Source organism: Balaenoptera musculus, chromosome 16, assembly GCF_009873245.2.
Source record: "Balaenoptera musculus isolate JJ_BM4_2016_0621 chromosome 16, mBalMus1.pri.v3, whole genome shotgun sequence".
NCBI lineage: Eukaryota > Metazoa > Chordata > Mammalia > Artiodactyla > Balaenopteridae > Balaenoptera > Balaenoptera musculus.
Genome location: NC_045800.1, coordinates 12,971,318 through 13,043,406, shown reverse-complemented (window position 1 = coordinate 13,043,406; position 72,089 = coordinate 12,971,318). Strand labels below are relative to the sequence as shown.

Sequence of the window (72,089 nt, the reverse complement as noted above, 5' to 3'; positions counted from 1 at the left end):
CTTCAAATGTTCATCTCATCCAGAAACACCCTCACCAACAGACCCAGAATAATGTTTGAACAAACATCTGGGCCCCCCCGTGGCCCAGTGAAACTGACACATAAAATTAACCATCACACATGCCATTAAGAGTTTACATCTATTTTATACACAGATTGCTGTAGTTGAACTACTATACAGATTTCCAATATTCCCAATTTCATCTGCACTTTCACTAAAACTGCTCAGTATCATATTTATTTTTAAAAATCTTTTAAAAAATCATAAAAATAAAAGAACATTAGAGATTGTTACAGTTCCGTGGCTCCCCTCCCCTGCCCCACTCTCCCTGGTCCCTCTCAAAAGGCTGTGCCTCATAGATTCATGAAAAAATACGTTGCATTGTTTTGCATATTCTTTTCAATAAACATGAATATTCTTTTCACTAGTCATAAACAGTACCATACTACACAGGCCATTCTGCAGCATGCATTTTGCACTTAACGTGATTTTTTTGAGCTCTATCCAATTGACTATTGCTCTAGGAAAAATATAAAAGTATGCTGCCACGGAATTCTCCTAAATTTTCATATTTCATTCACATTACCCCTCTCAACAGAGATTATTTCATACCTCCTTGTTTTCTTTTTTTTTTGTTTAAATCTCCCTCCCCCTCTCTATTTCTGCAGTTTCCTTGGGTCATCTCATCCAGTCCCAGAACTTTAAATACCACATTTCTGTTGATGGTGCCCATTCGTTTTCCTCCAACTTTGACCTCTCACCTCTCCCTAGAACTCCCCATTCACACAGCCACTGTTTATTTAACTGTGCCATCTGGATTTCCTAAGGGCATCTGAAACATCTCCTGATGAAAAGGTGGGGGGGGGGCTCTTGAATTTCCCCTCAAGCCTGATCCTACCTGGGTCTCCTTCATTTCGGGGAAAGGCCCACACCCGCCCAACATGCTTTAACCAGTTTTAGGATTTATCCCTGTTCCTCCCTTTCCTTCACTTGGTCCGGTTGAACCAAACCTCTGAGAGGACATGGCAGGAAACAGGACGTGGAAGGCAGCTGACATCTATGTCAGGCAGCACCAGCTCAAGGCCCAGGTAGGAAACAGAACGGGAGAAGCGTCTGGTTTAGCACATAATGCAAAGGTGATTGGGAGCTGACCCTCATCCTCTGTCAGGGATGCGGTGGGGTGAGGGCTGTGACGGCCTGGAGACTGCAAGCTTATTTTAGATGGGGCAGTTTCCGGGCACAACTGGGAACTGAGACCCTCAGCCCAAGCTGGCTGGATCTTTTAAGAGTAGTTGAAAAGCTGGATTTTAAGTCTTAGTAACTAATCCAAACCATTTTTATGTATTGCATAGGCCAAACGAAATATATCCGAGGCCCTGATTTGGCCCATACGTCACCACCGGGCAATCCTGTGTGTGTGTGTGTGTGTGTGAGAGAGAGAGAGAGAGCTGGCGGAGAGGCGGTACTTGAAATGCAGAGGTCTGAGCTCATCATCCTCAGCTCATAGTACACCATTACACCATACGGTATTTATTGTTCCATGCGTGACCCCCTTTTTCGTATTTTTTAATTACACTGTTTATTTATTCTTTATTCCCTACTCCTACTGCCCACCCCTACCATATGGAATCACTCCAATTGACTCCAACCTTTTGTTTGTATGTGTTCTTGTAACATGAATACTGTTTTGCATGTATTTTTAATTTACATAAGTAGTGCTGTTATATAGATCTTACTCTGTTTCTTGATTTTGTCAGGACTATGTTTCCAAGTTGACCCATGTTGCATTGTAGATATCTATTCTGTTATTTCCAATTGCTGCAGGGCATCTGTGCTATGCCTCTCCTCCTCTCCACCCCCCACCTCCCACCATGCCCACTCTTCCCAGCTGCTTCCAAGTCCCACTATGAGAAACAATGCTGCAATGAACGTCCTTGTACCATTCCTGGAGAAACCTGTATGAGCATCTGCTTGGGACATACCTTGAAAGGCAGAATTGCTGAGTCATAAGGCACTCATGCTTACCGTGCACGGCACTGCCTTCTGGTCTCACAGGTGGGGTAGGAAGATGCAGAGATTCCTACATCCTCACCAACACTTGGCATCGTCCAACTTTCTTCTTCCCAGCCTAGTGGAAAGTGATACTTCGTTGCTCTGAGTCCAATGAGTACTTGCAGAATTAACACAATCATTTTTCTTGGGGACCTCAACAGACTTTAAAAACTCTTTGTGTTCATCCTCAGACCTGAAAGGTAGGTGATTCTCCCCATTTGATAGTTGACTCACTACACACCAAAAGGCAAAGCCAAAATCTTATTATACCTCTTAAATTGTGAATTCCACCTACTAGCAAGGTGGGATGGGTGAGAACTGCCTTTCTAGCCATTGTATTCCTCCATCTATTCAGCTCAGTATTCCAATCACTAGAATGTACTTTCTACTATGATGTTTTGTCAAATTCAAAGAAAAATGAGTTACATTTTGAGGTATTGAGGTATTTGAGTATTGAGTTGGCCAAAAAGTGCCTTCGGTTTTTAAGTAAAAATAAAAAGAGACGTTTTTCATTTTCACCAAGAACTTTATTTAACAACGTATTCACCCTTTTGTTCCACTACCTTCTGCCATTTTCAGGCAACTTCATAATTCCATCTTCCCAAAACTTTTTATCTTTTCGAGCAAAGAACTGTTCCAGGTGCCTTTTACAGTATTCCAGGGAATTGAATTTTTTTCCATTAAGAGAATCTTGTAAAGACCGAAATAAATGGAAATCCGAAGGTGCAATGTCTGGTGAATACGGCGGATGAATCAGAACTTCCCAGCCAAGCTGTAACAGTTTTTGCCTGGTCATCAAAGAAACATGTGGTCTTGCGTTATCCTGATGGAAGATTATGTGTTTTCTGTTGACTAATTCTGGAGGCTTTTCGTCGAGTGCCACTTTCAGTTGGTCTAATTGGGAGCAGTACTTGTTGGAATTGATCGTTTGGTTTTCTGGAAGGAGCTCATAATCAATGACTCCCTTCCAATCCCACCATATACACAACATCACCTTCTTTGGATGAAGACCGGCCTTTGGTGTGGTTGGTGGGGGTTCATTTCGCTTGCCCCACAATCTCTTCCGTTCCACATTATTTTACAGTATCCACTTTTCATTGCCTGTCAAAATTTGTTTTAAAAACGGAATGTTTTCATTACGTTTCAGTAGAGAATCACATGCGGAAATACGGTCAAGAAGGTTTTTTTCATTTAACTTATGTGGAACCCAAACACCAAAGCGATTAACATAACCAAGCTGGTGCAAATAATTTTCAGCACTTGATTTGGATATTTTAAGTATGTCAGCTATCTCACGCGTGGTATAACATTGATTGTTCTCAATTATTGTTTCGATTTGATCGCTATCGACTTCAACTGGTCTACCTGACCGTAGAGCATCGTCCAGAGAGAAATCTCCAGCACGAAACTTCGCAACACCACTTTTGACACGTTTGATCAGTCACAGCACCTTCTCCATACACTGCACAAATCTTTTTTTGCGTTTCAGTTGCAAAACGCAGTTGCAACTTTTTCAGTTCCATTTTTACCTTTCTTGAAATAATAAAGCATAATATGCCAAAAATGTTGATTTTTTTCTTCCATCTTCAATTTTTTAAAATGGCTACACAAAACTTCACCAATTTTGATGTCTCTTTTTAAATGCACACTGATATGACAGCTGTCACATACAATCTAACAAAATTGTTTCGAATGAAGTTAAAGACAACTAAGTGCTACTAGAGCCATCTTACGGAAAAAACCGAACAAACCTTTTGGCCAACCCAATAGAAATCCAAAGCATAGTCTGTAAAGTGAACTTTTTCAAGTGACTTAAAAGAAAAAGTCACAGTCCCAATTTGAGGTGAAATACACCCTGGACACAGAGAGGTTACTCTAATAAGAGCATATTATGATTATCTGGTCCAGAGTCTTTACTGATGTTGCCTTGTCATTACAGAAGTTGTTTTTTTCCTATTCAGTATGGCATAATATAATCCTCCAATACTTAGAACTTAAAAAATGTTTTCCCTAAAGCAGCAGGGGTGATTATCATGAATGACCAGTAATTTGTCAGCATTAGCACACCAAAGTAACTTGCATCAATCTACATGAGACTTGTCAGAAGGCTGGAAGGGCATTGCTGACACACAGGCTGTCAGCGCTGGAGCAGGGCTGCTTGGGTGTGTGCTGTGTTTTGTTTTCCATTCTGCCATTGCAAGAATATTATGGGTAATTTAATATTTTCTAAAATATTGAAAATCCTTTTAATTGAATAAATTTACTGAAAAGCTTCATAGATTTAAATGGTCTTATGAGTCATTTACTAGGAAAGATTGATTTCTTTAAGAGGATCCAGCTGTAACTCGCCTGGAGCATTGTACAAATTCTTTAGGGGAACTGACGACTTTTTTCTTGTCAGTCTAGTTGAAAATGATGCTCAATAGTTCTATTTATCAGTGGGGAAAACTTGTTTAAACACATTCAGAATGCTGCTCCTGTTTTTACTGAATCTAATCCTTCTGTTTCCCTCATTAAGAACATTTAAATATAAACACAATCAAATTTGTTCTCTGTGAGCTGTTAAAACCCAAGTGTAATACAAAGAGGACCAAAACAGCTCTGCCGTAATTCACATTAGAAACGCAATGCCGTTTACTTATTTATAGGACACAATGATAACATCCAAAGAGATAAAAAAAAAAAAAAGTGAGGAAGAACCCCATCCACAATAAACCTAATGAAATTGAATTTCATAATCCTAGACTGCAGATTTCTCAGGACAAAGACCAAGTGTTAGCCTTCTGTATAGACTCAGTTCCTGGAAATGAACCTGGCTCCCTGTAGGTACCTATTGAAATTGCAGCGACCACAATAAATAACACCCCCTTCTTCCCTGCCTGAGATACACAGAGGAGTCAGACAACTGGAGACCAAAAAATCAGCTTTATTCACGATAAAGCTAAATTAGAGGGCATGGCGGCACTGTGAATACAGAGTGGGCTTCTGAATCCTTCACCCTGAATTAGATGGAGTTGGCCCCCCAGTCATAGGCAGCTCTGGCCAACTGGAAGTCCCCCTACAGATGTGAGTCTGTGAGCTCACTGCGTGACCGAACGCCCCAGAAGGTAGGCAGCCTGCGGCCAAGCTGCCTCGGAGCCAAGGACGCGCAAACCTGTCAATCAGGTAAGCCACGCCCCCTCTTGGCGGGGTACGGGGGCGCAGAGAAGCTGGAAGCTTCCAAAGGCTTTTTCCTTCTGGAAGCAGCATGGGAATTGTTGCCTTTCTATAGAGACATACACCCGTGGAGGTGAATGCTTAGTGAAATAGAGGGAATGTGGTGTTAAAATGATACCGGCTTCACTAGGGCTAGAATTCTCAACTCTGTTCTTATTGTAGTAACCAGAATATGTGTTAGCAAATACCCCTCCAAAAATTCACCTCATTCCTTAGATCCATGTTTTAAATCTGCCTTCTATTTAGATTAAATTATGTAATTGTCAGAGGAATTACTTGGTCATACTTTTCTTTCTACCTTTTCATTTTACTTCTGCTCTGTTTCATGACTTAGTATACTCTTTCTGTAACCTGTTGCTGGGGAAACTCAGTAGTTCTAAGCACAGGCAGCTATTTGAATCAGGACAGTGCTCCTTAATGACCTTAACAGACTAGAAAGAAAACTCCTTGTTATACTGCTTTCTGTTTTGGGTTTTAGAATTTCCGGATGTGTGACAATTTTAAACAAACGATCACTCTGATTTGGGATTTCGGGCTTAGATCAAAGTCACCATCGTCAAACACTTAGGGAGAGGTGATGAAACCAGGCAGGGCTCTGTGGTGTAGAATGCAGACACGCAGGCATGAGGGTCCAAGGGTGTTTGCAGAGTCGCTCCCCTGAGCTTCCCATCAATAAGGAAGACACCTGGGTGTCGATGCTCTGCAGGTTTCTCCCACACACTGTGGTCTTTGATTTTCACAGGGTTCCTTTTGTATCATCTTAGCCCTGGGTTCAGATCAGGGTTGACTGCTCAAAACTGAGCTTCTCAAATTACAAAAAACAGTAAGACCTCCTCTCCATGTTTAAAAGGCACTTTGTAAAAAATAGAGGGGAAGAATGTAAAACTCCAGACATGGACTTTTAAGTCTGGGGGAGACTTTGGAGATCATCAAATCTACCAGCCCTCCAACCCACTTCCTCTTTTTATGAAATGGGGAAACAGAAGAAATCAAGTTTAGGAACTTGAACAAAATTGCAAAGCTCATCAGTGGCCAGGTCAGGGCTAGAACTCAGTTTTTCGGATCCTCCATCCATCTTTATTCATCTCTGCTTCTCAACTGTTGGAAACTTTAAGGAAGAATATCCAAGAGTCAAGAGAAGAAGGCAGTGTGACTGCTACCTTGTTACCTGTAGCTGTGTTTACTGCTCATTTGCTTAAGTATTTCACTGAGGTCAGCAATAAGTTGTAGATTGCACGTTCTGGCCCAAAGCATGACTGTCTCTTGGTCCCCATAATTTTCCAGCCTTCACTTCTCTTCACAATACACTTTATACTATAGTCACCGTACTAAGGGTCCAACCCCATCGGCCAGATAACAGCTCAAATCTGGGAAATCCAGGTAAGAATTGATCCATGAGTTGGCTTCCTTGCTTGAATGGACCCAGAACGTAAATCATTCAATTAGCCTTGACTGTTTAAGATTTATTTGTTTTGGGTGTTGTTTTGGGGGTCCTGGGGATTCCAGTGGAATGACACGAAAGCTTTTGGCATTAAATTTCAAAGTGTGAAAGTGAAAAGGTCAACACCAGGGTGAGAAGGGGCAGGAGGGCCCCCAGGGAGGAAGAGACAAAGGCACCCCTTCCAGCCACATAGGCTGACACACACACACACACACACACACACACACACACACACACACACGTGCCCCAGCTCGAGCAGTCAACCTAACGGGCACCCATATTTGGAATCTGTGTCCGCAAAGGCGTGGAGGCTGTCCCAATCGGGTCTTCCTGGTTCTGAAAAGGCCATCAGCAATTTCCATCACAGCTAAGAACCGGACACCTGGGGCAGCCACAGGGCCAGCTTGTGGGGAAAGGAGGGCAGGAAAGGCCAAAGATGCTGACAAGAAATTCATGACAGCCCCAGAGGGGGAAAAAGGGAAAACCCACCCAAAGAGGCCCAGGAAGGAAGACTTGGCCAGGTGGCACCACTTCAGTTTAATTAGACAAAGGCAAGAGGAGGGGGAGAGGTCTGAAAGAAGAGACACCTGGGGAGCCAAGGGGGTCGGGGGCAAAGGTTGAGAAAAACAAGCCACCTGGGACCCTGATAGAAACACTCTCCACTGGGATGAGGTGTAAAGGAGGCAAGTCAAGGAGCCTGGCAGAAACCAGAGTGCAGAAATGGAGGCCGCGGAGGGGCAGGGGCTGCCCATTAGGCAGAACAGGCCAAAGGAACTAGGAGTGGCAGGGACGTTACCAAGAGAACGTCCTCACCTGGTAACAATAAGGGATAAATGTCAAATCAGGAGGATGGCACAAAGAAGCCTAACCTAAAAAAGTCTTTTTTCTTCTTTTATTTTTTTTGTTTTGCTATAACTGTTTACGAACAGTATGATTTTTTTAAATTGAAGTATAGTTGATTTACAATGTTGTGTTAATTTCACAGCAAAATGACTTAGTTTTATATATACACATTCTTTTTTATACTTTTTTCCATTACGGTTTATCACAGGGTATATTGAATACAGTTCCCTGTGCTATGCAGTAGGACTTGTTGTTTACCCATTCTATATATATAATAGTTTGCATCTGCTACCCCCAAGCTCCCACTCCATCCTTCCCCAACCTGTCCTCCCCCTTGGCAACCACTAGTCTGTTCTCTGTGAGTCTGTTTCTCGAACGGTATGATTTTATGAGTCAAATTAGATTTTTTCTCTCCACTTTTTTCATTTAAAAATTTCAAACTTTCTTAGAAGAGTTGAAGGAAAAATACAGTTTACACCCATATATCCTTCATCTAGATTTACAAATTGTCAACATTTTGTTAACATTTGCTGTAGCTTTCTAGCTGTAACCTTTCCCCCGAGCCATTTGAAAACAAGTTGCAAACACCAAAATGCTTCATTTCTAAATATTTTAACATGCATTTCCTAATAATAAGGCCATAACCATCACATACCTGGGAAAATTAATATTAACTTTATTTAATAATACATAGTTCATATTTAATTTTCTCAATTGTCCCCCAAATATCTTTTTTTTGGCCTCTTGTTCCTAATCCAGAGTCTAATATTTGGGCAATAATATTGACCAATACATTTGGTTGTATCTCAGGAAACTATTTTAATTTGTAGCAACCTTTTTTGTTGTTGTCTATTGTTTTTCATGGCATTGAGGTTTTATAAGATAACTGACTAGAATAAACTAGGTTCTGGATTTGTCTGATTGCTTTCTCATGATTAGATTCAAATTAATTTATCTTTGGCAAGAATACTATGCAGGAGATACTGTCTTTCCTAGAAGGAAAACATACCTTAAAGGTTTCATCTCACCTACAGGACAGAAGAGGTTCTAGTCAGAGTAGCACTAAACCTGTTCTTTTCTTTACAATTTACACTGATGTCATGGTTTCTCCAAAAAAAGATTTTCAATAAATACCTTGGTCATAAGCAGATCATTAAAATAGTCATCAAAAAGCCAGTTATGAATTGAACACTGATTTTGATGCTAAGATTCTAGGCAAAGAAAGCAATGTGGTAAAGAAAGTCAATTCTAGAACTTCACTGTCCAACTCCTATAGAAAACTACAAAAGAAATTCCTGGGCTGAATTCTACCAGAAATGTATCATAAGAAACATGATGGGCAGCACCTTCCACTGTGGTTCTCCAGCAGAAGCAGCATCAATCTTCATGGAGAGCCCGGGTCATGGGGATTCTGTTTTCTAACGGGAAGGGCCCCACGTGTTCTGGATGCCAGATGTGTGAGTGGGAAAGCTGGCGGTTTTGCAAATGGAGGAGCCTGGCTCGTCTTCTTGACCACATGGTGAACCACTCACCTCAGCAGGGCAGTGGTTTACTTGAGGCTCTGATACAGACCCCCAAATCATATAAGGGTGGCTGAAGTCTAAAATCAGGCTAAAAGTCAAATATTCCTAAGTTAATCAAAAGATGTGTCTTATTTAATTCTGAAAATGGCACAAGAATATGATGAAAGACTAAAAACAAACCAAAAGGAATTTATGAGAAACTAATTTGTCTCCTCTGCAAACCCAGCATATTCTTCAGAAATAACCACCATCTCAATATTCTTCCAGCAATGTTCCTACAAATGCATACATACCCATACGCATTTTAAAATGCAAATGACTGGGGCTTCCCTGGTGGCACAGTGGTTGGGAATCTGCCTGCCAATGCAGGCGACACGGGTTCGAGCCCTGGTCTGGGAGGATCCCACGTGCCGCGGAGCAACTAGGCCCGTGAGCCACAATTGCTGAGCCTGAGCATCTGGAGCCTGTGCTCCGCAACAAGAGAGGCCGTAATAGTGAGAGGCCCACGCACCGCGATGAAGAGTGGCCCCCGCTTGCCGCAACTAGAGAAAGCCCTCGTACAGAAACGAAGACCCAACACAGCCATAAATAAATAAATAAATAAAATTTAAAAAATAAAATAAAATGCAAATTACTAGAGCACTCTATCTGTATTTTTCTGTTGCCTTTTTCTACCCCCTTAACAAAGTAATTGGGTATTTTGGCATACCAGCTTATGCATGGATCTTGTGCTTTTTACTTGCTTCATACTATTCCATTAGACAACATAAAGTGTTTGACTAGTGGCCAATTTCTAGTATTTTGTTGCTATCAACAGTGTTGCAGTCAACATCCTGACAAATACATGTTTGTATACACTTTCCAGAATATTTGTAAGATAAATTCCTGGAATAAAATCGCTGGATCAAAAGGGATGCACATTTAAGATATTCATAGATATTATAAAATTGCCCTCCAAAGAACTTGCTTCAAGTTACACCCCAAATGACCTAGTATCCATGTCCCCTTTTCCTGGCAACCCTGTGCTTTAACCAGCTGAGCAACCTGATAGGTAAAACATGGCATCTTCTTTGTCTATTCTAATTTGCAGATGTTCATAAGGCTATTTGGATTTTTCTTCTGTCTGCCTTCTGAGTATTCTCCTAGTGGTCTTTTTCTTACGGGTATATGAGGGCTTTTTATATTATAGAGAAATCAGACCTTGTCTGTCATTTGTGCTGCTATCTATTCCCCTTTTTGCCATTTGCCTTTTGATTTTGTTTATTGGATTTTTGGGTGGTGTTCAAATGTTTTAAAAGTTGTCTGTGGTCAAATATATCTATCTCTTCCTTTATAGCTTTAGGTTTTGTGACTTGAATAGAGAGGTCTTCTCTGCTGTAAACCAAACAAAACAGAACAAAACTCCCACATTGTTTTGATACATCTCATATTTTATGTTTAAAATTTTAATCCATATAGAATTAATTTCGGTATAAAGAGTGAGGTGTGGATTTGAACTTGTATATTTTTCCAAATGGAATTCAGTTGCCTTAAGTCTATTTATTGACTGACCCACCTCTTCCCCATTGCTTTGATGTTTGTTTTTCGTCTTTTGAAGGTAATTACTCTCAATTAAAAAGCTAAATCAGACTCATTAGATCCTGGGTATGAAAAATTTTCAGTTAGTTTATTTGATTTAGAAGCTACTGACAAAAAACATCCTTTTAAATACAATTCTAAATCCATTCAGCAGTTGGTACTTATTTTTCTCCAAACCAAAAACTCATGTGTCATAAATGTTGATGAAGTTTTCTTAAATACAATTTACTTTCATTCATCTTTCATTTCTCAGTGATAACGGCTGCAACCCAAGTGGTGAATGAAAATGAGTTCTCTGCAATGCAGAAAAGGATAACATAGACCATTTGCATCATTACCTTTAATTATCCAAGAAGTGTCCCTATACTGGAGATAATTCTGTGGTTTTTTTGTTTGTTCCAATCTTGCTTGGAACACCTCTCAGGTTTCAACTATATTTTTTAAAAAAATTAAACTCATGGGTTAACAAAGAGAATCATGGAAAAATTGCATATGAGCTCATCATTAGTTCTTCATGCTACCAGGTACATCTACCATTACCTCATTGTCTAGGATCAGTATTTGTCAGATGACATGAAGTTCTACCCTCACAAGAAGGTAACACTCAAGTGCAATCAGTTGGTGCTGCTATGATTAACTTGAGAGTACTTTACTGGTTACTTCAACTTGAATAGGCCTTAAAAGATTCAAAAATGCTCCTTAAAAAATGGGGGCGGGGCATGGACTTCATGAGCCCTTGGTAGACATCACTGATGGATCAGGGCCCTATTTCCGTTTGTCCATCTTGCTCAGCTCTATCATTAGCATTTAGAACAGTGCTTTGCACATAGCAGGTATTCAGTTTGTTGAGTTGAAGGATGGAAAGAAGGATGGATCAATGGGTGACTGGGAGAGCCCAGAGGAGGCTTCACCAACTTCCCTGACACAGCAGCTGTTGATTGAGCAATTAAACACTCAAGATGAAATCTATTTACAGCGCTGCACTAAGGCTTTATTCTGGACTCATTTTTCCTGACTATTCAACGAAAGACATGTATATTAAAGAAAGCACTTCAATTATAAAAGCCTATCTTGCTTGGTGTTCTTATCGAAATGATTTGTTTATTTTTGTATCAAGATATAATTAAGAAAACTGTTTTTATATCTAAACTTTCCATAAGACTCCCAAACAAAAGTGGATCAATGTATTCTCTGTTTTCAATTAGGGACAACTCAAGGTTTCTTTCTTTCTCATTAATTACAAATATAAGCCAAATTAGAATGAGAACTCCTCCCTTCATCAAGGACAATGGAAAGTGTTTTTATAATAGCCATGGTTGCAATATTTTAAAGTACAGATAATTAAAATCTCAGCATGCTGCCAACCAAATCACATACAACGAAAAAGTACAACCTTCTTACACCATATTTCAAAGCACCAGCCACTGAAGTCCTCCCCCCTCTCCATCCTCTAACAGGCATTTACTGAGGACCTGGAATGTGACACGTGAACTCTAAATGGGAGGGCAGCAAAGGTGACCAGCTAGCTGGTTCTGTTGGGCTTGCATACAAATGAGCAGGGCGTGTAGACAAGTGAACAAACATGAAGAGTTGCAGGTGACCAGCCCCCACTAAAGTAAAGGAAGGAGTGAAGTTGACTGAGCATGCTTCTTAAACTCTGGTAGACAGCCTATAATTTAAGACGAACATTTATTTTTGCCTGTTCCCAGTTTACACTGGCAAGGTTTTGGTAGCAATCATGTCTCCTCTAGATCCAACTTCCACTGCTTGTTAAAAACCTTTATTTTTATTCATTTCAAAGGGGCTGGCTCCCTTAGAAGATAACATCACTGTTGATAACAGATGTTCGTAACAATAATATGGATTTTAATAAAAAATAATCTGGTCACTCATTCAACAAATGTTATTGAGTACCAACTAAATACCAGGCACTGCGCTACGCATCGATGTTGGGGATACAATGACTAGAGGCTCAAAGCCTTTGCCAGGAATTCTTTGTATATAGTTTTTAAATAACTAGTAGACTCAAAAACAAGGACAAATAAATGTACAAGACGGTGGTTTGCTGGAGGTCAGCAAAGATCAGTAGGGGCACTTTGCATGCAGTGGAATGAGAAGGATTGGAAGAAACGCCAAATAAAAAATTTATTCATACGATGCCCCATCCCACAGAAGAGCTGAGGTGATTTACAAACATACATACAATTCAAAACGATGAAATAAATGAGTCAGGACAAAGAGAAATATGGGTATAAAAATAATAAAGGTAGGAGTAAGTTTACTATGCATACTGAAATGCATTCAGCTACTAGAGAGTGCCGAACACTACTGACTGCCAAATGGAAGAGAAACTTAGGTGAAGCTTGTTCAACTGGTTGATTCCCTCCACAAATAGGAAGAACTCAGCACAAAGACAACTGAAAGGCACTTATAAAATGATTGGCCACTCTGTGGAAATCAACAGAAGGAACAGTCCCAAATTATTTTAGGTGGATAATAATAAATACCTAGGGTGTCTGTGATAAAAAGAGTACGGATCAGACAAAAGGTTGAAATAATATGCTAATATCCCCAAATAGTGAGTTCTATGCAATAGTCAATCAGAAATTAAGATGTGGTACATAGCTGTGGTCTTATTAAGGCTTTTGACAGATGTGCCTTTGGGGTTTGAGGTCCACCCAATGAGTGAGGTTACTCCTGCTATTGTGAGATCAAAAGGTTAACAATCACTAAACAAAGAGAAGGTTTGATTCCGAGGACATCTGGTTTAAGCATCAGAACACAAGAATTGAAAGCAGTTAGAGAAGGCACCGCTAAAGGGTGAGTACCAGGCTTAAGACTTACCGTTGGCCAGACATTCCCGTGGCCTGGTGGGAACTAAATTTTGTCCCACGTATATACCATTCTTAGAGGCAGAAGGCATCATGACAGGTGTCTAGGCTACAAGCTCATCAGGTGGTGTGACCCTTAAGTGACAACAAGCTTCCTGGGAGTGAGCGAGGCTCCTTAGAATCACTCCCAACTAACAGGTGGGTGGACTAATAATCCAGGTGTCTACATGCAGCTGAGTGACTTAGGAAACCTTTCAATCTTTCACAACAAGGTCCCTTGCTCTGGGGAGACCCACCCAGGGCGCCAACCTGCCCCCATCCTCCACCAGTTCAAAGGAAAGAAAGAAATAGCTTCAACCTCCAACAGGATTAAAGTACCCTCCAAGGCCTAGGATTTCACTGAACCCAGCTCAGTGTTTCCAAGACTACCAAATTCAACCTGATGTTCCCCCCAAATCCGTCCTCCAGGGATGACCCCGAGGCACCCAGGTTGTCCTAGTCCCAGCCTCCCTCTTGGGCCCGCTTCACAAAACAGCCTGCTTATCCTGGTTCCCATGCAGCTGCCGCCGTTACTCTGCAGTAACTTCTCACACTTAATGAGGGATGTTCAGAAGGACAATTCTAAGCAGTACTAATGCCAATATTTTTATTTACGATCTATTCACTTAAAGTCAAAGTGACATCTTAAGGCCACTCAGCAGAGCAATTTGCCCAGAATAAGAAAAGAGCTTCAGTTTTGGAAAGACTTCCTGCTAGATTTCAGACCACATTTTTTTTTTTTAATTAGAATGCAAGGATTGTCTTCACAAACTCTTCCTGAATATTTCATGTGTTTTCTGCTTTATTTGCTGTACATATCTTCACAGTGTGCATATTATTCAAGTATTCCTAACAGATGGTCTCAAGTGCTACATATTATATAGCATTAAGTGAATAGCTTGGTAAAAAAATGAGTCAAGGATTAAAATATTTTATAGCTTATAAGTCATGAAAGATGTTCAGTAACAGTATATTAATAAAAAATCTTTAAATGTAAACATAAAAACACTAAATACTGCTATTGGATCAGTCAACTGTTTATGACAAATGACTTATTTCTTAAAAGTGCTTGTCCTATATGGTTTCAGATTATAACCTAAATTAATCTGAGGTTGGCAACTAGTTTTCCTGTGAGCCTGGCCCACTGCCGCCTTCCCCACCCAATTCCCCAGGCTTTTCCTGCCATTTCCCCCTCATTAATGCCTCCTTCATAACTAGGAAAGGAAATGAAATTCATAAGCCAATGTTGTTACTCTTTGTCTAACTTTAGTAAAATTTTGCTGAAAGAGGTTGAAAGCACAGGGTCAAGTTGAGGATTCAGAATCAGCCGTGATTTTAATGACCTGTGCTCTCTAGTTCCCTTTCTGCCAGAGGCTAATCTAATGTTTGGCACTGAAGTTTCCACTGAGGGTTTGAGAGTGATGATTGAAACAAACAAGACAAGAAAACCCAACAACTTTTGCCAGTGTTCAGATGTCTCTGAATCCATGTTACACTGTTAATGTTCTAGCCATTTTTCCACCGAGGAATAAAAACCAATAAAATACTCTTGCTATCGGATGTTCCTCTCTCATACCACCCTTATTTTAAATTATGTTATTTTTAACCTAATGCATAATGGTCTTTTCCTAATCATCCAGTGTTTCTAGTATCTGATGCAAGATCTAACAAGACTCTTACATTTCATTCTAGATTTCCCTAGAAACGAGAACTCGACTCAGTTTTGATTGTGAAAATAATGTAAGCTTTTTATGAACTATTTGACAAAATGATTGTAACTAGCAAAGTTACAAAGTGCCTGTTAAACAGAACCTCTCACTTCAAGTCACAAGTTGGCTTCACTTGTTATATTAAGGTTCATTGCCCAATTTCACACATACATTCAAAAACTTTATTCTACCGCATTCCATATGTGGCTGCATTTTCTGTTTCCTTTCTACACTAATATCTTTTACCTCAGTTTTCAAGGCCTCTGTGAGGCTGAGAAAGACGCCCTCCTTAATCAAGCTTGGCCGCAAGAACAAAGGAAGACATTCTGGCAGTTTCGCATTAAGGCCCATGTGCATTTTTGCCTTCCCCATCACAACAGCAAATCTTACTGCACAAACAAAACATCATATCAAAGAATCAACGGTATTAACTATGTATCTACTCTGCATAACGCATTGTGCATTATCTTACAAGCATTCTATCTATATGAAGTTTCATCAAACTTAAGTTTCTTTAAAACACAAAATATTCATTTCATCAAAAAACTAAAAAAACAGGTTCATAAATAAATTCAGGACTGGCAAGGAAAATTACATTAAGTTAAAAAAAAATTCTCTAAAGTACATTAAACTAAGAAAAAAGGGGGGGTGGGTCTCTATCTCAGTGGTAGTCAGATTTGAATGTGCATTTGAAACACCGGGAGGGCTGGTTAATAGAGCTCTCTGGGTCCAACCCCCAGAGGTTCTAATGCAGTAGGTCTGGAGTAGGGCCTGAGAGTTTGCATTCATTCTCCCAAGTTCCCAGGTGATACTGCCATTGCTGCTCTGGGGACAACACTTTGACAACCAGTGATCTAACCATCCAGCTTTCCTGATCTGGCTGGCGTCCAAAAGTACAGTAGAATTTTAAATGGTGGATGTACAAAATCAAAGAAACTACGGAATCCATGACCATTATATTTCAATTGAAATATGTATTTTATACCCTAAAAACACACACACACACACACACACACACACACACCACCACATTGACTTTAGATGACTGGAAGTTGTCACATACCATACGTGATGTGACCTTAACACAGGACAGTATTAAGTGCTAAACTGATCTTTGGGACACTAATAGTTTTTATACAGTTTTTTACCAAAAGGCAAGACCGTCATAAATAAGACACTGAAAAATCATAATTACCACAAAAGGGTATGTATCAGATACTACATAACATTCTAAAAGGCTCTAAACACCAGAGCGGTGGCCCTCGGGCTGTAACTCAGATTCACTGTGCTGTTCTCCCTCTGAAAAGCATCTACACTGCCAGGCTCAGGGGCAGGCCTACCCGGGAAAGGCTTTTTCTTTACTGCTGTCAGAACATTTCAAACGAGCTCTCCCCTCGTAACAGATTTTTACATGCACAATACAGTATCGTTAACTGTAGGCACCATGTTGCACAGCAGACCTCTAGAACTTATTCATCTTACATAACTGAAACTCTAGAGTCACTGAATACTTACTCCCTATCCTCTCCCCCCTCCCTCCCAGGAGTCTTGAGCTGTAATTCCGTCTTACACATCACACATGCCCCGCACACCCCTTGGCCAAGTCAGGTTTTGATTAAACACAAGATCGTCTGTGGGGGAAGTAAACAACTACACTCTGCACTGTTCTGATGATGATGACGATGATGGTACATGAGAAACACTGACTAAGGAAAAGACTGCGCACTAGTGGCCTGCGGTTTTGTGGGTTTTTTGTTTGTTTGTTTTTTTAAAGAATCAGTTGCTAACACGTGGAAATCATATTTCACATAAAATCTATATTTTCAGTCTCTGAGATGATCGGGTTTAGCAACCCTGGCCTCGCTTTCATTTCCATCTGGCCTTTCTGAGAGAGGCACGGCATTAGAACAAACCTATGTGGAAAACAGCCACTTTAACAGAATAATAACTCTCTACTCTCAAATTACCTCAAATATCTCTGTCTCAGTAGACTAAGAAAAAATAAACGTGTGTGCTGCAGATAGGCAGAAAGGGGAACAATCCAGAGAAATACCAGGGGAAGTAAAAAGATACAATAAATGGGCCTCTAAAATTGAGGGCAATTAAGGACCAGGAAGGTGTTCTGGTCTGCAGAGAACTCCCTTGTTCCAAGAGTGTATGACTTACCTTCAGGACCACTACGTGTGGATCACGTCCCATAATCTAGAATAATACAACTGCTTAACACTCTGCCACACCCACACCCACACCCACACCATCGTCCCAGGCCCTTAGATTCCTGCTTCCCTCAGACAGCATCTGGGATGGACAGGCACATACCTGGACTGCAGGCTGAGAGGGCTGGAAGTGGGCATGAATTAGTGGTCTCTGCCATGAGCTGGACACTAGAAAGTAGTGAGAAATGCCATGGCTCTGCCAACTCTACTCTGCTCCTGAGTTCCACAAATAGCTGTTTTGTTAGCTGTCTTCAATTTCCTCTGAAAGCTTGTACAGTCCTTACCGTAGAGGGCTGTTGTGAAGAATAAATGAAATAACACATAAAGAGAAAGCACTCAGCATAGGTCTTAGCCTCTGTATAAATACGCAGATGTAATTTGCTACCAAACAGTAAGTTCTGTCCCTGTGAGGGGACATCTTATACACAAAGGGCTGCTAAACAGTGTCCACGCTAAACCTTACTTCCCAAAACTATTTTCATAGTGAAGTGAGTCTGTAGGTCTTAAAGAATACTTGCTGCCATATATCAAATAATAAGAGGCATCCTACTGTATTTTTAAAAGACAAGGAGTGCTCATGTACAAATGAATATTCATGATGTTTTATCTGTGATAAGAAGTTATGACAACCAAATTAAGATTAAACATTTTAATCAACTATAATAAACCAATAATCATATATAAAAATTCTGATTCATGCATCCATCAGATTACATAAATTATACAACTGTCATGTCACATAATGCTTACATACTTTGGAGTTTGTACCTGCAAAAATGTATACAAGTTACTAGAGCATTTTACTAAGTGTAATACTCTTCAGTTATAAATAACGCTTGTATCTTTCAAATACCTGCTAAATATATACATTTCTAGATCTGCAGCATTTTTTTTTGTACCTCAAAATCAAACCACCCCTAAGATCGAAGATTGACAGGCCCAAATGTATCATTTGTTACAGACTTCAATTCCATTGTAAGAGTGTATTTTTTGACATGGAAAATAAATGAAATAAAATGTCAACTCCAGTTTAATGCTTGAAGAGCTTCTACACTTCTTATTAAATACACCAGAAAACCCTTCTTATGCAGATTAATTAGTTAAGATGCTACCTATTGCATATTAAATACCTCTAATGATTGCATCTGGATTATTAAACTTATAAATCTGTGAGAATGGGGGCTCTCAGTGTGTGCTGACAGACCCTTCCAGGAACAATCATGAACCAGCAGCACTGCGATCCTTTCCCTTTTACTTCAAAGAGATCGAGGGAATGAGCATGCTTCATATTTCATTTACACACACACAAATGACACCAACCATATCTATAAGACGTATGGGCACACAGACATCAGAAAGTTTCACCTTGTTTTACAAATCCAAGGTAGGCTGCTTTTCCTAAAAACCTAAGAGGAAAAAAAAGTTCTAGTGTAACAATTTCTAGATATATTAAAGACAGCAATTCTTCTTTTTTTTTTTTTGAGATTCTCCTTGCTAAAGAATAAGCACCCTTATGGGGGTGGTAGGCAGTGGGGTGTGAGGGTGGAGGAGTTGGTGAAGGATGTGAGGAAAGCAAGTCTGTCACTAGCGAGCTGAGTTTTACTTAGGTTTCCATTCATGAAACCCTTTAAATACAGGCAACATTTTCATAGCTGGAAAATTACAACGAAATCTTCACTTACTGCTAAAAGCAATAGATGTAGTTATGTATAATCTATGGATAATACTACATTCATGGGAGGATGGCAAAACTAGGCTCAATGCAGAATACAGCAGCAAAAAGCAATACTTAAATATTTTTCGTGAATGGGTGACACATCATTTTATATACAATTCTAAGATTTATTCCGTGGTATTTAATAAATGAACTTGAAGCCTAAGTGGTAGGACAGTCATGTTCAATACTTTGAAGCTGAATTTTAGAACTGGGAGGGGAGCTGGTTGTAAAACTATAGTGTTTTAAAAATATTGGCAGAAATATTTTTAATTATGTAACAGAAGTATGTTAGCTTAAGACAGGTTTGAGACTATTATAAACTCTGCAATTTAAAAAAATCCTCTTATTGGTGGAAATATTTTTGAGCATGCCTTTTTTAAAGTGTAAAAGCAAAAGTAAACTCTGTCTATAAGTCTACTGTGCTGCACGTTATTTAATGAGTACATATGTTTTATTTCCTTGTCTAAGTTACTAACAAAATATACCATTAGAATACTTAAAAGTTATAGTTTGCAAAAATAAACTAATGTGATCTTTTGGCCTTTTTTTCTACAACGCTAAAAATTAAAACTACTCTATTTGCACTTCTGCCCACAAACACAGGAAACACTGTTATGTTTACTTAGGAACTCATTTTTACTTTTTGTTTTTAGTTCCTTATATTGACCCATCGATTATGAAAATATATATATAGTCAGTTTGATTCCAGGTCACGAGTGAAAGAAAGTTCATAAACATCGGAACAGAACATTTCGGGCAGTGATAAATGCAGATTCAGTTTTCAATACAATTCTTGTCTCAGAATTAAAGATAAAAATATTGATGCAGTTATAACCAAATCATTAACGTATGGATAAGCCTAATCCTTAACAGTTTTTATACAGGCAAAGAATCCTCCTTAAAAATGAATTTCCTCATAAAAAGAATGGCAGTCCCTTAACCATACTTTTTCATGAGCTCTATCTACATAAAACATATCCCCAGTACAACACTGGCATCGTGGTTCATTCTATAAAGAGTAAATTTGGCCAAAGCATATTAAAATATCTGCAGATAATGTCATAATACTGCAAACACATGGATTTTAGTACTTTTAAAAGTGTAAGAAGAGCCTCAGTTATACTAACAACAGAAAAAAACAAATACTAAGAACTGTGCAACATTTAATAAATGTTAACTAAAAATGGCACCATATTAAAAAGAACTACCAAGACCTCAAATGGGAAAATAAAATTCTATACCAGACTGTGAGGTTTATTACAGAAATTTAGAAGTGGAGGAAAAAGTTGGTGAAAGCTATTTTTCCTTGTCTCCTATTAAAAATTATTTAATTTTTTGTATTTCAGAAGAATTTTCAGAATTTCAAAATTTATGCTCTCATAGAAAAACTGAAGAAACTCAGAAAAATACAAATAATAAGGGATTTTAGCTTGTGAATATAAGCTTGGCCAAGTATTATCTGATTCAAAATATTAAACTGAGCAAAACTATTATATATGCTTTGTATTTAACTCTCAATGAAGTCTTAGTAGAGATAAATATTAGACAGAAATGCATTTGGTAAAAGATTGGGGAATATATGTCTCCATATACAGGTGAATTTTTCATCTTAAATTTCCTTTAGAAAACACAGATTCAGTATTTCATAGTATGTATTTCAGACTTTTAAAGTTAAAAAATCAGCAGATGATTAGTAATATTTTTATATCATTTTCACTTTAAAGACTAATTTTGTACAAATATATAAAGAAAATTCATGAGAGTAGTCAACATTTTTGGGGAGCAGACTTGAAAACAAAGCTGACACAATTTTGTGATATTGATTTATTCTTCCAGGGTGGCTGTAGAATAGTGTAAAATGTCGTGCTAGTAAAGATCTATTCTAAAAACTCACCCCTCCTTTAGTAACTCTTATTTTGGTTCAGAAACCAAATGCAACCATCTGTTCCATTATTTATGTAACTTGAAACCAAGCCTAATTCTTCATTCCTAGAATTTGTTCATTGCTTTGGATTATCAGGCATCAGAATGATCACCTACTTTCCGCCCCCCTCCAAATTATCTTCAGATATAACTTCCTCATATTTTCTTTGCTAGTACTGAATATTTTAAAGACATTCAGAATCTCAACAAATCACGTTTGCTTATCTTCTGCTTATAGCTCAAACAAAACTCAAATATTAAGATAAAAAATTAATTCAAGAAATTCATGCTGTTGCAAAGTTAATGAAGTTTCCTAAAATACATCGTTCTTTAAAAAGGGGCTTTAGATCATTACTTTTGGAAAAAGAGAAAAGATTTGATGCTGGAATAATATATAGTAGCAGCTTATTTTGAAACCAAGGTTCACATAGTCAAGAGTGATTTGAAGCAGCTTCTGTGTAACAAACCATCATAGTAGCAATGATGATTTGTTTTGCATTGATAGAGCACACATATATTTTCAAATTAAGAAATCCTAATTGGTATCCTAATTTTAGAGGCAACCAGTTGTCTTTAAATGTTCTAAAAACACATGTATATATGAGGTATATGCATGTATTTTATATACAAAGATACATGAACAGATTATTCATGTACATATATGTATATAAAATATGAACTTTTTTTTTAGTAGTGTTTATAATGAGCAGTATTCCTGCAGCTTAATCTGTACAAATTGACTTCTGAGAAACCAACCACAGTATCAATTCTGCTTGATGAGAAACCTGTTCCTGAGGAATAAGTCATGTACTTCTGAAGATACTTCTAGGCCTATGGCAGATTAGTGGGCCGGCACCAGCACCTAAGTGAATCCTAAGGAACTGCTTGTTCACGAGAATCTGGCCCATTTTCACTTGAAAGGTTTAAATTATTTAGCTCACTTCAAAGGTCACTCTTGATAGTCCCTGCTAATATTTACAGGTGAAACAATTCTTCACAATGAAGGAGAGTATGTAACAAAACCTGATAGTGTGGTCTCTCTCAGTAACAAGCTTTTCTTCTATTTTTTCTCTCTCTTTCTTCCTTTCTTTTTTCCCCAATTATAAACGCAGTACCATTGGCTTATTAACTATTGGAGAATTTGCCAGCTTTCCTGGATGGTTCGTATGGCACTCTGAGAATACTGGGCGTTTCCTCCATTACCCTTACAAGGAGGTTGTCGATGTAGTCCTCCAGCTCCCGGATGTGGGAGTCTTTCCTCCTAAGGAGCTCTTTGTGTTTTACCAGCTCCTGTAGTACCTCCTCGTAGGTCAGACTACGATAGCCTGCAGTGGCATCAAAAGGGTTGCTGTCCTAGAATAGGATAAAGATGGTCACTTTAATAGATAGCACATCAGGGGCAAATTATGAGTTATTCTGAAGTTCAACTGTTTCAAACCCTCATCAAACTTTTCTCTATCCTTGGCTAGAACCAATGTGACAGTTCACAGAATGGCTAGCCAGTTCTGAGGAAGGGACTAAAGCAGATGCACCAAAGCCTTGATCACAACTCTAAATTCTTAAATATAAGAAATTGACCATGTAATTTAAGATTAAGTTAAGAGATAAAATGTTCAATAATAAACATAATTAAAATAGACAAAATCAAAAGATCTGCAAGAATTAACTTTAGGAAATATTAGAAGCTATTGAAAACTATACATTTGGATATTAGTCTAGTCCTCGTGGAATTGCTCCCTCTGAACTATAGTTTAATGTTATGCCTTTGCCTTTTTATTGAAGATGGTAACAAGAAACAGCAATATCAACTCTGCCTCTCCAGTTTGCTATGAAATGTTGATGGCATTCAGAATTAAATCCATGAGCATTCCTTATAAGAAGCTCCATGGGAGTAACTACTCTTTTAACTTATAGGCAAATAGAACCTTTTCTCCTCTGAGTAACTAGTCTATTTTCTCCTCCTAGTACTAATACCTATACAATTTATTTTATTTCCCTTTTTGCCTTGGTTGTCAGGAAACTCAAGAGTTCAACTACAGTCATGCTAACACTTAAGATTAGTATATCTGCATTCTCTCCCATTTCACTTACTTTATTTTGTTTAACCTTATTCTATTGGTGAAAATTCTCTTAACACAAAGGTACAAACATAAACCAAAAAAAAGGCATTGACTCAATTCATTTTCATTACAAAGCATTCTAATATTAAAAGAAAAATATTTCTCAGAAATTTAATCAAAAAGGCACTGTAACATCATCTATTTAAAGTGCATATTTAGATGTTTCATTATATAAAATATAATGCCAAAATATAAAGTAGCAATCTTTATGCCTTCTTATATATAGTTCTATCACTACATTCAACAACTTAAAATGGTTTTCATCACTTTCTTTCCAAACATTTCCATTTGGCTTTAAAGAAAATATACTAAAATACTGAGGAAATTGGCCTTGCTCTTAAGGACTAATAGTATCTAATCTATTCAGAGGAGGACGGAGAACGAGGACTGGTGAACGTAGAAAGGTCTTTTTTTTCCTTTTTTGTCATAAGAATTAAATTTGTCTGTATTCATTTTCAGGATCTATTTTAATTTGCTATGCATCCAGGAGTTTTCATCAGTAAAGCCAAAGTTTAACTTTTTATCCCCTCGTCCCCAGGCCCCATGACTTTGCTGCACCAGAGAAACAAGCTAGAGCACAGATACCAATTTGATGTTTGTGTTACCCAAGCACACTCCCTTCTCTAGGATAAAGGCAAAACAATATTCCTGGCTGAAAACTTCTCCAATCCATAGAATCTCTCAGGTTTTGCACAGAAGATATAGCTTGCACTAGGCCTTCAAAGATTTTGCCAGGCAGAAATGCGTAATGGGCATCTCAAGCAGTAGCTCTGCTTGTTCAAAGGAGGAAGCAAGGTTCAAGGCACAGTGGCCAATAAAGGTGATCAGTGGAGTACGGCTGGGAAATAAGGTTCAGGGCAGGGCACAGAGAGAGAGGCTGAAACAGTGGGTTCCAAACAGACCATCAAGGATGTCTGATGCTATCACACTTAGTGTTATGGGAAACAGAAAGCCCACTGAAGGTTTCTAAACAGAGGAAAGATGATTAAAGCTAAGCTTTAGGAAAATGGCAGCAGTGGGTAAGATCATTTAGAGGGACCGCGATTAGTTACAAAGCTATTCAAATAGTAAAGACAAAAGTTAGGAGGAGCCTCTACTAGATTAACAGAATAGAGAGGATGCTAAAAGGAAGTTTAAAAATGACTTATTTTACCATTAGAAACTGGGTATAGATACAACTTTATGAATTAGATTACCTTGTCCCCCAAAACATTTCAGAATATTGCTTTACGACAACTAAAGGACAATTCTGGAGATATGTGTTGGTTTACTTTTTATTCTCTTCTCTTTCAGATCAATTAACTTTTTGTTAGAATAAATATACACACCTATTTACTAGTTTAATTGGTCATAAGTAGTCTAGAGATACAAAACTTAGATTTTCCTAAACACATTCCTATTGACATTTATTATACTCAGCAGATTTCTGTAGAAAAGATAAGACATACCATAGAGCTAAGTACATTTTAAACATCAATTAAAAATAAGCTAAAGTTTCTTACTTTAACCTAAGTAACTCTGCACAAATTTGAGACAGAAACCCACCTAAGTCTCACTTTCCTTCTCTGATAAATGAGATGTTCTCTAAGGTCCCTTTCAACTCTAACATTTCCTGGTCTGCAAAGAGGTTTTTCAGAACTGCATTCTAAAAAAGTGATTATGTCCAACTAATGTGATTTCATTTTTCTAATACAATATTTACTGAAAAATAGCAGTTCTTGTGAGAACTGCAGGGATTAATGAAATTAAACTAAATGGGATTCATTACCAATTGATTGTTTTACTTTTTTTCTTAATTTAACATAATAATAGCATCCGACTGGGCCTCTCTTAATCAAATTATACATATATGAACTGATTTCTCCAAACTAATTAAGTGATAATATGCAGTTAGAAAATCATTTATATTGTTACATTTAACACTATACCAGTGCTACCACAGAATGCAGTTAAAATAATTTTTTAACATTTCTCTAGACAATGAGGATGGAAGACATGTCAAAAAATTCTTATTTTGACATAAGGGGTTTAAATTAATGCCATGATACAAATCAATCTAAAATTTAATCTCTCAAAATAATCAATTATTATCCCACAATATTGTTCAACACTTAAGATATAAGCCATAATCTAGAATATACAAATCCATTATTTGGCTTATTTTTCCCCCTCACAACCGTCTAATACTTATGGATAAACAGATTTCTTGGAAATACAGTTCTGACCTTTTCAATAAATTTTCCATTTGTCCTTTTACGTGAAAAATTTACCCCAAATTTCTGCATCGAGTTTTTATGCAAAAAAACATCTTAGAAACACATGTACTATAAACTATATTCTGGAAAAGAATATAAAATAATTAAAAACAGTTTTATGCTTAGTTCCAGATTTTATCCCATATTTGAAAATCATGTAAACCTTCTAATTTTAGGCATAAGATTCTTAAATTGACTAATATACTCAATAAATACATCTATCCTTCTGTTTGTTGATATAATTCCAAATAAAATAAAGATTAATATTAACTAATACAGTAGGAAATTAAAATATTTTCTAGTTACAAAAATTATTTTGCTTAAAGAGGAAAACTCTCAGGCAAATATAAAAATGAATTATTTTTTCAAAAGATACTTTTAATACTATTCTTGGAAAAACTAAAATTGAGAAATCTCCAAACTGGTAAAGACTCAAATAACCTAACATGGGACTCCTAAGTACTCAATAGTTTTTCCTCTAGCACTTGATATAGATGGCACATATGTTTTTAAGATGTCTTCTTATATTGAAATTTAATGTAAATTTTTCTTCTCTCTTCCCCTTTCATAACCAATCCTTTTTCATTCCTACCCAAACTCTGTTAAAAATTTCCATATGCAGATATAAGAAAATAAGAGTTGGGTGAGTGAACAGAATTATTACATTAAGTTGTCTAACTGGAATTTTAAATAACAGTTGTGCAAAATACTTTGAGAATTACTAGTGATCTATTTTTACTTTACTCACAGTCTAGCCTTTTAAACTAGGAAATGTATATTTTTTACAATATTTAAATTTCAACAAAAGCAAATTATCAAGACTCAAAATAACTGAAGATTTAAAGAAAGGTTGTCCTGGTAACCAAATATTGGTGGGGTACTAACTGACATCCAAGGCAACTAGAGGAGAGAGAGAGAGATAAGATGAAGGCTTGGCATTCTCTGATCATCTCATTATTGTTCTAATGAGGAACTTTGCTCTGGGAATATCATCTCAGCTACTTTCACATCTTTTGTGCTACTCCCTTCATCTCCCTTTCAGTTCTTAATTAGGCCTTAAAGAGCTCACACTGCCCTTTCAACTGGCTACTGCTCCTGTTTAAACACTGCTTTCACAGACAGGTGTTGGCACTAGCATATAAGACATACAAACTTAATTACAAAATACTATGTTCAGAAGGGGAAAAAAATATAACTTGGTGGACAGCTATTATTGAAGAACTTAACGTAAATTACTTCAAACATCTTATAATCTTCAACATAAAACTTGTTCAAATACTTTTTTTCAATAGCGATCAGTATGAGGATGAGCTTTCTCCTCTTAATTGTATCTTGCAGTAAATTAACAACACCTAGTAATCCTTTAACTGTCATTTAGAATAGTTAGTATTCCAGAGAAAAATAATCACACATCAAGGATTCTTTTATCACCTTTAAATCCCTTAACTAAAACAATTTTCACATTTTATTTCTTTAAAGAATTCTAAGGATGCTTTTACAGCAATAAATTACAAGATTTGGAAAAGTACATTTACAAGCACATAGAAATTGTAATTAAGGTTACTTAATAAACAATAGCTGCACATTAAATCGATTTTTTGATGTCGCATTTTGTTTGAGATTAAGTAACCGCCTGATAGAATTCATTTTACTATCTGATCAAAGGCTGACTTCATATATTCTGACGTTTCTCGCCAGTCTGCCATAATATAAAGACTTGAGTATTTATGAAACATCAAAACGTACACATCACGTACATTAAAACAGCAAAAACACAGTACAAAGTCCTCTGCCTCTTAATGTTTTCTACCATTTTAAAGACAAATGACTGCATTTAGAACGGTTTACACAACACCATGGTTTCTTCTCAGCCTATCACACCATAGAAGACTGTGATATGTTATTGCTTTGAAAAATTCTTATTATACATCTGGATCACACACATTAAGGACAGATGGTTCAAACAGCAACCACCAGCCTCTTGGAATAAAGGCTCTATTTCTGTTATTCAGTGAGAATTTAGTTTCCTACCAAGACATGTGACCATATTTTTGTAAAGCAACTTATTCTCTCTAGGCTTAGTATAGTATTTAGAATAGACTGAAGATGTACTGAAACTCGGAACAGAGGTCGAAAACCGGACTTCAAATAACAATGAAATGAAATTAAGATATCTGAATAATCCTTGCAAAATATGTGAGTTAATTTAGCTGGTCGCTACGAAGCCTGTTAATATATTTGGTTTTGTTCTGACTTGGAAGGTAAGTGTCCTAAAGGATCTTTCACACACACTCCTGGTTAGATGGGTCTCTGGCCAGGAAGCTCTTCCTACTGTTAAATGTTCACAAGCAGGTTTATTCTCCCCTCAACATGATTTACAACAACAGTAACAAAATGCTAGCTTCTCCCATGCTCTTATTTCACAACTATAATGTTGACCTGACATACAGCTTTCATATCGATTTTTAAACAGTCTGCAAACAAAATCTGTATATTCTAAATTGGCTTCAATTATAACTATAATGTTTGCGTACACTTCCATAGATCATACATAAGTCACACCCTATGGTATATTAAAGATAAAGTTTGAATTTTGCTTTTTTTCTTTCTCCCTAAATCATCACACTAAGCTATAATCTGTGGGTAACTGAAGGATTCAAGGAGACAGAGGCCTTTTTAGAAATGTGCCCCAGACAGAAAGACCAGCTTGTGGCTTGGTTTTTGGTAATTCTCTAAACCCCCTCTGCAACTTACCGGGATTTTCCTGAGGTCTTCATTACTTGTCGGATTTCATATGAAAATGAGCAATAAAAGACAAACATAAATGTTAAAGCGTATCATAGTACACGTGGGAGGAAATATAAAAACAGAACATTTTAACCAACATTGCAATAACAATTCTAAACTCCTATATTACCTGAGTGAAATTTAATCCAGGATGTAAAAGAAAAACAATATTTACTAAACATCTAAAGCAGCTACAATTTTCAACTTTGAAGGAAAACCCCTTCAGTATTATTAGAACTGAAGAACTGTACCTCTAATATGTAGTTTCTAAACATCTTTAAATATAAGCAATTTTACCTAGTGAGATATTTTATAAAATTAATTTCTATAATGTTATTATTCATTTTATATACACACACCCACTTACCTTAGGCCTTCTGATATAAAACTATAGAGACTTAAATAAATTTAGGTTAGGAAGACTGTAGACTAAAAGAGTTGAAAGCAATCTTTTAAACAATTATTTCTATAGGTATCAGAAAAATTAACCTTTAAATGTTATCCTATCAAGGAGAATGAATTCGGAGCTGTGTGAACCATTTCTGTCATTAATGAATTTCTAAGTAGCTGGTCTTCAAAATTTAAATACCCAAATGGACCAAAACAAAATGGATTTCTTGCATGCACACAGGACGAAAACATCACAGCTGAATGCTATAATCGTTTTCTTCTTTGAAACATGTCCATTAGGAAGGCGACTGGAACCAAAAAGAAGCTAAACTTCAAAGCCATCTGGTGAGTAAATATTTCATCGTTGCTATTCAAGTTTAATTTTTACCCGGCACTTAAGAGTATTAGCCATTAGAACCTCTACAAAGCATTACTGTCCTAGGAACCTTTTTATTCCAAAAAAAAAGACTTAACTGTAAAATATATTTTTTCATTATCTGTGCTTTATCAGCCAAATAACTGGAATCCTTTGAAGAAATTCACTTTTAAAACTTTTGACTGTACGCACAAAAAGTGTGGACACTGAGAAGTACCTATTACTACAAGTACATATCCCCAGCTGTAAACCTACAGGGCATGCAGGCATGTACAACCACCGCAAGAGAATTTCTCACATATCCAAGGTTTCATTTGTTATGACTAAGATTTGTAGTACTAGCTTCCAGAACCGGTTGCTGACCTTTTCTACCTAGAACTCCTGTGGATAAATTTGGTATTTCAGTAGAGCTGGGTGACATGGTAGGGAAGATTGAAACATGTTTTAAATACCTACGATGCACCATTTACAGGCCGACTCGGCTGACACATTTTCTCATTCCCTGTACCTCACCGTGTTTATGGTGTTCTGTATGGTCCCAGACTAGAGTCACTGTACCGGCAAAGTCTCAAAAGCCTGACAGAAAAGTGGCTTAAAAGAAAACAAATACAAACCCAAAATACATTATCCTGTGGTACCCCTAGGCCTAGAGTGCCGGGGGAGCAGCTGATAACACGCACGGTTCCCAGCCTCCCTGATTTTCAGTCCAAGGAGGTCAACATCAGGGACCAATGGGACTAATCTCTCCTTGCCCCGTGATCTCACAGCACGTTGCTCTCTAATAGGTCAAGAAATGCATTCTGCTGCATCTCTCTCCATCCGACTGTGACATTCTCGAGGACAAACTGATTTACATTCAGTGTAACGGCACACTGTACTGGTTACAGGCAGAGAAGTGCTTGAGGGCCCTGGAACCAGGTGGTGTGAACTCAAATCCTGGTTCTGCCCTCTACTTACTTGCCTTTGAGTGTGTCTGGGTTCCTTCCTCTGTAAAATGGGGATGGTAACAGGATCTACCATGTAGGACTACTGGGAAGATTAAATGAGTTGACCACGTGTAAAGCACTCAGCACAGTGGTTAATGGACAGAACATGTTCAGTAAATTATTTTATTTAATAAACATCTGCATAGCACTTAGAAAGTGCCAGATACTGTGCTAAGCACTTTACCAAAATTAACTCATTTAATCTTCACAACCCTTAAGGTAGGTATGATCTTCATTTTCAAAAGAAGGAAATGAATCACAGAGAGGTTAGGTAGCTTGTGTGAGGTCGTCCAGTGGGTGAGTGTTGGAGGTGACACAGTCCTAGCCCTGTGTTCTGCTCATAGATCTACCTAGTGAGCACAGGCCGCACTGCTGAAGCCCTGCACACACAGGACACGCGGATTAATCCAATGTTTTGAGTAAGCACACAGGAGAGGTGCCCTTGCAGGGCGAGAGCACTCCTGAGAGTTAAATTCTTAGACCACCCAGAGGAAGGAAACGTTCTATCGCAGCATTAGTCAAGGAAGGTCTACTAAGTCAAGGAAAAAGTAGAACTTAAAATGACATGACGGTTAGGTTCGGCAGGCCAGAGAAAGAGGCCTCTGAAGACACGTGCTGTCTGGAGCTGCCGGACAGCGGTGCCACTGCAGGACACGGAGGAGCCTGGCACGCAGGCAGCAGGATGGGAAGGAGCCCTTGAAGGGCTGTCATGCAGAAGAGGAGGCTCTTAGAGCGGGTCCATAGAGCAATAGGCCATTTTTGACAAATTTAATCTTTCATAAATGTTATTTAGATGTTTCATTATCTATCCTATCACATCCTTGAAGAGTAAACAGTATTATGACTGTATAAATTTCATTATATGTCTCAGGAAGAAATTATTGAACTGAGAAATAGAAATGCTGGTATTATATTTATTATAAAAAGAGTTTTGAAGGAACAGACATTTAGGACAAAAATTTTATCAAAATCACAAACCTAACCGTATGTACTATCCAACGGCTTTAGCCTGTGGGACTAAAGTGAAACTCAGTGACAACCTGCAAAGTGTCTGAGAATTCTCAAGAATGGTCACAACTGTAAGGGAAAGAGGTATGGAGCACAGCGAGCCCCAGCTCTTTGCCATCGTACCTGGGTGTAACCTAAGCTCGCCCACACTCTCCAGCAGCCCAGTGCCGCGATCTGAGGCCAGGGCTCTGGTACTGGCCATTGTCTGGAATCTAAAGGCAGAACCCCTCCCCTGTGTTCGGCTTTATACTCACAAACTGACGTGTCAAATACATGACCAACTCAGTCATTCACAGCTGCTTTTTTTGATCTGTCCTTAAGTGGGAAAAAAGAGTTAGCTGAACTGGATGAATTAGCTTGGGGAAAAATGTCTCTATCGAAGTGTGGCACCAATTTGTGCTATCTTTCTTTTTGGACTGCTTCCTCATGTCAGACAAGATACTGAATAACGTAGTCTGCTCAACTGAGTTGCTGACAGGTTAAGGAAAACGGTGTTTTTAATCAGGTATAAAAATAAACTTAGACATGCTCACACTGAAAAAGTCTACACAGATTTAAACTTCAGAATTCAAAAAAATTAATTTTTGAAATCAGAACTGAAAGAGTTTGGTGGCAGCAGAGGATTTTAAAGTAACTTTGAGACTGATAAAAATATTTTTAAATTCATATTTTTTAAAAATAGTTTAAACTAATAAAATGCTTTTACCTAACATTCTGAAGTTTTTAGGTTTAATAAAAGCTTATTTTTACCTTGTGCTATTTCCAAATTTTAAAGAATTTTCCTGGTAAACTCTAAATTTTAAAATTAACAGTACTCAAATGTATTTCAAGGAATCATAGTATCTCTTCAATAACGTCACATTAATTTACTCTGAAGTTAGGATAATACTGAGTAAGTAATTGGTGAAACTTGAAACTGTCCTTCAATTTCTGCTATGGACTGGTCTTCCACAGATAAGCCAGAAAGCAAACCAACATTTATAAAGTGATAAAAACTGACCACTACAGAAATCACTAAAGCATTTGTCAGTGATCAGAGTTTTTCTTCTATGTCCTTCCTTTTCTCTTTTTAAACTCTTTTTGCTCTCTTTTGAAGCAAGAATACCTAAGAAAGGGAAGAGGACTATTAACAGTGAAAAGTCCGTCATGACAAAAAAAAAAAAGCCCACAGAAGAACAAAGATCTTTAAAACTAGCTGCCTAGTCAGTATAAGACAATGCAAACTGTGTAAATTCCTGGCTCTAGGATTTTAAATCTTTCAAGGAGAAGTCACGTAACACACCTGAAGTTCTTTTCCAAGGCATTTAAAAACAACTATTATTACATCTTCCATGTTACCTCTTTCCAAGCCCTGTTACTGCTGGAATTACAAAGCTAAGTCCACTTTGGCCTACAACTTGACTCATTTTGTATTTAATAAGTCAATTCAAGTTATTTGCAAAATTCAGGAGGTGTCCTGCTTGTCTGGGAGGGGGGGCAAAGAGAGGAAAGCGGAGTGGAGGAGTAAATTTCTTAAACACCATTCAATTTCTTATGGTGTATAGGAAATAAGTATAACTTTATCACAGAAGAACTTCGGACATTAGTTCTTTTCAAAGGAGAGTATCCTACTGATCTTCTTGTTTAGCTGACAGAGTGGGCTCTGGAGACCTGGAGCTTCACTTTGGTGACAAATGTAGTTGAGGGGGAGGGGTGTAAACTGAGAACTATAACATAATACAAAACCTTTAATGAGTCTGAAAAGAGGAAAAGAAAATACACCATTTACAGCGAAGCAAGGGCAGAGAGTAATGACACCGGCCTAGCAACGACTGGTATTACTGGACTTTAACCACGGTACCAAGCACCTTTGGGAGGACTTTGCATGTTAACCCACTTAATCCTTGAACAATCTTACAATGTGAATTACAGAAGAGGAAACAGGCACAGCAAAGTCAAGAAGCTTGCTCAAGGTAACACAGTTACTAAGGGGCAGAGTCAGGATTCACAGACAAGCAGCCAAAGACCACCATCCAAGCTCTTTAGCCATCAACTGCACCTCTCCCACACGGGGGTTCCAACGTCCTCAGTCCTACTGGGAGCTCAGAGACAGCTGGATTCAAGGAGGCCAACACAATTTCCTGAGGATTCTTCCAATCAGAATGACTAAGAAAAGTGCAAGACTTAGACAATCTTAAAGAGATAGAACAAAGGCTGAAAAGCAACAGGTATTGAATTTTTTTTCTGTTTGCCCCTCCTGCTCCATTCTGCCCCTCCCTGCACCCCAGAAGGCTGATCTCTGGAAAGGGCATCGCCTGGGTCCCCTTGCCCATTGGCTTCCAGTTGTGCTCTGCCACTGGGAGGCACCTGCAAGAGACTGGAGGACAGAAAGAAGGGGAGACAGGGTATTTATTCCAGCCCCATCCTACCAACCTCTTCAGCCCCCCTGCGGCACTGCAGCTTTACCAGTAGCTCCTGTACAGACAGCCACAGCGGCTCCTTCACACCGAAGCATGGCAGCCCCTTCCAGACACTGCCGGTCCCTAGTGCTCTACTATCCCTTCCTTGGTGTCCTAACCCTGGCCACCCCTCTATAAATGATATCTTCGCTAAACTTTCTTCAATTACTCGTTTTGAGTGTGTCATTTGTCCCCTGCTAGGACTTTAACTGATACAAGAATATATAATAAATGCCCAAAACTATTCACATAATAATTTAAAATAGGAGAGAAAGAAAGGAAGCCAAAGAAAAACTGCAGTTTTGAAATGGTATAACCGAAGTGGCTGGGATTTGAATAGTACCGCTGCATGTTTATACACTGCCTTACAATTTATAACATGTCTTCACAAACGGAGTTTCTCTCAACTGAGGAACAGCAACCAATAAGGTGGGATGCGATCACTCACAGTAAGACCTCATACAACTGAAATTCCACCTGATCCACCTCACCTTCCGATTCTCCCACTCCCTCGCCCCATCAGACCTGCTCTGTGGACCCCCGCTGTCATCCCAGTTGTTTCCTAACCTGTTTGCATTTCTTCACCCGGCTCACCAGAGCATACTTACAGCCATTACCCCTCAGATGTTCCACCACTTTTATCTTGCCCATCTCTAATCCCTCCCAGGTCCCTCCCAAGTAACTCCCGCTGTCTTCGTTACTTCACTGCCTCACCTTCTGTAACCTGAAACACGTCCCCCGCCACCGATACTCACTGCCAACAAACGACTTTTACTTAAGGTAACAGCCTCATTCTCTTTAACCTCTCAGCTCCCTTTGATGACTGTTCTTTCTGAGACTCTCCCCCTCTGTGGTATGTGGTGGCCCTAATTTTCTCCTATGTTTCTGATTACCTGTCTTCTTCCCCGTTTCACCCTAGGTGGGAAACACCAGCTATTTCTTAACGTTCTGTTTTCAAACCTCTTTTTCCACTCTATCTTGGAAATCACTACTTCAACTGCCACGACTATATGGACGGATGACTGCTAAATCTTTAATCTTCAACCACAATCACTTTATCCTTTGCAATACCGCCTTTACACATGTCTGTTTAAAGTCTCAGACTGGATATCTTACCTGCACTTAACTTACCTCAAAGTTCTCCCAAACCAGTCATCATCTTGACGTTTCTATCAGTTCTGTCTGATTTTCTTCCTTCAGGTACGACCAGTCTCCTGGTCACCAAAGGTGAAGTCTCAGAGGCACCCTTGACTCCAGCCTCCAGCTTGTAGCCTCATCAACAAGCTGCCAGATTCTCGCCATTCAGTTTCTGGACGTGGGTCTCTCACCGTTTCCTCACTACTCATTCTCACAGCTACCTTTCTGCTCACGAGACCACACGACCACCTGGACTGACAGCCCGGACCACTGTGACAGCTTCCTCTCAGTCTCTGTCACTCCTCCTTTGCCCCATCCAGCCTATGCAACATGGCTGGGCAGGACATTCTAAAGCTGAAGTCTAACCTCATTATTCTTCCGTCAAAAAACTTCTGGCCTCCACCTTCCTCTGGAGCAATAACAAAATTTCTTCGCCTGGCTTTCAAAGCCTATTGGGCTTGACTATATTTATCTTTCCAAACCTACTGCCCACCACCCAGTACCCAGGTACAACCTATTAAATTGCTCTAAATTTTATATTTTATTTTTAATCAAGAAATAGAAATTTCACCACCTATTTCAAAGAATTAGAATTAAAAGAGAGTTAAAATGGAATATTTCGTATGACGAAGTGCTATTCCAATGTCAGATATATGAACCTAGATACAGACCTTACATAAAAATCAACTCAAAACTGATCACAGACCCAAATGTAAAGCACAAAACTATAAAACTCCTAGAAGATAACACAGAGAAAATGTAGAAGATCTTGGGTATGGTAATAATTTTTTAGATACAACACCAAAGGCAGGATCCACGAAACAAAGAATTTATAAGCTGGACTTCATTAAAATTAAAAATTTCTGCTGTGTGAAAAACACTGTTAAATAGAATGAAAAGACAAGCCACAGACTGGGAGAAGATATATGAAAAAGACATATCTGATAAAGGACTGTTACCCAAAATATACAAAGAACTCTTAAAAGTAAACAATAAGAAAAAAAAAACAATCCAATTTAAAAATGGGCCAAAGATCCCAACAAATATAAAGATACACAGATGGCAATAGGCATAAAAAGGTGTTCCACATCATATGATATCAAGGAAAGGCAAATTAAAACAATGAGATACCACCACACACCTACTGCCATGGCCAAAATCCACAACACTGACACCACCTAATGCTGACAAAGATACGGAGCAACAGGAACTTGTACCATAGGATCCAGCCATTGCACTCCATGGTATTTACCCAAAGGAGTTGAAATTTATGTCCACACAAAAACCTGCACACAAATGTTTATAGAAGCTTTATTCATAACTGCCAAAACTTGCAAGCACTCAAGATGTCCTTCAGTAGGTAAATGGATAAACTAGTACATCCAGACAATGGAATATTATCCAGTGCTTAAAAAAAGAATGAACTCTCAAACCATGAATAGACATGGAGGAACCTTAAATGCATATTACTTAGTGAAAGAAGCCAATGTGAAAAGGCTACAGACTGTATGATTCCAACTATATGACATTCTGGAAAGGCAAAAACTATGGAGACAGTAAAAACATCAGTGGTTTCCAAGGGTTTGGGGGGAGGGACCAGTCAATAGGCAGAGCACTAAAAAATTTTAGGGCAGTAGAAATACTCTGTATGATACTATAAAGATGAACACACACCATTATATTAATACATTTGTCAAAAGCCACAGAATATACCACACCAAGAGTGAACCCTAATGTAAACTATGGACTATGTATAATTATGACGTGTCAACATAGGTCCATCAATTTTAGCAAATGTACCACTCTCGTGGGGAATGTTGCTAATGGGAGAGGCTATGTGTGTGCAGGTAAGATGTATATGGGAAATCTCATACCTTCTGCTCAATTCTGCTGTGATTTCAAACTGCTCTAAAAATGAATTTTTTTCAAAGTTTGCATTTTGGGTCTCTATCCTAATCCCTGGCCTCCCCACCTCTTTCTACTACAAACTGCTTAAAGGAAGGAATATCTCAATCTTTTCAGTCCTAGCATATGACATAGTACCTAGGGTATGGCAGATGCTTAACAAATGTATGCTGAACAAATTAACAGCCAGTGCTTAATAAAAATTGGGCTAATAGCTGACTGAGTAAATCAATAGTAGGTCAATACAGGTTTCAACAACAAGGTATCAAGTCCCCAAAGAGCAGAGGATATCGTTTTTCTGAATAACAAAGATCACTTTTATCTAGACCTGACAGCATATTAATGGAATATTTTTCCATTCTTTTTAAGACAGAAAGAATTACTCTGATACTTAAAACTGCCCATATGAATTGAAATAAGTTTCAAATTGGTGACTTCTAATATAATCCATTCAACTAGCCAGTTTATCCAGTTTACCAACCAGGTCTACCAGTTTAGGTATTTGACCACAATACAGATTCAACTGAAAATTTTCTGGTAAATCCTGAAAACATTTATTCCATAGAGGTTCAATGTTAAAGGAGTTTAAAGAAATGTTCTTAATGATTCCTTTTATAAAAGCCCTAAAAAATGAAGTGTCCAAAGAGAGATTCCACTAGTAAACTCAACCTTTAGCACATTTCAATTATGTCTATTACACATGCAAATAGGGCTTAAGAGCCACAGTGCAACTCAATACTGCTTTTTTCCTTTGTTTTTTTTTGGGGGGGGGCAGTGAGTACCAAATCAAATTAATGCTATTATAGATTAAAATACTCCATTATCTCTCCTGGGACTGGGCATGCACACTAATACCGTGATGGCAAAAACAGAACCTAATTCATAAATGTCTATGGGGATTAACAGTAATTTACTTATTACTATTCTCACAGGATATCTTTTATGAGATCTTGTAGGCAAGACAATTAGGAAATTGTGGTCAGTGACACCAAAGATCATGGACAGCAAATTCAGACCTAGCTGCTTTTCCATCATGAAATGGTAATGACAATACTGTTGAAGAAGTCCTAAAACTTGAAGACTGAAAGATATCCATGAAATTAAGGCATGTTTCATCAAGAATATCACGTTCAATCAAGTTTAACTTACTATTTTCTCCTGGTGAAGAAAAGAAATGATTATTTAAAATACAGTCAATCAATTCCCAAATTTCCAAACATAATCTCTATGAATTCCAAAAATTCTCCATTTCTTTAAAACTAAGCTTCTCAAACTTTGTTCTCTTTAGTACCCCTGATCCATGAGAATAAATCGGACAACAAGCATAAAATTGCCTTGACATCTCAAATTCAGGTAGATTTTTACGTTTTACTCCCTATCATAATTGTGCTTCTCTTAATAGAAAAAGAATCTTTTCTCCTTAAATCTTTAGGAACCTTGTCACTCTGGGAAATTGTGTTGATTATCCTGTTGCTCTGAGTAGACCCTGGTCCACTGTCTGCCATATATCCACTAGAGTCTATTTGAGGGTACGGGGGAGTGGAAAGCAAGTTCTGTTTACTTTGGAAGCCAAACAGTGAAACTGGACAAAAGCAATGAGAACAAGGCACCAGGGCCCTTGACAGGGCCCAACGGAGCACAGGTTCTGTCTGCGATCAAGGCCAACCCAGCATCCTTGATCAGCCTTTTCCCGTGAGGAGAGGTTGAAGACAACCTGGGCAGAGGTAACTCTTCCAGGAAGGTGGGGGGCGAAGCAAGTTGGCCCACAACACCCTTGGCCAAAAGTACCACAAGCTGGCTCTGTACCCAGGACAAAGCCAAGTTCTGGAAAAGAAGCCTTGGTGCCCTCTGGTCACCAGGAAGGCCTCCAATGTTCAAGGACACCCTGCAATGAGGCCCCTGGCCAGAAAGCAACTGCTTCCTTAACCTGTCATCTCTGCAGACTCTTCAAGGAGAGGCACTCAAGGCAACCAGACTTCCTGGGGCCACTCCATTGGGTGACACAAACCCCAAACTCCTGTGTATCCTCCTTGGAAGCAGAGCTGCTGGGGTGACTGGGGGATTTCTGGCCATGCTACACCCTAGGCTGAAAAGCCCAGCCTTAAAACATTCTTGGCAAGTAAGAGCTGGTTTCGCAGGGCTACAAAATTAATAAAACTTTCCTAGAAAACAATTTACTGTTTTGTGTAAAGATACACTCTCCAGCCCCCTCCCCAAAACAGGTAAGTACAATGATTTTACTGGAAACTGTACATTATACTATCTCTCAGAACACTGAGCTCGGAGACTACTCGAGTAGAATCTTATACTCTTGGTTAAAAAACAAAGACAAAAGAGTGTACTTTCACTGACAAAGAAATGAAAGCGCCAACTTCTAAACCTTGGTTAGAAGGGATATACTACTACCTGTGTGAATTTCCTAAGGCAGGGACCCTTTTCCCAAAGGGGACTCTGAGGAGTTTTTAGTAAGCGGCATTTATCCTTCTTACTATGATAGTTTTGAACAATTTAATTTGAACTCAAGTCATGTGAGTTTATGAAAACCTCATCATGCTTTAAGGTAAAGCCACAGCTTAGATATTTACCCTGCACTGTCCTTATTAGTGTTATGTGATAATTTCTGAACACAGGATTTTATAGCAATACTGATTAGAATACCTTTGCCTTGAAAGTCATAAAATAAATTTTCTACTTAATACAGGGAATACTTTTACTTAATTTCAATGTGGTTTAGTTTATTTCATCAAAGATTATTACTGAACATACATCTTGAAAAAAACTTTTATCCAGTTTATTGTTTTCTACCAAATGTATGTCCTTTATCAGTCAGTAAAAAACATGAGCTCCTAAGTTCTTTTATTTACGGTTTTTAAAGTTGAGAATATATTGTTACTTGTAAATAATTTCATTTAACTTATTTAAAGCAATTGTTACAGATTCTGTAGATGCTTTGTAATAAGATCATAGCAAGAGCTACCATTTCCAGGTTCACGATGTGGCAAACCTACCTTCAGCACTTTATGTGCCTTACATCATTTAATCTCTTCCACAACACCAAGGCTGTTATTCCATTTTACAATGAGGCTTAGAAAGGCTAAGTAAGGTCATATAGCTATTCCAAAGACTCAAATCCAGACCTGAGTCCTAAACCTGAATTCTTAAACCTATCCTATACTCGCTTTAGGATATTCTACTATTACTGTATTTAGATATTGTATTACTATATTTATACTTTCATGTAACACTGAAAAATCCTCAGGTAGAAGTAGTTAATCAAATATACCTTCTGAATCAAATATTAAATTACGTTTGGTATGATTTCCATTTTAAATTTATTTGGGGCATTTAATTTCTTTTAAAGTGAAAAAAATCTACATGAAACAATATATTGTACACCTCAAGTAAACAAAATATGTGATTAACCTGAATACCCCCATTCCCACACCAGGCTCCATAACAAAGAGGTTGTTATATTTAAGGCAGAGCTGCTGCAGGGCACTCACTAATTGGCTCCTGGTAGCCTAAAGTATAGCAAACATACTTCCTCAGGAACCTACCAGGCAGGGAATGACAGACAAAGACTATAGCTCCAACTAGAAAAGCAATGGTAAAATTACTAAGTAGTTAGCAGACAACTAATGATATAATAGTACACAGTCACAATTTATAAAACATTCCTTCAAAACGCATCTCACAATTTTTAAAATAAGCTTTCTTGCTATTTACTAAAACAATTGTCTATCTACTCATTCCCCAACGTAAAAAATCATGTTCAATGGTCAGGAACAAAAGTTCAAAGGCCTCTTCCGTGAAGAAGCATTTCCCAATTTCTAGCAAGCTGTTCCTCTCGCTTCCCGCAGCAAATGCTGTGTTCAACCCAGTTCACTCTGCCTGGATTACAGGTCACTGCTTACACATCCCTCTCCCTAGTTTATGAGGCTACTAGTAACCTATGAATCTTATCTTCAACCCATCCACCCCTAGCCCTAGTAGAGTTTTACAAACGTGTTTGTGAAAATAATTTTAAAAATTGGCAATTTGAATTAAGTTTTATCCTGGACAAGTTGATCCATGTAATTGCTATTTAAGTGGTATTAGCACTTTTGTCAGAAAGATATCTAAGCTTAAAATAAATATATAAAATACATAAAACATTTTTACTTGATGTATAATATATTCAAAAAGTTACATAATACTGTAGTTTAATATTTATATTAATTCTTACACATTTACATTATAATTATTATGTCATATAATAATACTGAATTATATTTAACGCATCAAATAATCAGGTAACACTACCACCATATATTAAATATATAGAAACAGCACCCGTATTTTAAAAATTAAAGCTTTATTGCTATGAAAAAAGGTAACCATAGGTGATATGGTCACAGGAGTCCAAAAGGAAATGTTCTAAACATAGAAGCAGGAGGCCTGGAAAAGTGGTATACAGAAGTAAGGGAAAAGTATAAAAGAAAGAAGTTATTCTCTTAGTGAGAAGCTAACAAAAGGGGGCAAGGTTTGGTAAAGCCAAAAACCACTGGAGAGAAATACATGGAGTAATTACAGTGTTAAGGTGAACACATTTTAAATGCATTAAGTCCACAAGCAGTTACAGAAATTTGCATTCTTGGGTTCAAAGAAGCCAAAATATTTTCCAGCTTTCAAAAACAAATTCTCAAGAACTCTTATTATGTTGATACTAACTTGCTTGTCTCGAATAACTCAAAACACATAATTCCTATTCTCTAAAAACAAAATTCTAAAATAAACAAGACAGCACCTCATTAAAAACACAAAAAAAGTAACCATCTCCATCAAGACTGAAATGCCAAGTTTGATTCAAGACTACATATTGATCTACTATGTAGATCTGACATTGCTGTAATACAGTTTTTACAGTACTGTGATTCATCAAATGGAAGACACCGATTGAAGACATATCATTGGAATAACCTCCCTTGTTTTTTCTCCTTTACTAGTCCCCCACCATCCCTCCCCTCCACACACATACACACACACACACACAAGCAGAATGGTTAAATCCCATCTATATTAGCCCAGAGATGTATCTCAGAGATGTTCCCTTCTTCTCCATCCTCTCACTGTCAAGTGACCTCCATCAACTCTCACCTCAACAATCATAGTAACTTCCTAACTTGTTCTCTTGCCCCAAAGCCTCCTCCCTGTCCCTACTCCTGGCCCCAGCAGACGCCGCCCCCCCCCATGCTACAGAGTTATCTAAGATATTACTCTGATCATATCACAACCCAACTGAAAAGTCTTTCATAGTACCCCAATGCCTATACAATGTCCAGTCCTGAGCATGGAATTCAGACCTAATATTTACATGCCTGCTTTTATGAGCTCTAAGAGCAGGATTTATATCTTAATAACCTCTGCTGTCCTTGTCTATAGCAAGTATTGCTCTATCTTATTCAAGTACTGCTGTTCATCCAAAAATAATGAAAATGAAAATATCATTTGATTATCAGATCTGAAATTCGGAAAACGTCATACTGATGGCCTGGAGCAGCCCCACACCGGAAGCAATGGAATGACTCAGACCTGCAGGGCTTTCTTCATATTCTTAACCTTCGGAGTATAACATGTTTATAGTAAAGGTTCGCTGACTGGGAGTTTTCTGAACCAGAACTCGATTCATACCCCAACAATTTCAAATTTACACTGGAAATAATTAGACCAAGTATCTGAAATTGGGACTCTCGAGTCTCAGACTTAAAGGTACCATAAGAGCATGACCGGAGGGACCTTTGCATATTATGTAAAAACCAAACTGAGGAAGGACAGTCTTCTCTCTGCCCTAGATCCTGACAGTCTTAAACTGGACAAGGAAAGTAGACTGCCAATTTGGAATAGACAATTTTAGCCAAGAGGCCACAGGTGAAAAGTAAACGGAATAAAAGTCTAAATTTAGAATCACGTAATTTATGTCTCTCCAATGTATTGCTCTTAAAATATACATGTTCATTAATGGCAATTAACGAAGATTATTAATCTACATTTAACAAGCTTCTCTGCTTGTTGATTTTACAAAGAAATAATCCTCTCAAATTATATCTTAAAGCTAAAAAATTATATATGATTTACAAAAATTAGTTCACTAAGGTCACTGGAATATAATCTTAATACTCTATCAGAAACTTCAAGAAGACTTACATACTACATCTTGTATTTGATCATATCATAACAACCTGTTCTCTTTAACTATTGGACTCGCTATGTGCTATCCTGTGTCCAGTGCCTAAGAGCTCGTTAATTACCTAAACTATAGCTCCATAGGTCTTGTTAATTACCTGTCTCCTGTCTCAGAGGACCTTGTTAATAACTTGTACAGTCTCTCTAAAGAGGTCCTAACAACACATTAAAATTAAAGATGCTTTTCTTTTAGCACCTGTCAAGTGCTGTAAATTGAGAAATTTTCACATCAGTTTATTAGCCTACAGTAGTTTCTGTGGATTTTTTTGGCTTGTTTTCTTCTCTCACAGATTCTCTGTGTATCTCAATCTCTCAGCTCAAAATAATAATAATGATAATAACTGAGCAAAGTCTGTCTTTTTGTTAGAGCTTTTATTGTTTTCAATTTTGAAGTCTATAAATATCAATTTGCATTAGTAAGTTAGCAAAAGGGTGGCATGGCTGGTGTCTGCAAATTAACCCACGGGGATATGCACCAATTAACGAGAGCTATTAGAATGAGCATTAGGATGACAAAGGGTAAAAAAGTTTCCAGTAGTGTCTGGGGAGTTAAGCATAAAAGTTCTAGTTAGTGTTAAGGGAACTAATCACATCACATATTTCATGCTCCTAGTCATTGTTTCATTAGATACATTCTGTAAATCCCTGGGCACTAATGGATTAATGGCTCCAAAAATCATGTCAAGTTTTTGTTTTCTGTCTCATAAATGAAGCTACAAATTTTCAGCTGTGTAAGAGTTATAGGCTGCTATGAGTAACAGGGAGATTATCTTTAATATTAGACAAATAAGGATAAAAAATAAATATTGCTATTAAAGTAAACCTTATGCAGGATAAGGTTTATTAAGCCAAAGACTGAGCTTTAAACTTATACAGGAAAAAAAAAAAAAATGTCCGTAAGGAGCATTATAAAAATGAAGGTTTTAAAACTATGAATAGGTCTTTTCTTTAGGATCATCTGTTTACTATAACTTTTTAAAATATAAGTCTACAGTAAAGTCTTTTTTATGGACATATTATACAACTTCATAATAATGGTTACATGCTTAAAAGCCTATGGTGATTTTTGATTTGAGAAAATTAGAGACACATTTAAATATACATTCTAGATAACTAATTTTTTTGCAGCTTTTAAGAAAGGTATGGTACAATCATCACTGGAATTGATTAAAGAAAGCAGGGACGGAGGAAGGGAAAAGAGAAGCAGGTTAACCTGATCCGGAAAGGAAAAGGCATACTGTCACACAAAACTATAAAATATTAGTGATAAATATGAGAGCGTCACCTCAGACACTATTTTTTTTTTTAAATGAAAGCTTCTTTGTTTATTTATTTATTTTTGGCTGTGTTGGGTCTTCGTTTCTGTGCGAGGGCTTTCTCTAGTTGCGGCGAGCGGGGTCCACTCTTCATCGCGGTGCGCGGGCCTCTCACTGTCGCGGCCTCTCTTGTTGTGGAGCACAAGCTCCAGACGCGCAGGCTCAGTAGTGGTGGCTCACGGGCCCAGCCACTCCGCGGCATGTGGGATCTTCCCAGATCAGGGCTCGAACCCGTGTCGCCTGCATTGGCAGGCAGATTCTCAACCACTGCGCCACCAGGGAAGCCCTCAGACACTATTTATGTACTGCCCTAAAAAATACCTGTTTGGCCTAAGTTCAGAGCAAAGAAGTAGACAGGTTCTTCCACAGCAAATACTGCAAAAGGAAATATATGCATACATGCTCTAATAAGATCAATGATACTAGGCATGTTATTATACAACATACCATTAAGTTCTCGTAGCACAGCTAGGAGTTTGCTACATGGTATTCACAACTACAACAAGGCAGAAAATAATGAAGGGAAAGTGTGTTCTTTGTGCGGGTCATAAACAGAAGGATGTTCCCAAAATAAAATTCTCTGGTAAAAATATCTCCCGTAAGGTCCTGCTCTCTGATGAGCTACCTGTACCATCAAACATTAGCTCCTCCTACAGAGGATGCTTATATTATTGACTGTTTTTTTAAATTTCAGAATAAGACGTACACCACAAAGTTTCTCCTTATACCAATGAACTCTCTTAATTAACCAGGAGGTATTCTTCCATCCTAAACTGGAACCTCAGAAGAATATACCTCACAAATGTAGTCTCTCTTCAATTTATTATAGGTAGCATACAAACACAAGCATATTTTTAAAATGTTGTTCATCACTACTGATGCCTTGGTGTTACCTGAATCCTGAAAAACAATCCATCCACAGATGCCATAAATATTTAACAGTCAGACATTTCTGCCTGGTCTTCAACGCCTAAGTGAATTTAGGTGTTTCTTAGCCATTCAACCAAATCCATACTCTTCTCCACACCCCTGTTTTAGTCAAGCCGATCTCCTCACTGATCCCTTTACTTAGTTAGGGCCCTGTAGACAAAGCTAATATGACTAAACTGTCCATTCAACTATGACTTTACCAGCACAACTCCTGATTCCTATTCATAAATAAGTACTTACTGAACTTTTATGAAATAGATGACATAATTTAGATCAACAATTTTTTTTTTTTTTAACATTTCTTTTTTTTTTTTTTTTTTATAGCTACTTTATTTATTTATTTATTATTTATTTTTGGCTGTGTTGGGTCTTCGGTTCGTGCGAGGGCTTTCTCCAGTTGCGGCAAGCGGGGGCCACTCTTCATCGCGGTGCGCGGGCCTTTCACTATCGCGGCCCCTCCCGTTGCGGGGCACAGGCTCCAGACGCGCAGGCTCAGTAGTTGTGGCTCACGGGCCCAGCCACTCCGTGGCATGTGGGATCTTCCCAGACCAGGGCTCGAACCCGTGTCCCCTGCATTAGCAGGCAGATTCTCAACCACTGCGCCACCAGGGAAGCCCCTAGATCAACAATTTTTAAGCCTGAGAATCAGCAGGAAGTTTTTTTTCTTTAAATGTTGACTTTTATTTCAGGGCCTACTCACTGAAGATTCTAATTCAGTCTGAGGTAGGACCCAACAAACCGCAGTTTAAAAAACAAAATCCCCAGGTGCCCTCAATGATCAGCACTGATGACATGCAGTGATCTAGGTGCTGCAGACACCCACAAAAGAAGATTCAGCACAACTGTTCAGCAGTTGATACAGGTTAGTTGGGACAACTAAAACTGAGACACAGTGAACATCGTACAGCAATTATGTTCCATATCAGCAGAATTCCACAGAAGGGAACACTATGTTATCAATCAAAATAGGATTAAAAGAGTTTTCAACATCAAGGACAGCTAGGCTTAGGACACTCAGAGATGAGTGAAGAGTGCATTCCACAGCTGAGCCAAGGAATAGAGTTGGCCAGGCTTATAGGGACCTCAGGGTAGAGAGGTGCAGTAAGGAAATGAACTCACCTGGCACAGAAAGGTGAGGAATTGTAAAAGAAAAGTTGGGTAGTTAAGAAAAGCCTAAAATACAATAATCCTTGAAAATTAGGAACAGGAGTTTGGATTTGGTGTTGCACACCAGTGGTTCTGAAAGGTTTTTGAATTAGGCTTTCTTAAAAAGAACAAGAGGCACTATGGCCTCTGTGCCGTAAATGATAAATAATAATGATGCTAAGTGCTATAATAAATAAATGCAAAAATCACAGTAACTTAATATTCTGAAAATTTATCATTCAAGACAAGGTTCAACAGTTATTCTTGTTCATCAGGTGGCCTTCCACATGCATTCGGGGACCCAGGTTGTCCCTATCTTATGGCTCTGCCCTTCTTAAAGACCTCCATCCAGCTAGTACAGGGTTCAGCAAACTATCTCTGTAAAAGGTCAAATAATAAATATTTTTGGCTTTGTAGGTCATACAGTCTCTGTCATAACTAGTCAACTCTACCATTATAGCACAAAAGCAGCCATAAACAAATGGGCGAACTGCACTACAAGAAAACCTTATTTGCGAAAACAGGCAGCAAGCCAGATTTGGCAACCTTCAGCCTAGGGTATGGAGGAAGACAGGCAGTATGGAGGACTGTATAGGAGGTTTTCATGGGACTAGACCTGAAACTGGTATACAGTCATCCCTCAGTATCTGTGGGATACTGGTTCTAGGAGCCCAGGAAATTACTCAACTCTCTGGATGCTCAAGTCCCTTTTATAAAATGGCGTAGTATTTGCAAGTAACCTACACACATCCTTCCCATATACTTTGTTAGTCACCTCTAGATTACTAACAACACCCAATACAATGTAAGTGCTATGTGAATACTGTAAATACAATGTAAAGGCTATGTAAGTAGCTGCCAGCATGCAGCAAATTCAAGTTTTACTTTTTGGAACGTTCTAGAATTTTTTCCCCCAAGTATTTTCGACCCGAGATTGATTCCACGAATGCGGAACCTGGGGATATGGAGGGCCCACCGTACATCTCTTCCACTAAGTCTTCAATAAGCCAGAACTTGGTCACATGTCCCCACCTAAGTGAACGGTCTAGCTGCGTCTCTGTAAAAAAAGGGAAATCTGGTTTGGTGAACATACCCACCTATTTCCACTTTCCAGAGGGAAAATAACCCAGTATTAAAGAAGAACTGGTTGTGAACAAATTACTGAAAATGGTATAACAAACATTCAGGAATATTTGTTTTTGGAAAGTTAATTACTGCTGATGCAAAAAATCATTATTTTACAAATTGTAGGGTTAACCACGTAACAAATTAGTTGATACTGATTCTGCTAAACTACCTGTGATTTGTAATTAAAAAGCAAGAGGAACAGCAATTTTAAAATACAAACAACTCAATACCAATAGTAAATTAAGAAAACATTTTCCTGAAAATTATAAGAATCCCAGCTACCCTTTCACATACATGTGTAGTAGGACTTTTACAGCATGCCAAGTGTTAGACAGTGTCCAGACTTCTTAGGACTGGCCTCCAGGACACACACAATACGGTACGCTCACCACACCCAATTCAGTGTTCTCTGGGTCCACAGCTAAACCATGTTTCTTAACTGGCTGCACTCAGGTTGGGACATGACTGAGCGCTGCCCAATGGGACACACGTGGAAGTAACGGGTACCACTGCCAGGCCTGGCACATAAAGACGTCCCACATGTGACCCTCCACCCTCTCTCCCTGCTGCACGGCCTTGGAGGATGGGTGTTGAAGGGTGGCATCACAAGAAGGAAGGTGCCTGGTTCCTGAGCAACTGCGTGGAGCTGAGCAATAGCACAGAACAAAGCAGCCACTTCTTCCAGCCCCGTCTCAGAGAACTCGATTGTGACAACAAGGAAAAATAAGCTTTTACTGGAACAAACCAGTAAGATCTGAGGTTGTTTATTGCAGCTGATAACCTGTCCTAATTAATACAGCGTTCTTAACAAACTCCAGAAATATGTTAATTAGGATATGAATATTAAATTTTGGTAGTCCCTTAAAACTCACTTAGATTTCTAATCATGTTTAGTTGTATATAAAAAATGCACACACCTGTCTTTATGGATCTGTTGTTGGTCTATCAGAAAGACCTGCATAGCCCACACTGAGCTGGAAGCAGGAGACTAAGGGAATGAGACAATGAAAGTAGCATTTTAGGAAACCCATCTGCTATACCGTGTTCATTTATTCAAAAAATGCTTTCCAATACCAGCTACCTCCCATCATGCTGGAGATGAAGGGTTGAAAGATGAATGAAATGCAGGCCCTGCCCTCATGTTGTTCATGGAGGTGAGAGGGAAAAAAAGTGGCTGGTCACATTAGTGAACAATGAGATGCCCACAGAAAGGAAGATCTAGGTAGGAACATGCTGCAGCACAAGGAACAGCTATCTCTTCCTACAAGAGTAAGAGAGGCTTCAAAGAAGTGGGGGTAGGTAAGAGGAAAGAGACTGAGAATTAGTAACTGCAGGGAAAAGTGTTTCAAAGAGCCCTGCTCTTTGTTGAAGTAACCCAACAAAAAGCCTAACTCATTTCCTCTCTCAGTTTTATGTAAGACTATGGGATCTATTCCAAGAACAGAACCAAAATGCAGTAATTTTTGTGATTACTACGTGATTTCTTCAGGTGGACTTTACTTACAAAGAAATAAAAACTAACTTTCAAGAAAGCGTTCCTTAGTATTTAAAATTTTTTTGGCATAAGGAAAATTCTCTGGTTGTAATCATACACATTATTCACCCAGAGGGTAATAAATATGGTTCCTGTGTACCTGTAATCAGAGCGGAGACAGTTCACTAAAGAAAAAAATCCAGTTCCACAGCTACATATTTTACCCTTCACTTTGTTCAGCATTCTCAAAAACATCAGTCACAAGTGTTCAGAAGAGGACTTCCCTGGTGGCACCAAGTGGTTAAGAATCCGCCTGCCAATGCAGGGGACACGAGTTCAAGCCCTTGTCCGGGAAGATTCCCACATTCCGTGGAGCAACTAAGCCCGTGCGCCACAACTACTGAGCCTGCACTCTAGAGCCCGCGAGCCACAACTACTGAGCCCACGTGCCACAACTACTGAAGCCCGTGCGCCTAGAGCCCGTGCTCCACAACAAGAGAAGCCACTGCAATGAGAAGCCCACGCACCGCAACAAAGAATAGCCCCCGCTCGCCACAACTAGAGAAAGCCCACGTGCAGCAACGAAGACCCAACACAGCCAAAAAAATAAATTAATGAAAATAAATTTTTTAAAAAAAAGAGTCCAGGAGACTCTGTAAATGGATCTATTTAGCACTACAGAAAAAAATAATTCACAGCATGTGTCCTAGTGATGTGAGTCTATAGCTTCAAAAGTGCATTTGGTTTAGATGTTAAGGTGAGAAATATAAAATGTCCCATATAACTGAGGAATGATACTGGGAGGATAAATATGAATAGACCAAACTACCTCAGACTATATCCTTCCTAATTCCACTCGAGACAAAGTTGCTTTCCAAAAATTTGAACTGCACTTTCTTCCTAGATCTATTTATATTCAATCCTTCTTTTTTTATGCTATTAATTAGACCTACCCCTTTATTGCAAATGTTTTACATTTATCACAAAGATGGTTTGTGACACAAAAAGGAAGAGTAACTTCGCAGGAATCTACAAATGTTTTTGTCCTCATAGCTGGCATCTCATGAATATGAAGAAGAGAAATTCTTAAAGTTAAAAAAACCTATTGTTTTTCACATATTTGCAATCATTTTATACAAACATCATGAAACAGCTCTAATTTTGATACAGTATTAATATTGAAGTAACCCAAAACAAAGCCTGAATTTCACAAAATGCCACACTCACTTTTAAAACATTAATTTTTAAGTCCACGTAAATAAGCCCAAGTATAAGACAATTAAAAATTTGAGGATACCTATTTTTCCATATGCTGCCATAATTTAAAAATTATTTTCCTATCATTTCCCATTTTTCTTGCTTTTCTTTGACTCTAACATTATGTAAATTATCCAATCTCTAAGTTATCTCAGTTCTTTACAGTAATCCTCTTCAAAAAAAGTTCAGTTAAAGAGGGGAAAAAAGCAAATACATTTCTATTTACCTCTGTAGTTTAAGACTTAACGCAATATGTGAAGTACACTATGTAAAATACCAAAATGACATGTCTGAGAATAGCATAACAAAACCATGGACTCTTAAATAAAATATTAATACCATATGATAAAAACATATTTCTTTGGAGGACGGTCTATAAAGAAAACTGAACAATACTTTCTAAAGCCACAGCAAATACCCATTTATTGATAAAAGAAACACAAACTTTCCCTGGAAAACTCTAAATGCATGTTTTAGAAGATCAGAAGACAGGCAGGAGATCACAAGCCTAAAAGGGCAATTGTTAGTACTATTTTCTGTTTATAGTGGGACAAAACAAAGCACTGTTCTTGAACAAAGTATGACATGGCAATGTAAACAGCAACCACCATTTATGGGTTCCCTATTTGGGGCCTGGCTTTGTACCATGTACTTTATCATTTATCGTCTCCCAATCCTATCAAGTAGGTATCATTTTCTTATTTCAAAGATGGAGATGCTGAGGTTGAGAGAGGTCGCAGAGCTACTAAGCCAGGTATCCCACTGGGGTCCGAACACCATACGTCCTTGCCTTGGGAAAGAACGTCTATGTTACATGGCAAACAGTCTACCATGCTCTTCCATGATGACTGCTTAAGATTCCAATAAATTCATCTTACTCTTTGCTTGAGGTTTCCTTAACCAGCTATTCCACCATTCACTTCTGCAAAATCTATCACTTTATTTAAACCATACAGTTCCAACCTGTACTAAGAAATTAGAAAAGTACTATTACATAACTGAGAACAGATTTTGAAAATCTAAACCTTATCATGATAGATTATTTCTATAAGTCATCATTACAGATACTCTTTGATGTATTTACAGTACCCACAAGGTTCACTGAATTCCAATAAACATTCACAAATAAAAACTACTCTAAGTAGCCATTTAATAAGGATAGTTAACACCTATTATGAAACCCATTAATACTTAAGCCAGCATTTCTTAAAGAATAGTCCATAGGCTGCTACTGGTCCATAACTAATCTCCGGAAAATAACATCTAGAAACACAACTTATCACCTAAATTTCTGGCTTGAATTAACACCTACTGGTGATTCACTCCCACTACGTCTCATCAAAAGCTATGCTGTTTTCTCTGTAAGTTTCGGTGAGCTTCTGGCTAACATAAGTAGAAATAAACTACAGTGGGGATTAAGAATCTTTTATCCTTCTAAGATAAAAAGTTCAATTCCAAAGATGTATGCAACACTGCCCGGCTACAAAATTAATTATAAAAATAAGATAAGAATTTTTTTTCAAGTAAAATAAAAGGAATTTAAAAAGGATATTTGATACTTTCAAGTACAATATTTTCCAAAATAGCACAATTTCCCCCCGTTAAGCTTACCTTGAAGATGGCATTATATTTGAAGCCCTGAATTTTGTTGTAAACGGATTAGTTGACTCATAATCAAAATAGTCCTGACGATTTTCACTAAATGCATTAGGTGATTTCAAGTCACAAGGGCTATCAGATCCCCCATTGTTAAGTCTATCAGATCTTCTGCTGTCTTTTTTTCCAGTCACTCTTTCAAACAGGCTAACTTTCTCCCTTTTTTCTCTTTTATTTTCTTTTCTTACTTCAGTTGATTTTGAAAATAAATTCATGCTGCTGTCCCATGATTCGCTGCTTTCTTCAAATGGATTTTTCTTCCTTGGCAGTGTTGCAAATTTTTGGGGTAATGAAGCAGTCACATTTGTAAATGGGTCATTTTGTCTTCCGAAAGACGATTCACCTTCACCCACAGTGCTGTCAGGTTGGTTCATTTTAGAAGTATCAAAGCTTAATGTTCTTCTGTGTGGAGATCTGAGACTTCCTGCAAACAATTTTGTAGTTAGTACATAATCAGTGACACATTACATCACACTATTTGACACGTTCTGTGTGCATACTGCTGTTTTTAGAATGAGAGCAATTAGCTATTTAAAGATATTAACCTTTTAAAATAATCAAGGAAAACAACCTTAAAAATGCTAAGGTACAGCGTTATGTAGGCTAATAACAATTAGTATCTTGCTAGACAATTAGTAATTTACTCAGCTCAGAAAGAAACAATCACATAAACAAATTATAATGTCAAAACTAAAGGTTCTGCTTGGCATCATAGTGCTATAAATTCTCAGACTTTTTTCATCATTAGCATTAAATTTACTTTCTTACTTCTGAACATTAAAGGTTTCTTTTCTAGGAACTTTCTGATGAAACGGAATATTCATTTATGCTTCAGGCTTTTGAGACAGGAGAAACGGCAGTTAAGAAAAAGAAGCCTGGCCATGAAAAGAAACCAAGACTCATTTTTATTCTCTAATAATATAAATACAGTACTGAATGCAGACAAGCTCTGCCTTTAATAAACTTACCAATTTTGAGTACAGTAGGTACTCAATAAATATTTGATGACTAAATTTAGAAAATACTAGCAAGAAACTCCAATTTTTATTCTCTAACTTTGAAGTCAAACTTTAAAAATTAAGAGGGTAGTTCAAACCACGGAGAATCAACAAGAAAGAATGCATGAGTCACTTACCACTTTCCGGAACTGCTCCAAAGGAATCTATCTGGTGTCCGAGAAGATGCGTTTGAGCAATGGTGCCAGACTTCAGCTTCTCCGAGGATACATGGGCCCCAGTTAAATCAGACATTGAATGCGCTGAAGAGAGTCGCTGAGGACCCAAAAGGAAAGGCTTTTTTGGTTTAGATTTCATCTGTATTTCACTACTTGAAAATTCAGTATTGGCATCAGGCATGTGAGAACTTGGAATGATTGCAGAAGATGTATCAGAAAATGTCCCATCATTTTTTCTACCTTTCATCTTATCTTTTAATTTTGCAAAAGGAGATCTTGTTTTGTCCTTCATTGATAAGTCAAACATACTTGCTGTCATATTGTTCCTCATAAATTGAATATTGACCTTTATCTCACCCCTGTTTTTGGCTCTTTTTCCTTGTTTGGATTCTAAACTAAACCACCTTAAAGAGAAGGAAAAACTGGGTTGTAACATGTAATGAAGAGAGGATTATTCAGCTCTGTTGTATACATATAGCTTTTTAGGTAAAGTTACTCTACATCAAGGCAATCTAAGCACTAAAGGAGAAATTGTCAGCCAGAGTGCTTCTGGTTTTATTCAATGCTTCATTTAAAAAACAGGTAAGTCTCTGTCATGTGGCATATACAGAAGGAATCAGTCTTTTCTGAAAAGCTACTTAGACAACTTTTTCTTTCATGATTTGAAAATCACTCATCATCGAAAATTCTTACCAACCATAGCCTATTATGTTTCCATCTGGGGTAAGTGTTGCTAATGGCTGAAGAACATTTTTTAGCATTAAAAGACACTAAGATAGAGACCCTGAAATAATTCATCAATACAAACTATTCTTGAGCACCATAAAATGATGACTAATTTTTTAATAAAATAATAAATATTTAGCCTCTATCTCAAAATAGTTCCTCTGCAAAAGCTATTAAAAGAATTTTGTTAATATGGGAGACTACTCCATATAGTTTGCTAATCATGAAAATCGCATATGATATAATTTACATTCATATAAAATGGGTCAAAGCCTCTTCCTGAATAAAATATGCAAATTAAATAAAATGCAAGAAGTGACAAATAGTAGTAAATCTTGTAAAGCATTTCTGATGAAAACAGAAAGCTTACATGCTTCCTCTTAGAATCTATTTGTTTGTTTCATTAACTATCGCTACTGTGACAATACCAAATAAAACTTATTTTAACTGGAGCCATATCTTATGCTTTTAGTCACTTCAGTGAATTATACTGCCCATTTTTAAATGATGTGTAAGAAGCAAAGTTTATTTTGGTTTTGTTTACAGTATTTTTATCCATGAGAACTTCTCCAGCTGTTGGTGTCACAACTGGTCAGTCTACAGGGCAAACAGCCAAAAAAACTACAAACTCCAGCCTAGAAGAGAGTTTCCACAATGTTTTCACATTACTTAACAATGAAGTATATTATCCATCCCTGAGACAGGTCATCATTTAAATACAGCTCTGCAAGTGTTAACTTTTCTTAGCTACAAAAGGAACTCTGATCTAATTTTACAGGATATAACAGAAGAAGCTACATTTACTATCAATTGGAAGACTGGTTCAAAGGCCTTTCCAGGCAAAAGAAAACTGGCACATAATATATATACCAGCTACATCTTAGCAAGTAACATGCAAGAGAAATACTTTCTATTTAATTTGAAGCAATTCAATCAATTAAGATCTAGTTGCATCAAAACAAGCAACTTTTTTAAAAGAGAATATCTTATAATAGAAAGCATTAACCTGAGACCCTAGAGAAAATCCCTTATCTGAGGCAAATGGTGAAATCTGAAAACTCAGAGACTAGAAATAAAAAATTACAGCAATAAATTCTGTGGAATAGAGAACCTTCAACAGAACAAAGCTGAGCACTCGAAAAGCCTGGAAATGAAGTAAGGTTATATACCCAATTATTAACTCACACTTTGGGGAAACAGAGCATTTTCCATGGGGGAGAAATCCTTCCGATGGATGGCCCATGAGAAATGCTCTATTAACAACTCAGGTTATATAGAAAATAGGTGAATCCACTTTGCAAGAAATGCACCCCCCCAACCCCACGAATCCCCAAACAAAACGAACCAAACAAAAACTCCAAGCATATAGGGTTTGCATGTGTATAACAAGTCAAAGCAAATCTGAGGAAAAAATGAAGCAATAACCCAATAAATGTAAGGGAGTAAGGGTAATCGAAATTCATAGAATTTTAGAAATGAGACCAAATAAATCATCCAGTCTAACATCCTTATTTCACAGATGAGGAAACTGAGGCACAGAGAAGAAGTAACTTCTCAATGTCAGATTGGAGTCAACAAGGAAAATAGCCAAAATTGATGAATAACGGCTGCATGAAAATAGTAGTTCTTTTGTATCTAATGAATCACATATGTTAATAAGGTTAAACGCATACCAGGTTGTACCTTACAGGACACTGCATTTAATCAGGAGACAGGAGAGCCAACAAAGAAGGCAATGTAGGTTTTGTCCTGCTAGAGTGTAAGCTCCTTGAAGGCAGTTTGCCTTGCACTAAATAAATGTTTACTGAATTTTCATTTCTAGAACTATATTCTTAAAACAGCCATGCTACAACTCTGTGTGCGTGTGTGTGTGTGTGTGTATATGTGTTGCACTGTTTTGTTCTTTGGTAAGGAAAGATAAAGACTTAGGTAAGCTTTAATGGATAAAGCAAGTCAGTGTTTGAATATAAACTGTAAAAACAGTATTTTCCTTCCTCCTAGTCAAAAAAAAAACCCTCCAAAAACCCAACTGCGAAGAACTTTAACAAATATACCAACTGAAAATATAGGCATGACAAATAACTCTAGCTGCTTTGTTTTGAAAGTGATATAATAGGGAAGTCTTAATGAGACCTTCAAGAATTATTCCAGAGATAGCACTTGTTTTCCCAGGCTTCAAAAAGATAAAATGAAGACATAGCATTTGAGGCTTAGTGGATTAATGCTGATTTTTTTTTCACCTCTGGAGTGCTGGATTTAAACTGTATATGGCCTCTGTTCAATTTTTAGTGGGCACAGGTCCATGTTCAAAAACCACCACACATGTGGGAACTATTCCCAAGCAATTGGTACTGTGTGGTCAGAAATGGGACAAGATTGGCAGTAAGGGTGCCAGAGGCCAGGACGCAGGTGCACTGCAGAGCTGCACACAAAAGTCCTAAAATCTGCATGTGTTTGAGTCATACCTAACTCTAGGGACTCTGATGGTTACTACTTTTCATGAGCATTTTTTAAAAAATTCAACATCACCCACTTCTGCTGTTAAAAAAAAAATCAACATCACCCACTTCTGCTGTTAAAAAAAAAATCAATCAGTATTACATAACAGCATGAACTATTTTACCATTCTATTATTAAATACTGTATTGTTTCCTTAAATCTCGTGCCAGAACCGACCCAGACACCCATTAAAGTGGGAGATACAGAAGTTCTCTTTCCATGCCCCACTCAAAGTGTTCTGGCTCAGGCCCCTCTTCCCCTCTCCTTGAAAGAAAAGAAAAGGCTTTTAATTTCAAGGTATAAAAATAAGTAAAATGATAGTTTTAGCCACCACACTTCTTGGCCTATCATAACACAACTGGAAGACAAGCTGTAAATACTTGTCTTCAGTGTCAAGAGTAGAAAGTGTCACACCCAGCAGTTCCATGGGACTTCTAAATCAGCTGGTAGCCTTCATCACTCATACCGGTTTTCTAAAAAGCACTTGGGAATATGCTGACAAGGCTCAGCAATGTGCAGAATATTAAATATCTTTCCTGCAATACACCGGTGACTTAAGTCTGTCTCTTACTGGGCCATATGTACAGCTGTGCTGGAAAAGGAAGCTATTAACTATATTAAAAAACTAGAAATATTACCAATAAAGAGATCTCATCAAATATGTGGTCCCCATTTATCCACAAAGAAAGAAAATGTTAGGGATTTAATAACATATGAAAATCACTTTGAATGCAATAACATCACAAGCGCTCTTGATAACATTTAGAAGCATTTTCCTCCCCGAAAGTTCTAATCCATTCCATATAGTAGCCAATAGAGAATTTCTGTAGGGAGACTACGATATTGGAGTATCGCTTACAGCCAACTTTATTGTAATTGTGATCCTGCCAAAGATAAGGAGTAAAACAAGAAGAAACTTTAAAAGCTTATTTCATCCTCAGAATCTCTGGGTTCACACAGTTAGGCCTCCTTTCACTTGGAAAACTTATATTTCAGAGAAGGCCTGTAGTATATCATCCATTCACACTAAAAGTACTGTAAATGCAGTATGAAATTTGAAGATGCAATATACTTAAAAGTTTACATTCAAAACACTTCTAAATATTATTTAGTAAGGTCATCTAAAATTGGCAATTTGAAATAAATTATTTGGTGATTATCCATTTTTCAGTTTAAATTTGATGAAGATCTCCTCAGAAGTAACTGAATGCTACTTTGTAGGTATCAGTGTTATTAAAATCATTGATATATATTCAACTTTACACTTTCTTTAAACCTTTTTCTCTCCTTTTAAAATATTTTCATCTCTTCAGTTAAATATTTACCATTTTCCTCCAGCATTCCTAGTATTACTTATCTCTCTACCCTCTTACCCTACATATATTAAACCTTAGGTAAAGATCTGATTAAAAAAATTTTTTTTCAATAAAAACTCCAATCAACAGAAGCTTGCAGGAAGATATGTACAGAAAGAACATGAGATGGCTGTTTTAAAATATAAGAACATGAACTTCTAGAAAGTTATTATAGAAGTTCTTCTTAAAAGCATAAATAAATTTCAGTTACAACTAAAACAGCAAAGCTATTTTGAAATCTGAAGTCCTCTTATAAATTCAACCTATATTTTTCTCACTAATTTCATCAACTTTAATGTTCTCTCAGACTAGAGAAATTATAAGTTTAAGCAAGGGGTGAGTATCTCTATCTCAGAAAACATACTATTTTCAATTTAAGACATATATCCTACTTTTAACTTATATTATGGTTTTTTAAATTAGAATATATCTAACCTAAGTTTGGAAGTCATATTAAAAAGCCCATGTTTTTATTGAAGATGTCATTAAATCATTTCATCACAAGAATTTAATCACTGTCTCCGATCTGACCAGCATTTAATATGGTCTAAACACACTGGCTTTACAGAACTAACTTTGAAGTAATTGCATTCAAGGTTGAGGATATCTGTACATACTTTTAAAGCTTTTTTCTTTTGATAGCTTTAGACTCCATCAAGATGTACTGACCCTTAAATTTGAGCTAAAATAAAAGCCAACTGTGTTTATAATGATGAAATAAAATACTGAGTTCTAAATTTGGTAATTTACCACTTGACAGCTTCAGAATTCAATTAAAAAAAAAAATATATATATATATATAAAAGACGTCATATTGGCAGACTTAATTTTCTGATGTTCCATTTTCTGAAAAACTGTTAATGTTTAAAGTTTGTAATAATTTACATACATGTTGTTTTAACTGGTCAACACTATGGTCCAGTCCTCTTATTAAGTAGTGAAACAATGTTTACTTAAAATCCTGCGCAAAATATTCAATTATTGAAGATGTTTACCTCAAACAAATGAGAGAGTAATGGATCATTAAAGACTCCACTTAAAAAATGTTTCTTCACAAGGGCTATTTTTACTTCAGACTCATGCAAATATGGTGTTTAAAACTGGGTCATATTTCAGTCCAAAAACCAATGCCCCAGATAGACAAATAATTTCCAAGAACAGGAAATCCATAAATGAGATAATACTTAAACTCCCCCCAATTCAAAATAAATTACATAACTTACTCTGTTTTCCTTCTTTGTTTGTCCTCAAAGATGTCATTGAGATTGATGGCCACCTGCCCTAAAAACTTATCCAGACCCACCAGGGACCTGTGCATAACTACGAGGAAAAGGATGTATTTCTCTGGATTCCCCTGCATTAGCAAACCAGGCAGCTCAAAAGAGGCCTCTTCCTTCCAGACTGGCTCAAGGGTTTTCTCAGCTACCGAGGTGGAGTACTTCTCCTTGCCCAGCTGAATTATAGTGTACGTGTCATTGGTGCCACTTTTGCCTTTTGGCTTAAGAGCTTTGGCTTGGAGCACTGTGACCTGCACGTGGGTCGGAAACCACTTTTGGGCTTGCTCGGAAAGCATCATTCTGTCCTTTTTCTCTGCACCGAGTTCACCAGCGCAGGCAGGGCCCCTCCCGCAGGGAGAGCCTGACTCCTTAATCACTGCATCCTAAGGACACTTAACGGAGACAGGCAAACTCACAGCTGCCCGACTTCCCTAGGGCTGATGTCCAAACGCCTTGCTGGGGCAGCCTGGGGGCACAGCTGCTCTGGGGGTCCCCTTTCCTCTGGAGAAGCACAGGGGCCCACCATCACCTGGCCGCGCAGTCCAGGCCTCCGCGCGGAGGCCCGCGCCTCGCGTCCGCACCTCCACGCTCCGCCGGCCCCCGGGACTGGCCCTCGGCGGCGACTGGTGGCTCCCAGGCCTCCGGGCAGGTGAGGCCAGGCCGCCAAGGCCCGAACGGAGGGCGGCGGAGGTGGGAGGGCGCCCCCGCCCCAATTCGCAGCCCCGGGCTTCCCGCCCGCCTCCTCCGCGCCTCCCGCCCGGCCGGCGCTGGTCCGCGGGCCCGGCTGGGCTCCTCCTCCCGACCCCGGTAATACGAACCGCCGGCGGCTCGTGCGGCCTCGCTCCCTCTCGCAAACCTCTCCCTCCTCCTCCCCCTCGCCTCGGCTCCTCCTCTCGGGCGGGCCTGGGGGCGGGGGCGGGTCGCTGTGGGCTGGAGTGGGACGGGGGGCGGGGGACGCTGCCGCTCCGGCGCGGGAGGACCGCGGGGTGGGCCGCTGGCGGAAGGACGGCGGGCGCGGGGTTCGGCCTCGCCGCGCCGGCGGCTCCTAGCACCGGGCGGGCGGCGGCACTTCCGGGTTGTCCTTCTCCATCTTGATCTCGGGAATGCGACGGGGCGGGGCAGGGCCGGGCGGGGCCCCGGGGTCAAGGGTCAGCACCTCCCCGGTTGCCGTGGTGACCGGGGGCGTGTCGCGCGGGCGCTGAGGCCATGAGCTGGGCGTCCAGTGCTGGATGTTCCTCGAGCAGTTTCGTACCCGCTTTGGGCCTGGCACCGTGCTGGGCGCTGGGGACGTGGGGATCTGCACGGGCCGGCAGGGGGGCTCTGGGGACAGAGAGAGGAGACTGCTCCGAGGGGAGGCAGTCAAGGCCCGGGGCACGCCCGGTCTTGGGAGAGACCCAGTTTCAATCTTTGGAAGCTGTCTTTGCTGTACCGTGGATGCCCAGTGCCTGGCACCGAGCGGGCGTTGGATGAATGGTGGTGAAATAAATCAGTCCCTTTAACTGGCCGAAAACATACTTTTCCCCAACCCCTTATCCACTCTTCTCTTTTTGAAACGAGAGAAGGCTGCTAATTGCCTGGAATGACATCCCCCACTCAGACGACAGGAGAAAGGGAAGCGGATAAAAGATTCCAAAGCTAACACAGGGCTTAATAAATTAGATCCCGGGAGGCACTGGGCTGGAGTCAGAAGACCTGGTTCTGATCCCACATCTGCCACCATCGAATGTATGACCTTGGTCAAGTCATTTCCCCTCCCTGAGCCTCGTATTCTTCACAGGTAAAACAGGTCTCCGTAAAGTCTGAGACGCCATCGCCACTCTGTGGGCTTACGCGTCCAAAGGACCCCCTTGGACACTCACAGTCTGTTAGTCTATCTAACTTCAGAAGCCAAACGCAGAGGTGATTCTGGTCGTATTCAGCTAAGTCAACTAAGAAAAGCAAACAGCCTCCCTCACCAAGGGCAACCGACAAGTTCCTTACCTGCCCTGAGGTCAAGTCCTGAGGGACACCAGCGCTGTTGGAATGCAAGGGACGGTGTTAAGAAAATGTGGATGTGTTAATACTGCATTTTTTCTGAAACCAGCCTGATCTAATGGGAAAAGTTTGGGTAATGGCTGATGAGTCAGGAGGCTTGCTTGATGTCCCGACTGCCAGAAATTCAGTACAAAGCTTGTGATGGGCACTTAGCTTCCTGAGACAAGGAACTTAGATTCTGGGAGCCTGGATTTCCTAGCCCATAAATTGTTGATAAAATTGCTACTATAGAGTTGGGAGGGGTATTAAGATATTATACATATTCATTTCCTGGCATAGTATGGAACATAATTCTAAGTCTCCCTTCCTCCCTCTGTTTATTACAAGAGACATTCTATCTTTATTGTATTTATTTCTGTTCATGTCTTATCTTCCCAAGGAAAGTCTAACCTCTTCGGATTTGCCTTGTGTATCATGGATCATCCCTTCACAGTGTTTAGCAGACAGTAGACGCTCAATTATTGAATGCCCTTCTCCCTTTACAAGACTAATTTTGAGAGTAAAACAATATGATAGATGTGCATACACTTTTCCAACTTAAAATGACTATAAAAGTGTATTGTGTTTATTATTTTCAGGCAATGTTTACAACTTTTCTATTTGGGGAGAACATTGTGTTCTCCATGTTTTCTCGCTATCCTCATGGATACTAGCTGCAGCACTTAAAACTCTTAAGAAACAAGGGTCTTTTCATTATTTTTTGAATGGAGGTATGGGAGGGACCAATGCATTTGTGTCAGAAGAGCAACCATACAGTTGGAAAACCTTAGGGGGAGAGGGGATAACGTTATATTTTATTTTAATCTTGTGGAAAAAAGATACTCTCCTGACTCTAAAGGACAGCACCACAAACCTCAAAACTACTCAGATTCCAGCACATTCTTTCAAGGACCCACTGACACTTGCTCGCATCTATAGATTTCATTTATTGGAAACCACAGTTTTTTAGTGCTGCTTACACACAGTGGCTGGTGTATGCTCTGCATGAAGTAGGCACTCTAAAAAGAGACATTAGATTAATTTACCACCAAGACATTCAGGGAACCAAACTACAGATGAATCTTGAATAATCTTGAGCCATCTAGAATGAAAAGACCTGGTTTTAGGTCATTCTGATGAAAGTTTACTATAAAATGTAAAAAAGAGGCAGAATTTTCCATCTCTGAGAGACAGTATATGAAAAAGCCTTTTGTAGAAAACAGAACAAAATCATCATACTGTTAATATTGCACCTGGATCCCAGAGTGGGCAGCTGTCAACCTGAAAGAAAAATATTCTCAGGGATTTTTAAAGGGTGCATTGGAATAGTCAACAGTGAAATTTCAACCAGGATGTCCAGGGAGAAATAAATTGACACCTGAAACTTACAAAAACAAGATAAACATCATGAAAAAAACTTAAGTGTAGAATTGTTATAAATTGCATTTTAAAAGTCCTCATGTCTCTATTAAAAGTTGTAATTAAATAAGAAATAGGCAACTATAATAGTGAATGTGTGTTTCTAAAGAGTTTAAAATTGTTTGGTAAGCTTTATTAATGATTATAAACTTGTTTACAAGTATCATTTCACCCATCTGAAATATAGCCATCTCTAGGGTAGAAGTTGGCAGCAATGGTTCACAGCAATGCAGTAACAGACTCCAACAAAATTCAGGGAATACTCTAAAAGCAAGAGCTGAACAAATGGAATTACTAACATCTCTCCCTGTTGCACCTAAATTTCTTTTGAGTTTTCCCAAAACTTGGCTAGATCCAAAATTGTTTAGTTTTACTATCTGGCAAGATCAGAAGTCATGACTTAATGTTCTAAGCCAAAATAAGAAAATAGCATATTCTTGCCCCGGAGAAAGCAAATAAACAAACAAATCAAAATGAACTAAATAGAATCTTGAATTGCATTATAAAAGTGTTTTTCTATAAGAAAGTGGTTTTTTTTCTTTTTTGATTATTTGTATTAAGAGTAAAAACATGTCAGTCGAGTCAAATATATGGTTGGCTCGTGAAATATAATGGTAATTATGTAAGATCTGAGATCAAAGTGGTTCTACAAAAATGTTTATTGTCTTACAGTTTAAAGATTCTTTTTACTAATTTTAAAATATACAAGGACCATAATTTAAACAGGGAAAAAGGATTGCATTCATAAGGACAACATACCAGAATTAAAGGAGTCACTTTTTAAAAATTATCCTATGACTAATGATATGTCCAGATATGTTTGGTGTAATTCCAAAAATCAAGGGCTTGGGAAAATAACATATCTTAAAGGAGGAAAATGCTGAAATTTCTAACTGTTAACAATACTGCTGCAATGAATAAAAATGATTTGGCCAGAAAGTAAAAATAATCAATATTTATTCTTCAATCGTGGAGGATTCCACAGATGAAAATATTTACTAAGTGCTGCACCTTTAATAAAATCCCATAAGGAGACTTATTCTAAGCATCATCGTGAATCTTTCCATTTTTTTCCCCCTTTGGGCATCAGCATCTTCAAAATTAAGACTTGCAAATCTATTGTTCGACAATTATAGTGCTCTTAGTTTTTAAATAGCCCACATACACATTGCATAACATATACATTATGTACCAGATATTGTTTTCCAGATGGAGGTTCAGAAACATAGGGCAACAAGAAGCTTTCCCAATGTACCATTACAATCTTCAGACTTCAGATACACACACACACATGCTGCAAATATACATACTACTCAATGTATATAAAATTTATATACATATACAATATGGCAAAACTCAGGGTTATGTTGGAGATACGTACATAGATAAACTCCACATAATCAGTCGAAAAGTAAACTTGGCAAGCCGATTAGAAATTATAATAGCTATTAACTAGTATTGGGGTTTTTTGGTGATTGTTTTGTTTTTATCACTGATTAATTTGTCTCTGGGATTGGGCAGTGTATGGACACAGTTTGTGTTGCAGGAGAAGCAGTGTGGTGTGTAGTTTAAAGTGCTCTAGTCAACAGCCTGTGTCTTAATCCCAGGGCTACGGATTCCTAGCTACATATCTTTAGGGAAGTAATTTTCCTTCTTTGGACCTCTGTTTATTCATTTGTAAAGTAAGAGTCTATAATAGGAAGCACTTAAAGCATTTTCTATCATTTAATAATTTTAAGTAGTACATCCATAACAAAAAGGAGCAAATTGCATTATCATTATCTAATTGAATTTGGTCAATATACTAAAGCAGATCCCCTTTTTATGTAATTTATTAATGAAGGATTTTCTAATTCAGGAGAAACAGATCTTCAAAATGAGAGCTCTCTCTCCCAGATGAAAATGATCATCACAGAAAGGAAGTAAATGTAACTTTTATTTATAGACCCTGAATGAGGAAATTGACACTAACAACTCAAGATTTGGAAGAAATTACATAAAGGGGTTTTGAAAAGTATTAAACTTTTCATTTGTAGTAATAAACCTAACTTCTATTCATATTACTTGTAGCTTTTTCAATCTATGAAGACATGCTGAGAAGGGTAAGAATTTGTGGACCAGAATACATATTTGTACATAAAAATGTTTTGTATGGATGTTTTTTAATTTCCTCTTCACGGTATCTTACTATTATGTTGTGCAATTTTTGTTTCCTCAACAAAGTCAATACATGTTAATGAACAGAACGTGAACTGATTTACTTTAATACTTTATGGTATTGGGTCAAATGAATAAGCCCAATGTGATCTTTTCTCCTTCCAAAGGATGTTTAAATTGTTTCTAATTTTTCAGTATCATAGACAATGCTGCAGAGATATCCATATATGTCTCCTATGCACATGTGAAGGGAATTTTTTTTTGGTAATCATGCCTCTTTTTCACAACTGACAATGAAATTATTAGGAGTTTGTGAATGATAGTGTGAAAAACCCATGGGCCTGAGCATCAGAAGACATGAGTTCTAATTCTGGCTCTGCAACTAAGGAGTTGTAGACGTGACAAGTCATAATCTTTCTGTGCCTCTGAGGCCCCTTCCACCTCCAGAATTCTCAAAGTTATATATAAAAATAAATAGATACAATACTTTACATAATATATTATATATTACATATATAATAAGCATATAATATATTATAAATTTTACATGTTGTATATAGTATATAATATCTAATAACATATCATATATGCATACATAATATGTATAATTTATAATATAATTTAATAGATATATATTATAATGTATAATAATGTTATATGTTAATATATATGATTTGTTTCTATGTATACATATATTGTATATATTGATAAAATAAACTAAGTTTATATATGTATACAATTGCTGAAAAGCAGAGATTATTGCTATTGGAGAAAGATTTTGCAAATACACAGGTATCTGTCTTCAAGTTGTGATTGTCTCACCATCATGAGTCTTACTGAAATCTTCCAGAACATTGCTACTTTTATGGATTTACATGGAAGTTAACAAGGATGGAATAACTTTGATTATTATTGAAAGAAATGTTTATCAGAGTTACATAAACTTATCATCCTTGTACTTTGTAAACATCTGTTAATATTTTTTCATGACCAGTTAAAATCCAAGATGGAGGATTTTTAAAAACAAATAATAAGGGATTAGAATTACAATATTTCGGGAACTAATATATATGTTCTTTTGGAGAGCATTAAACTGGCGAGCAGCTGGCAAAACCATTTGATGTGACGTTTTTCTCCCCCCACATAAGATCTAGAGCTCTCTCTCCCTTTCTACTTATTTAATCTACCCAAAACAAAGTAGAGGACTTTAAAAGTATTTGTTATATTTTGTGTGTTTGATATAAAGCCTGGGGAAAAGCAATTCATTTTGAGGGCTAGACCCAACTCTTCTTGTTCCAAGGTCAGATTTCTGCTAAGCAGTTTTCAATCAGCCTGAACAATGTTTTAGTCCATCTGAATGTCTGATAATAAAAATAGTTTTGGCTTACAACCGGGTGCTTATCTTTTACATGGTCCGGATTAGGTCACCTTCCGAGCACTTATAGGTTATGATATAGGGAATGATGATTTCGAAACCATATTATAATCATTTTCTAGTTATTGAAATGATCATTGATGATCTACGTAGCCAAAATTAAGCATCGGACTTAGTTTGGCAAAGTAGACCTAAAAGCTTCCAAAAAGTAAAGGAATAATGGAAGGAACGTTGGACTGAGAGAGGCCATCTGGGTCAACCAACCAACAGCATGTATGACCTTGAGCAACTTAAATTCTTCTTTAGTAAAATAGCAACTTGTACATTTCTTCTACTTCCGAACTTGGATCTCAGGTTATCCAGAACTACTTCCCAATGGACTCACATCAACAAGCAACTGTGTTTTACCGTGGTTGTTTATCAGGCTTACCCAGGAGAATAAGGTATTTAGATTGTGTAATTTGTGCCTGTAACTGTGCTCTTGTAACCTGAGGTCTTAAGAAAAATTAAGGAAGTTTTTTTTAAAAAACTCCTGTCCAAACTACAAAGTGCATTGTATGAATTTCTAAGCTCAAGTTTTGACTAAATCATCTTTGTAATTTCAAGGGGTTTTGTTTTCCTTTTCTACATACACTTGGACATAGGAAAGGAATGGAGCAAACTAGCTTTGTAAAAATGAAGTCCGGTGCATTAGGCACCTCAGGAAATCAAGGGCTTGCAACATTTTCTAAAACAAGACTTTCTCCAAAGCTCCTGGGATACAGGCACTCACTCAGATAGAAATGTTCACTCAACTTTCATTGCCTATCCCAGGAAAGGTTTTGTCCCTTAGGCACTACCAGTGTGACCTTTGGAAAATGATGTAAACTCTCTAAATTTAGGTTTGCTCGTCTGCCAAATGGGTTGTTGGGAGGATGAAATGAGGGGTCATGTAAAGTTCAGAGAGGGCCTGGCACATAGGAAGTTCTCAAAAGATGTTCATTGCTATTGGGTTGGTGGTACAATTCCACTTCTCTTTGCAACGGCTTTCCTCATATCTGAAGACAACGGCTAGCAGCGCGGTTGTTCTGGGCTATTCTTCACCAGGGGGTTAAGGATCTGGAGCTGCAGCAGGTGCTTCTCTAGCTAAGCGGAGAAGCTGAGAGAGCCAGCCAGTGGAGACCCTGAGTTAATTTAGTTTCAAGCCAAACCCAATGTTGTTAGACACTTTTTTCCAAATAAAAATAAAATAACTCCTTAATATTTCAGACCTTCATTTAATATTTAATACTGACTTTTTAAAGTATCATTTTAACAACTTAATTAGACAGATTTTGAGTTGCAGAAAAATAACGAAGACTCCCTAAATTATGTACCTTCTATCTCTACAAGTAGCTGAATTAGAAACTTAAGTAATAGATCATATACCAGATAATATTGTAATATACTATATTTTTACTTAGAATTGTGATGAATTTAAAAACAAAAGTACGACATCCTTTGGTACACCTAGTAACATAAACATTCAGCGACTAATCAGTGTTTTCAAATTCCCATGTACCACTCTAATTTTAAGCATGTTATCTCTGTACTAATAATAATAGCTAATATTTGCTGATTGCTCACCTTATGCTAAATTCTTTAACATTGCATTCTCATTTAATTGGAAAGAGATAAAGCTACAGCCAACACAGACATCACCATTGCCTTTTCCTATCCCATCACAAAGAAGGAGGAAGGTTGTACGATAAACTGTCCTCTTAGGCATCGCTCACATCAGGATGAGGCAGGAAACTTGGAAACCAAATCCTTCATATCCTTTGAACAACTCTTGTACCTCAATTGGCTTTAAGCATTATCGTAGCATCCTTGACACAATCCCAGAGCCTAACACTGCTTTAGTGAAAGCTCAGAGACAAACAAAAGACAATTGGTCTATTTTGCAGCTCATGGCATACTCCCTGGGGCAGCAGTCTGTTCTGTGGTGTTTGGCATCCATAAACTGCAGAGGGATTGTAGTGCATTAGTGAACCCTATCCTTTGAAAAAAAAGTCACTTCTGATATCACTTCATTCTTCTGCTTTCATAACCCAATGTTGGGAAATTGTTGGGCTTTCATTCAGGAGACCAAGGCTCACATACCACCTCAGCCTACTAATTATGTTTATTAGACATTTGCTGGAGAGTAAAACACAATAATGTATGGAAAAACATGCTGTAAACTATAAAGAATTTTACAAATATGAAATTTTATCATATTTTTTAGTCCTGTGTCTCTTACATGCGTACCTACCAGCATTCACACTTTTTCTTCTAGCATCAATAGTTGCTTAGAAGGATAAGTGTTGGACAGATTTAAAAGAAAGAAAATTCTATTTTACCATCGTTCAAGCTAAGTTCAACTCAATCAAATTTATAAGGTAATGAATAAATAACAACTTGAAAGCTACATAGATAAATATATGTGATGGGTCAAATATACCGTACTTAGACAGACTAAATTTAAATTTATTATGGAATGAGAATCCCAGTGCCCTCTTGGAAAAACAGACCTTAGCAAGCTCATGTGGTTGTAAGGTTGATAATATGTTGATAACACCTTATGTGCTTCTCATTCTTAGTTATACCTGGTCCCCTTGTGACTTTCCTCCTAGTTTCAGGCAGCAGCTAGGAAAACCAGACTTACTCCAGGGTCCAGTATCAGCTTTGCCATGTCAAAGTAACCAGTAAGGGAAGAGGTAACAAAAGCCAAGGTTTATGCAGTAAACAAAGAATTTTGGAAGAATGCAATTGATGGAAGAATTAGACTGGACAAAGATTTTACTGGTCAGGGAGAAGGGAAAAAAATAAGAATACTGGCACAGAAGGTCAAGCTTGTTTGATATTTTTTAATGTCTCCATGACATTTCTCTTCCTGCTCTTGTTGAGCATAAGAATTGGGCATATTGTTGACAGAGCCTCCAGACCAAAAGAGGTTATCACCTGTATCTTGTCTCCTGGGAGGGTCCTTGAAAGCGAGCAAGGTACTAGAGCTCCCCAATCCCTTGAACCACGCTGCCTTGGAGCAGCAACTGTAGCAGTAGAACATCAGGGCAGGGGAACCCTAGGTAGAGAAGATCCAAGGTAACCCTCTGAGCCTCCTGTCATCAGAGAGGCACCAGAAAACTTCTGAGAATTTCATCTTCCCCAGAGAGGTGTGAAAATGACTAAGAAACCACTGGTAGACTTAAATGATCGTCCAAATCAGGACTGGAAAGGTTTGGAGTACATGGATCCAAGACCAGGAACCGCCCATGATGGCACCTACAAATATTTCTATACATAAGGAGATGCTATTGGGAATGGATTCCAACAGCCATGGACGCACCCTGGCTGGTCCCCTGGGCCTCAAATTCAGTTCAGCCCTTAGAACTTCAGTTCTGTCCCAGGGAGAAGGGTAGGGAGGCAGAAGTTATTACCTGAGTTTAAAACCTGAAATTATTAAATTTATTCAGTTATGTTTTCTGGATGAATTTTGACAGGGATAGAAATGGGAGAATCAAAACAGAGATTAAGTTGAATAATAGGGAAAATAGTTACATTTCTTACATATCACCCGAGGCTGTGGCCTAAAATACTATACTTACTACAAGGAGTAATACATTATAAGCAAAGTGAAGTGATTGCCAGAGCCCATGGATTTGAGGGGTCCCTCCATGATGTTATAAGATGGTGTTGGATCCCCTTTTCTATCAGCTTATGGTGGTACATTAGGACTAAATGTTAAAATGTATTAGCATATATAACAAACACAACAAATGTATTAACCTGAAGTGATGTCTCTAGTGAACTTGGTCCTAAAAATCACCTGCGGTGGATTGGACACCTGACCTCTCAACAGCAAACAGGGAAAAGATGTAGAGCCTTGGTTGATTCCAATGGCAGTTGAAATTGATATTGTGGTGTGGTTTTTTGCAAAGTTAATGCAAATTTTGCATGCATTAATGGAAATATAGTTCATGAAGGTGCTCCAGTATTCTCCTTCACTCTCCTCTCCTGTTGCAGCAGATCACTGATCTGTGCCCCGGCCTGAGGACATTTCCTCTGCGCAGGTAATGCGTCTCATCCCTTGTCGTCTCAAGGTTTTGCGTCTTCTATTCTCCCTTCTCCCTCCTGCATCTCAGCTGTTTTCTTCTCTACTGGATCAAATCTCATCAATATATGTATTCTCTAATACTTCTCATATTAAAACAACAATAGCTCATTTGACCTTACATCCCCTCCAGCTACCACCCCACTTTTCTATTTCTTTTTGGAGGAAAACTTCCTGAAAGTCTTGTCAAGATTTGCTCTCTCTTTCCCCCATTTTCTACTGAAAGTGTTCCAATCAGATTTTATCTTCCCTACTCTACACCTACATGTTGCCAGAGTCAATGTTCAGTCCTCATCTTATTGGACAGATTAGCAACATTTGATACAGTTAATCACTTAGAGCTTTCTTTCATCCATGAGGTAAAACTGATGTTAGAATTTAGGGAGCAAAGACGTCTTAGAACAACACCAAGGTTCAAAGTGATGGCCTACTCTGTTGTAGTATTGGATGTATTATAGTTTAATGTCATTGTGATATATGATGCTTAGTAATGAAAATATAAACCAAGAGCTAGTTTCCTGTACTCATTTAGTGTATTTTTTCAATTATGTTTAAAATATGTTTTATATCCACCCACTGCTTCCACCATAAAAGTTATCAAACAGCCTATACTAGGTGCTTCTCTAAAAAGCATGATCACTAAAGACAACTCTTATTTGGTAGCTCTAACAAGGGACTTGGTGCTTGGACTTCAGGTGTAAATATCTGCATCCTGGGACCTTTCTCTGGTTTGGTGATGTTAAGAGTCTCACAGGCCCAATTCAACTTTTCTCGAGGCAGGGCATATCAGAGTAGCTCTGACTCTGTTCCCATGGCTGTGGCTGGATGGAGGGAGAGATCTGGGACCCCACAGTCTGTAGAGGATTTCGCCTTTATTAGGGAAGTGGACAGAGCCAATTCTCTTGGAGTAGGCTGTTGGTAGGCAGCTACGATGAATGACATATAAAACATTAAAACACAGACATTGAAGACTTTTGGTGTGGGTCAAATTTCAGGGTCAAGCTTCATTTAGGAACAAAAATGCATTCTACTTCTCAGCTTAATGAAATAAAGTGTTCACAATCACTAAATGTAAGCTCTTGTAACGTCGATGTTGTATGATTGAAGCCCATATTACTCCAAGCATTTATTTCTATATTCTATTAGTGTTTGTAGATTTTTTTCTTTCAATTGTTGGACTAATAATGACTGCAAATTATAATTGCTAATATTCTCTAGAGTAGAAAGCTTTCAAATCACCTCCCAGCATTAATACCTATTAAAAAAAAAACTGAGTTGCATTTGGAATTTCCTGGATTCTTCTGTTTGTCATGCAAATATTCAGCTCTACTCTTTTTATGATAATATGAAATAAAGTAGTTTCTCATAGTAACATTGTAAATCATTTGCTTTCTATTATATACAGCTGGTTTTATTACTGTAATGATTTTCTGTGAGTGCCTATTGCAGAACGCATAAGATGCAATGTGATATTCCTTTATTCAGAATTTATATGTAATTATTGTTTGCCCAGAAATAATGAGATAATTTGGAAATACAGTAATTTATTGTAATACATTTCTTTTTAATATGTATCTACAATGAGGGGGAAAAAAATCTAAATTTCTAAAAATGACATGCCATCTCTTTTTGTTGTATAGACTAGAGTTTTCATCTCACTGAAAATTCAGAATCAAAATCAGAAACAGCTGAGGTAGTTACTCGGGTGCCTTCCTTCAGCTTATTCAAAAGAACATAGGATGAACGGTAAGAATTAAGTAAACCACAAATTATTTTGGAGTGTCTGGTTTGCATTATAAATAAATTTTTCACTGCTGGTTGTTTTTTCAAAAATATTGCCTGTATTTTTGATATTCATTCCTGTGATCTAATGTAAACTATGTCCTACCAGTTTAACGTATTGTTTGTTCATGATTACATTTTTTTATTACAGTCATATGCTGTAAATATTTCTCACTCTGCTCTTTTGGCTCTCCCCCAAATAGCAATAGTCTTTAAGACATGTCATGGAAAGCGTTATTAAGAAAACTATCCCGCTTTCATGTTGGCACATACTAATTTCACACCTTGAATAGAGTCTAACCACATCAACAACGACGTATCGATTTTTAAGACATGGAATTAAAGTTTATTTATTAAGAGGCAACAACAACAAAAAGTCAAAATAGAGCATCACTCTGGCACCAAAATTTTTTTCCTTATTGGTCTGGACAAGAATTTTTAAATACTTGATGGTAAATTTGCATTAGTTTGTAGTTTGGTTTTGAAGTCTAAATGTTTGTGAACCTTTTCTTATATACTTGAAAATGGTAAATTTAGATAATATTCTCATATTTCATTCTTAATTACAAAGGTAGTCTCACC

At 38.0% G+C, this 72,089-nt stretch overlaps 1 protein-coding gene across 5 annotated transcripts; it reads right to left on the bottom strand.

The window, feature by feature from the left end:
- Positions 1-18,082: 18,082 nt before the first annotated feature.
- On the bottom strand, positions 18,083-59,684 carry RAB11FIP2 (RAB11 family interacting protein 2). 5 transcript variants are annotated; one of them, XM_036828894.1, is made up of 6 exons: positions 58,597-59,683; positions 52,755-53,197; positions 51,575-52,043; positions 44,020-44,028; positions 28,218-28,254; positions 18,083-22,441 (listed from the first exon to the last, which is right to left on the bottom strand). In XM_036828894.1, exons 1-6 carry the CDS (start codon positions 58,947-58,949, stop codon positions 22,214-22,216), a joined length of 1,539 nt encoding a protein of 512 aa, XP_036684789.1. In that variant the 5' UTR covers positions 58,950-59,683; the 3' UTR covers positions 18,083-22,213. The 5 variants fall into 5 exon arrangements, with proteins under 5 accessions (XP_036684789.1, XP_036684787.1, XP_036684784.1 ...); XM_036828892.1 differs by lacking the exon at positions 44,020-44,028 and having other exon boundaries at positions 22,305-22,441; positions 28,218-28,264; positions 58,597-59,680; XM_036828889.1 differs by lacking the exons at positions 18,083-22,441; positions 28,218-28,254; positions 44,020-44,028 and adding an exon at positions 44,285-44,403 and having other exon boundaries at positions 58,597-59,684.
- Positions 59,685-72,089: the final 12,405 nt, after the last annotated feature.

Excerpts from the sequence above, each read along its gene's own strand:
- RAB11FIP2 (XM_036828894.1), bottom strand. The coding sequence starts at position 58,949 with ATGATGCTTTCCGAGCAAGCCCAAAAGTGGTTTCCGACCCACGTGCAG. Across the intron at positions 53,198-58,596 it reads AAACAAAGAAGGAAAACAGA|GTGGTTTAGTTTAGAATCCA; the intron begins GTAAGTTATGTA and ends CTTCTCTTTAAG. Across the intron at positions 52,044-52,754 it reads TGGAGCAGTTCCGGAAAGTG|GAAGTCTCAGATCTCCACAC; the intron begins GTAAGTGACTCA and ends AATTGTTTGCAG.